General features: G+C 46.2%; 1 protein-coding gene across 1 annotated transcript; it reads right to left on the reverse strand.

The window, feature by feature from the left end:
- Positions 1-12,526: 12,526 nt before the first annotated feature.
- Positions 12,527-54,226, reverse strand: LOC115467807 (sphingomyelin phosphodiesterase-like). The gene is given in 13 exon segments (XM_030199294.1): positions 12,527-12,927; positions 19,416-19,561; positions 30,668-30,744; positions 44,798-44,969; positions 53,464-53,578; positions 53,581-53,610; positions 53,613-53,690; positions 53,693-53,750; positions 53,752-53,831; positions 53,834-53,894; positions 53,896-53,969; positions 53,972-54,049; positions 54,052-54,226. Coding segments are annotated over 13 exon segments (1,524 nt in total). The 5' UTR covers positions 54,212-54,226; the 3' UTR covers positions 12,527-12,532.
- Between the last annotated feature and the right edge of the window lie 3,027 nt (positions 54,227-57,253).

Genomic DNA, 57,253 nt, shown 5'->3' on the forward strand with positions numbered 1-57,253 from the left:
TTCCTCTGATCCCATCCCCACCAACTTACTTAACACCATCTCTCCTACTATCACCCCCTCCATCTGTCATATCCTCAACCTCTCTCTCTCCACTGCAACTGTCCCCGACACCTTCAAGCATGCTGTAGTCACGCCACTCCTCAAAAAACCATCACTAGACCCTACCTGTCCCTCCAACTACCGCCCCATCTCCCTCCTACCCTTCCTCTCCAAGACACTTGAGCGCGCAGTCCACAGCCGCTGCCTTGATTTTCTCTCCTCTCATGCCATCCTTGATCCGCTTCAATCCGGTTTTCGCCCTCTTCACTCGACAGAAACAGCACTTTCTAAAGTCTGTAATGACCTGTTCCTTGCCAAATCCAGAGGCCACTACTCCATCCTCATCCTCCTGGATCTATCCGCTGCTTTTGACACTGTCAATCATGACTTACTTCTTGCCACACTGTCCTCATTTGGGTTCCAGGGCTCTGTCCTCTCCTGGTTCTCCTCCTATCTCTCCAACCGCACCTTCAAAGTTCACTCTCATGGATCTTCCTCCACCCCCATCCCCTTATCTGTTGGTGTTCCCCAGGGATCAGTCCTTGGACCCCTTCTCTTCTCAATCTACACCTCTTCCCTGGGCTCCCTGATCTCATCTCATGGTTTCCAGTATCATCTCTATGCTGATGACACCCAACTGTATCTCTCCACACCAGACATCACCGCGGAGACCCAGGCAAAGGTATCGGCCTGCTTATCCGACATTGCTGCCTGGATGTCCAACCGCCACCTGAAACTGAACATGTCCAAGACCGAGCTTATCGTCTTTCCACCAAAACCCACTTCTCCTCTTCCTCCACTTTCTATCTCAGTTGATAACACCCTCATCCTCCCCGTCTCATCTGCCCGCAACCTCGGAGTCATCTTTGACTCCTCTCTTTCCTTCTCTGCGCATATCCAGCAGATAGCCAAGACCTGTCGCTTCTTCCTCTTTAACATCAGCAAAATTCGCCCTTTCCTCTCTGAACACACCACCCGAACTCTCGTCCACGCTCTCATTACCTCTCGCCTGGACTACTGCAACTTACTCCTCACCGGCCTCCCACTTAGCCATCTATCCCCCCTTCAGTCTGTTCAGAACTCTGCTGCACGTCTCATATTCCGCCAGAACCGATATACTCATATCACCCCTCTCCTCAGGTCACTTCACTGGCTTCCGATCAGATACCGCATTCAATTCAAGCTTCTCCTTCTTACCTACAAATGCACTCAGTCTGCTGCCCCTCACTACCTCTCTACCCTCATCTCCCCTTACGTTCCCGCCCGTAACCTCCGTTCACAGGATAAATCCCTCCTCTCAGTACCCTTCTCCACCACCGCCAACTCCAGGCTCCGCTCATTCTGCCTCGCCTCACCCTATGCTTGGAACAACCTTCCTGAACCCTTACGCCAAGCCCCCTCCCTGCCCATCTTCAAGTCTTTGCTTAAAGCCCACCTCTTCAATGCTGCGTTCGGCACCTAACCCTTACCGTTCAGTGAATCCAGACTGCCCCAATTTGACTGCCCCGATCGGACCGACCGTTCACTTGTCTATTAGATTGTAAGCTCTTTGAGCAGGGACTGTCTCTCTTTGTTAAATTGTACAGCGCTGCGTAACCCTAGTAGCGCTCTAGAAATGTTAAGTAGTAGTAGTAGTAGTAGTAGATAGAAATCTTACTACTACAGTGTTCCCAAAGAATACAGATCGTAATTCTTTCTTAAGATATGAAAGTATGCATCCATTCCACACAAAAACTAGTTTACCATTCTCTCACTTTCTGAGGTACACACTGTGATACTACTACCAGCTTTACTACTACTACTAACATTTCTAGAGCGCTACTAGGGTTACGCAGCGCTGTACAGTTTAACAAAGAAGGACAGTCCCTTCTCAAAGGAGCTTACAATCTAAAGGACGAAATGTCAAGTTGGGGCAGTCTAGATTTCCTAAATAGAGGTATAGTGATTAGGTGCCGAAGGTGACATTGAAGAAGTGGGCTTTGAGCAAGGATTTGAAGATGGGCAGGGAGGGGGCCTGGCGTATGGGCTCAGGGAGTTTATTCCAAGCATGGGGTGAGGTGAGGCAGAAAGGACAGAGCCTGGAGTTGGCGGTGGTGGAGAAGGGTACTGAAACAAGCTTTCTCTACATTAGCTGTGAAATTTGATGTTCAGGGTTATCCTCGGAAGACAATAAAACAAGCATATAAAAGTCATTATATAACTATAGAGAGTGGTTATTGGTAGATAAAAATAAAGTACCTATGAATCCTTCATTCCATATCATCAAGCTGATCAATCCATAGACTGGTGGGTTGTGTCCATCTACCAGCAGGTGGAGATAGAGAGCAAACTTTTGCCTCCCTATATGTGGTCATGTGCTGCCGGAAACTCCTCAGTATGTTCTCTATCTCAGCAGGTGGTGGTCACACACAGCAGCAGCTCTGGCTAGGCCTCCAAGCCTAATCCTTAGGTTTTGTTGAGGCCTGGGGTTGAGGGCTCTTTTGAGCAAGTGCAAACCTGGTGGTGCCAGGTCCCTCCTTTTCTCCCCCCTCCCGCTGGCTCCGTTTAAAAAAAAAAAAAAAAAATTTTAAACGTCTTTAAAGGCGTTTAATTCGACGTTTCTTTAAACGTTCATTGCAGCTACTCACTGGGACACCAGTTCGTTACAGCTCGGAGCGGCAAGCAGGTAATTTTACCTTTTTTATAGCGGGCAGGGGGTTCCCCGATTCTTCTCCTCGTGGCATGTGGCGTCGGAGGGCGAGGGCGCAAAGGGTCGCTCCCCGGATCGCTGGAGCGCTTCTAGAGGGGATGCGGGGGTTTTACAACCTGATTCGCCCTTGATGGGTGACAGTTTAGTGACCGATGAATGTCCCGGTCGTTCCTCCGGCGTGGCGGTTTTTTCCCGCCATAAACGCCCATCCCCCGCTCCTCGCCTCCGCCATTTTGGCCGGCCACGCGGCTCGGACGGCTTCTTCGTGGGCCGCCCTTGAGGTTGGAGACATTAATGCCATGAACGCCCTTAATTTGGGCGACGGCACAAGCGGCTAAAGTTAAGCGCCGTTCTTCCTGCGTGGCTCCTTCGCGGAGTTTCGCGCCGGACGCCATTTGGATGCGCAGCATGTCTCTCCCCCGCTATTGCGAGCGCCGGTTGAGAGTGCGTCTAGGGCTGTTGCCCAGGCTGCGGAAGTGCACAGTCTGGGGAGTTTCTCCCCCGAGTTTGTTTTGCTGCTGCATCAGGCTTTCCTCATGCAAAACGCTGCCCCTGCTCCCTCTTCTGATAAAGAGGTTGAGGTTCCCAGAGGTAAACGCCCTCGGGTTGATTTCCAGGCCTTGGAGGACTTTGTCTCCTCCGATGTAGATGAGGGCAGCGTGTCTGAGGTCTCCCAACGGTCCTTTGCGGATTCCTTGGAGGAGATAGATCCCCGCTCGGATGGAGCGGATGACCCCTCTGCAGCGCGGCTTTTTAGCCCAGAGGATTTGCCCAACCTGTTTTTACAGGCCATGGACACTTTGAAGATTTCCTCTCCGGAGGACGTCTCTCCCTCAGCCCCTGTTGGCTCTGCCATTATGCTGGGGACGAAGCGCCCGCCTAGATCCTTCCACGTGCATGATGCCATGCACACCTTAATTGCGGCTCAATGGGATGTCCCGGAAACGAGCCTTAAAGTGGCTAGGGCTATGTCCCGCCTCTATCCTTTGGCTGTGAGTGAACGTGAGGCCTATCTGTGGCCTACCGTGGATTCTTTAATCACTGCGGTGACTAAGAAAACGGCGTTGCCGGTGGAAGGTGGCACGGCCCTAAAGGACGCCCAAGACAGAAGATTGGAGGCGGCCTTAAGGTCGTCCTTTGAGGCAGCTGCTTTAAGTTTGCAGGCCTCAGTTTGCGGCTCCTATGTGGCCAGGGCGTGCCTGACTATGGTGCAGCGGGCTTCCCCCTCGGATCTTTCCTTGAGGGCTGATTGGCCGGCCCTGGAATCGGGCTTAGCCTATTTGGCAGACTTGCTGTATGATGTCTGGAGAGCCTCAGCTAAAGGCATGGCTCAGACAGTCTCTGCGCGGCGGTGGCTTTGGCTGAAACATTGGTCTGCTGACCACGCCTCTAAATCCCGCCTGGCTAGATTGCCTTTTAAAGGCAAGCTGCTCTTTGGGGTCGAGCTGGACAAAATCGTGACCGATCTCGGCACGTCTAAGGGCAAGAAATTACCAGAGGTCAGGGCTCGGGCTAGTACTCGTCCCGGTACCTCCAGAGGACGGTTGCTGGAAGCCCGTCGGTACCGCCCGGGCAAGTCGGGTTCCTCTGCCCCCTCTTCCTTCAAGAGGAATTTCTCCCCCAAGCAGCATTCCTTTCGCAGAGACCGCCGTCCCGGAGGTGCTCCCTCCGGTCCTCCCCCAGGGTCTCGTACCCAATGACGGGGCCTTGGTCCACGCCCCAGTGCAGATTGGAGGACGGCTGTCCTCGTTTCTGGGCGAGTGGACCACTATAACTTCAGACGCGTGGGTGCTGGAAGTCATCAGAGACGGCTACAAGCTAGAGTTCTGCCAACCCTTAAGAGACGGGTTTGTACTCTCTCCCTGCAAGTCTCCGGTCAAGCTGTGGCAGTGCAGCAGACCTTGGACAACCTGATCCGCCTGGGTGCGGTCGTTCCGGTGCCAAAAAATCAGATTGGCAAGGGACGTTACTCCATTTACTTTGTGGTTCCAAAGAAAGGAGGTTCTGTCCGGCCTATCCTCGACCTCAAAGGGGTCAATCGGGCCTGGAAAGTGAGGCACTTTCGCATGGAGACTCTCCGCTCTGTTATATAGCGGCAGTGAAGGCAGGAGAGTTCTTGGCTTCCTTGGACATCAAGGAAGCGTACCTGCATATTCCCATCTGGCCTCCTCTCCAACGCTTTCTGCGTTTTACAGTCCTGAGACGACACTTCCAGTTCAGAGCCCTCCCTTTCGGGTTGGCTACTGCTCCGCGGACCTTTTCCAAAGTAATGGGGGTCATAGCGGCCTTCCTGCTAAAGGAAGGAGTACAAGTCCATCCTTATCTGGACGACTGGTTGATCCGAGCCCCCTCTTATGCAGAGTGCGGCAAAGCTATGGACCGGGTAGTTGCTCTTGTGAGCTCCCTGGGATGGATCATCAACTGGAAGAAGAGCCAGCTGCGCCCGACTCAGTCCCTGGAGTATCTGGGAGTTCGATTCGACACCCAAGTGGGCAGAGTGTTCCTGCCAGACAATCGGATTGTCAAGCTTCAGGCTCAGGTGGACTAGTTCCTAGTAGCCTCTCCTATTCGGGCTTGGGACTACGTGCAGCTGTTGGGCTCTATGACGGCCACGATGGAAGTAGTGCCCTGGGCCAGGGCTCATATGAGACCACTACAGCTATCTCTGCTGCTGCGCTGGACTCCGATGTCGGAGGATTATGCTGTGCGCCTTCCCGTGGACCCAGCAGTGCGCAAGGCGCTGAGCTGGTGGACGCAGACAGACAAGTTGTCTGCAGGATTGCCTCTGGTGACCCCGGAGTGGATTGTCGTCACGACAGACGCCTCTTTGATGGGCTGGGGAGCCCACTGCTTGGGAAGGACAGCGCAGGGGCTCTAGTCTCCTGCAGAGGCAAGTGGTCTATCAACCTCCTGGAACTCAGAGCCATTCGGTTGGTGTTATTGGAGTTCATCCCGGTACTGGTGTTGTAGCCTGTACGGGTCCTGTCGGACAATGCCACGGCTGTGGCCTATATCAACCGCCAGGGAGGTACCAAGAGCGCCCCTCTAGCCAAGGAGGCTATGAGTCTTTGCCAGTGGGCGGAAGCGAACCTGGAGCAGCTTTCAGCGGCCCACATTGCCGGAGTCATGAATGTCAAGGCGGACTTTCTCAGTCGCCATACCTTGGAGCCCGGAGAGTGGCAACTATCTGCTCAGGCGTTCTTGGACATCACGAAGCGCTGGGGCCAGCCGAGCCTAGATCTGATGGCGTCATCGGCCAATTGCCAAGTGCCGCGCTTTTTCAGCAGAGGACGGGACCCTCGATCCCTGGGAGTAGATGCTCTTCTCCAACAGTGGCCGACACAAGAGCTCCTCTATGTGTTCCCGCCCTGGCCCATGTTGGGCAGGGTGCTAGACCGGGTGGCAAAGCATCCCGGCAGGGTAATCCTGGTGGGTCCGGATTGGCCCAGACGTCCCTGGTATGCGGACTTGATCAGGCTCTCAGTCGACGATCCTCTGCGGCTGTCAGTGGAGCAGGGCCGGTTACATCAGGTCCCGTGGTGATGGAGGATCCCTCTCCCTTTGTTCTTACGGCCTGGCTATTGAGCGGCAGCGTCTGAGGAAGAAGGGCTTCTCAGACAAGGTCATCGCCACTATGCTGAGAGCGAGGAAACGCTCTACTTCTACTGCTTACGCCAGGGTTTGGCGTATCTTTGCAGCATGGTGTGAAGCAGGCTCACTTTCTCCCTTCACTGCTCCAATTTCTTCAGTGTTGGCGTTCCTGCAAGAAGGTCTGGAGAAAGGCCTGTCGCTCAGTTCCCTTAAAGTCCAGGTAGCGGCTCTGGCTTGCTTCAGGGGCCGCCTGAAGGGTGCTTCCCTGGCTTCGCAGCCAGATGTGGTGCGCTTTCTCAAGGGAGTTAATCACCTGCGCCCTCCTCTGCACTCAGTGGTGCCTGCGTGGAATCTCAACCTGGTGCTAAGAGCATTGCAGAAGCCGCCTTTTGAACCCTTGTCGAGGGCATCTCTGAAAGACCTGACGTTGAAAGCAGTCTTTTTGGTGGCTATCCCTTCAGCCAGAAGAGTTTCCGAGCTCCAGGCGCTCTCATGTCGAGAGCCTTTTCTGCAGTTCACTGAGGCAGGAGTGACTATTCGCACAGTGCCTTCCTTCCTGCCCAAGATTGTTTCTCGCTTCCATGTGAATCAGCAGCTCTGTCTCCCTTCCTTTCGTAGGGAGGACTACCCAGAGGAGTACTCTGCTCTTAAATATCTGGATGTGAGACGAGTCATCTTCAGATACTTGGAAGTGACCAATGATTTCCGGAAATCGGATCATCTGTTTGTCCTGTTTGCAGGTCCTCGTAAGGGTCTGCAGGCTGCTAAGCCTACAGTGGCAAGATGGGTCAAGGAAGCCATTGCAGCGGCTTATGTGGCCGCGGGGAAGGTGCCGCCTATCCAGCTGAAGGCTCACTCCACGAGAGCTCAGGCGGCCTCGATGGCAGAGGCCGGATCCGTCTCCTTGGAAGAGATATGCAAGGCGGCAACTTGGGCTTCGGCTCATACATTCTCCAAGCATTACCGTTTGACTGTGGCTGCACGGGCGGAGGCCCGGTTTGGAGCTTCAGTGTTGAGGTCAGGGATTTCAATGTCCCGCCCTGGGTGAGTACTGCTTCGGTACATCCCACCAGTCTATGGATTGATCAGCTTGATGATATGGAAGGTAAAATTATGTATAATCATACCTGATAATTTTCTTTCCATTAATCATAGCTGATCAATCCATAGCCCCTCCCAGATATCTGTTCTGTTTTTATTCTGGTTGCATTTCAGGTTCAAGTTAGTCTTCAGTTATTTCAGAAAGAGTTCGTGTTCAAGTTCTTTCACTTGGATTCTTCAAGAGTTGAGACGAGTTTGTGTTACAGTGAGCTGCTGCATTCCTCTCCCCTCCGTTTTACGGGGCTGGATTGAGACATAAATTCTGCCGGCACTCCCTCCCGCTTCGTGCGGCTGTAGGGCAGCTTTGTACCCCTCCCGCTTCGGCGGTGTTAGGGTCAGTCAGCTCCTCCCGCGGTTGCGGTTGCAGGATAAGCCAGATCCCCCCGCATCGGCGGGTGTGGTGTCCCTCCCCCGCTCTGCGGGGATGAGCTGGACGGATTCCCCTCCCCCACTTGTGTGGGGATGAGCTGGGTTAATTCCCCTCCCCCGTTTCGGCGGTGGTGAGCTGGGCAGAGTGTCCCTTCGTGGGTGTAATTCTCTAAGTGCTGAGTCCTGCGGATGGAGCTTTGATATCGACATACTGAGGAGTTTCCGGCAGCACATGACCATATATAGGGAGGCAAAAGTTTGCTCTCTATCTCCACCTGCTGGTAGATGGACACAATCCACCAGTCTATGGATTGATCAGCTATGATTAATGGAAAGAAAATTATCAGGTATGATTATACATAATTTTACCATGACGTGTACTGAAATATATTGATTTTTCTCCAAAAATAACTTGTTATTAAAATACATTGGTCTATACTATCTGTAGATGATACGTTTCAAAACATGCACTGTCTGGTGTCCTATTCAAGAAATAAAAATTTAGCAGATTTTTTTGTGTAAATCAGATGTGTGGATGGCAATGAGTTATTACTGAAGCAGGCCATAAAAATGTAGACATTGTGCGGTTTGCAATATAATGGAAGAAGCATCTGAATTCTGGTGGGAAAAGAGTCAACGTAAGTTTTACTTATGCAATGATACTACTTGTTCCTCCAAAGCGGTGATTTATAAAATTACTTGCTGGTCAAACAAATCGTATGCTGAAAACTAGACTGGCAGAGCATAAACATTGTATTATGCATAAGAAAATGGCAGCTCCTATGGTACATCACTGTATAGAGCATGACCATCAGTTTAACAATTTAAAATGTGTTGGACCAGTTGGTTATAAATAGAAGAGGAGATGTGTCCCTGGCGGTATGAATGGCCCAATGAAATGGGAAGCTTTGAAGGTCTTTAATTCTTGTTGGGACTGTATGGTTCATGCTTTGAATCTGAATCTCTACTGCTACTATGATGAGCTAAGTACTGTTTTCCAATAACACATTGTTGGAATGTTTTTTCAGTCTTTTTTTTGCTATATATATATATATATATATATATATATATATATATATATATATATATATATATATATATAATTTTTCCTTTATGACTATCAATAGAAATCAAACAAAATAAAACATGGAAAAGAAAATAAGATGATACCTTTTTATTGGACATAATACATTTCTTGATTAGCTTTCGAAGGTTGCCCTTCTTCCTCAGATCGGAAATAAGCAAATGTGCTAGCTGACAGTGTATATAAGTGAAAACATTCAAGCATTACTATGACAGTCTGACAGGGTGGGAGGATGGGGGTGGGGTCGGAGGTATGCATGGGGACATCAAAGCATATCATTGATATTCTAACAGGATGGGTGTGGATAGGTGAGGGGTGGGGTGATCAACAGAGACATACAGCTTTATGGTTTATAATGGGCTAGGAACCCCAGGTCCTTGTTAAGTCCATATCATTGATGAATATCAATGATATGCTTTGATGTCCCCATGCATACCTCCGACCCACCCCCATCCTCCCACCCTGTCAGACTGTCATAGTAATGCTTGAATGTTTTCACTTATATACACTGTCAGCTAGCACATTTGCTTATTTCCGATCTGAGGAAGAAGGGCAACCTTCGAAAGCTAATCAAGAAATGTATTAAGTTATGTCCAATAAAAAAGGTATCATCTTATTTTCTTTTCCATGTTTTATTTTGTTTGATTTCTATTGATAACCTTAAGAGTGGACTAACACAGCTACCACACTCCTCTCCTTTATGACTGCAATTGTGAGAGTACATACTTTTGGGACAGTGATATTTCAGAACATTTACTGAAAACCGTTTTTGATACAATGACTTTTTTTCTCCTTCGGGAGTTTTTTCACTGCTGTTTTTTTTTTTCGTGTTTCAGTTGAAGCCAGTGATGATAGGTCTATAAAGTGTTGTTTGAAAAGTCTACGGCTTTCCCTGGACTATTGATGCTTCTTTTATTTAATGATTAAGTTCTATTTATCCCTTCCTACAGTTCTACCTCAGGTGCAAGTCTAGCAAACGTTTCTGTAAAGATATATTTAGGGATGCAAAGTTATGAGTTGGTCTAAAATGTTGCCATGAAGGTTCTTACAGATGTGAGACATTATGAGCATATGATTATATTGATTAACCTGTAGCTTGGAAAGTGAAGTTTACAATATTATCTTTACTATTTATTTTTGTCAGGGTTTTCAAGTACAATCACACAACAATGGATGGTGAACGTGAAAATACTATCTTTGATCTACGAGGCTCTGCATAGTGGTGCACCGATTTGTATCCTATCAGTTTACTACTACTACTTATCATTTCTGTGGTGCTACTAGACGTACGCAGCGCTGTACACTTGAACATGAAGAGTCAGTCCCTGCTCAACAGAGCTTACAATCTAATTAGGACAGACAAACCGGACAAATAAGAGATAAGGGAATATTAAAGTGAGGATGATAAAATAAGCTGAACAAGTGATTAAGGGTTAGGAGTTAAAATGCAGCATCAAAAAGGTGGGCTTTTAGCTTAGATTTGAAGACGGCCAGAGATGGAGCTTGATGTACCGGCTCAGGAAGTTTATTCCAGGCATATGGTGCAGCAAGATAAAAGGAATGGAGTCTGGAGTTAGCAGTGGAGGAGAAGAGTGCAGATAAGAGAGATTTACCCAGTGAACAGAGTTCCCAGGGAGGAATGTAGGGAGAGATGAGAGTGGAGAGGTACTGAGGAGCTGCAGAGTGAATGCACTTATAGGTCAATAAGAGGAGTTTGAACTGTATGCAGAAACGGATAGGAAGCCAGTGAAGTGACTTGAGGAGAGGGCTAATATGAGCATAACGACACTGGCGGAATATTAATCGTGTAGCAGAAATTTGAAGAGATTGAGAGGAGAGAGATGGCTAAGTGGGAGACCTGTGAGAAGCAAGTTGCAATAGTCTAAGCGAGAGGTGATAAGAGTGTGGATGAGAGTTCTGGTAGTGTGCTCAGAAAGAAAAGGGCAAGTCACTTAACCCTCCATTGCCCCAGGTACAAATAAGTACCTGTATACAATATGTACGTCGCATTGAGCCTGCCATGAGTGGGAAAGCGCGGGGTACAAATGTAACAAAAAATAAAATGCAGCAGATAGATCGAGAAGGATGAGAATAGAATAGAGCTCTTTGGATCTGGCCAGGAACAGGTCATTGGAGACTTTAGCAAGCGCTGTTTCGGGTGAATGAAGGGGGCGAAAGCCAGATTGAAGTGGATCAAGAATAGCTTGAGATGAAAGAAAGTCAAGGCAACGGCGGTGAAAAACACGTTCAAGTATCTTGGATAGGAAAGGAAGGAGGGAGATGAGGCAATAGTTGGAAGGACAGGTAGGGTCCAGTGAAGGTTTTTTTTAAGGAGTGGTGTGACTACGGCATGTTTGAAGGATTCAGGAACAGTTGCAGTGGAAAGTGAAAGATTGAAGATGAAAGGGATGACAGTAGGAGAGATAGTGTTAAGTAGATGGGTGGGAATAGGATCAGAGGAACAGGTAGTTTCGAGGAGGAAAGAAGGTGTGTAGTTTCGTCTTCAGAGGATTTATTGTCCCCCCAGGTCTGAAGGAAAGCGATTGAGATGGGATTTGATATACTGAATTTCTGTGGTTACAATCACATAATATATTCAGGTACTTATTTTGTACCAGGGGCAATGGAGGGTTAAGTGACTTGCCCAGAGTCACAAGGAGTTGCAGTGGGAATTGAACTCAGTTCCCCAGGATCAAAGTCCACTGCACTAACCACTAGGCTACTCCTCCACTCATTCCACCAATAAGAGCCAACCTCATCAGTGATGTCACAATGGCTTGATTGCCCGATACTTGGCTCACTTCTGGTATTGTGATGTCATAAGGGAAAGGGGGAAAGGGAAATTGGACTTGATATACTGCCTTTCTGAGGTTTTTGCAACTACATTCAAAGTGGTTTACATATATTCAGGTACTTATTTCGTACCAGGGGCAATGGAAGGTTAAGTGACTTGCCCAGAGTCACAAGGAGCTGCAGTGGGAATCGAACCCAGTTCCCCAGAATCAGAGTCCGCTGCGCTAACCAATAGGCTACTCCTCCACTGAAGGGCAATGTTTTTATGTACCATCTGTGTGACTTATCTGTTTAGCAGAGACCTGGGGCCATTAATGTGGAATGTGATAGCAGTAGAATCACACCTTATAAGCCCCACTGTGACATTTTGGAAGTTGTTAAAGGCACATGTATATGAACAAGCTTTCAATGACCATTTGATCATTTAAGAGAGATCACATACTCTATATAGGTTGAAGAATAGGGCATTGCATAGACTTGTCAAAGCGGTTTATAACATATGAGTATTATTAATGACAATGTATTTTGTAGCAGCCAAATAAGATTTTTTGCAGTTTGTTTGGAATTGTTATGCTATATGTTTGTTGTTGTAACTGATCTTGTCATTGCTTTTTATTTGATTTTTAATTTTGTATGTTAAAGCTCACTTTTTGTTTTTTAGATAAAATGGGCCATACGTTTTTATAAATAAAATAAAAGAAATAAATTATACAAATCCTTTGAAATATAAAGACAAGAAATGAGAACTAAAAGGGTAATTTTATAGACAGAACAAAAATGCCCATTACATCTCCAGGCCAAAGTTGGGAATTACTGCTTTAGGACCCCCCCCCCCCCCCCCCCCCCACCCCACCCCAACCGAACCCTCAGCAGAATCTTGGCTGTTTCCAAAATTGTCCAGGCTGTACTTTTAGGTCGTGGCAGAGGCTCAGATCGTCTGTTCGTCCAGTACGCAGGTGACATAGCAGGGTGGTTTTACAGGCGTCCCTACAAACCTCTTGTACATGACCTTTGTGGTAAAAATACCAGAACTTCTGGAAAAGGCCATCGTCATCCAAGAATCTCTGTATGAGATTGTCCCAGGCTTCGGGGAAGGCAGTCTCCATGTTGAAGGCTTCTCGGGCCCTGTACAATCGCTCCCAGACTGGCTGGTCTTGTGGGTTGGCGTTGGCCTTGGTCAGATTCAGGATGAAAGTCTCATGGTCCAACACCATGTGAGAGCTCCCTGGGTAATTTCCATCAATCTGGAAAACTCGGTATCCTGGGGAGACAGAAATTCAAAGACAGGTATGAACCTTGTGGAAACGGAAGTGAGATATTTGTATACAGGAATGTGATGACTTGCCAAAGATTCAGTACAGGAGCTTAAATGGATCGGTAAGGATTAAATACAAAATTCCTATTATGAGTATTGCTGAAAATGAGCTATCAAATTCTTAAAAGATGCTTAAACTACTATTAATCATTTCTATAGGGCTACTAGATGTACTTTCTCCAGCCCTAGATGGTTCACAATCTAAGTTTTTTTGGTACCTGAGGCAATGGAGGGTTAAGTGACTTGCCCAAGGTCACAATGAGCTGCAGTGAGACTTGAACCCAGGTTGCCAGAATCAAAGCCCACTGCACTAACCATTAGGCTACTCCTCCACTCCAACTATGACATTGTAAGCCCTATGTTCAGGGATGCGATGACCGCAAAAATATAAAGCTCAATTACAGCTTTTACTGTTGTCAGCATGGAATATACAGATAACGCAGTCACTGAGTTGGTGCTATCCATTCAGTAGGTCTAAACTACACATATAAATGATCTGTTTAGTGGCTGAATATTTTTCATCTGCCCTTGTCCTGTCTCAGGCCTAAGACCTTTCTTATATTAATAGCATCAGACCATTCAGTCAGGTATGATATTATCCATACAACTGTTGGAAATATACTGATAGTGAAAGTTATGGCTATTGATGAATGTTTTATTTCTTTTGGAATATCAACTAGAGAGATGCATTTGGTTGAAATGACAACACTACCCCCAGAACGGAGCCACTGATGTAGAGAATTGTAGGTGGTGGACACAGGAGGGTTCAAGCCAGAGAAGCACTGAAAGTGCTGGCCAGTCTCTCCTCATCCCCAAACTTAGCTCATCCCCACAGATGCACCTTTATCACATTCTCTCTCCCCCCCCCCCCACCTACTTAAGAGTCCAATTATACCACATTCTCTCTATTCCTTCCAGTCCAGCCTGCCCTATGTTGTCCCAAATTGTATCTGTGATGTTTGTGCCTGCGGCACGCACTGAAAAAGCAAGCCCAAGGAACAGGTGATGCTCCTTGGGTGAGTTGCTTGGGGCGACTGTACTATAGCTCATTCGGAATATCTTTTTCTTTAGAACATAAACATTGCCATACTGGAACAGACCGAAAGTCAATCAAGTCCAGTATCCTGTATCCAACATTGGCCATTCCAGGTCACAAGTACCTGGTAAAATCCCAAAAGAGTAAAACAGATTTTATGCTGCTTATCCTAGAACTAAGCAGTGGAATTTTCCCAAGTCCATCTTAATAATGTCATATGGTCTTTTCTTTTAGGAAATTATCCAAACCATTTTTAAACCCTGCCAAGCTAACTGCTTTTTCCACCTTCTCTGGCAATGAATCCCACAGTTTGCTTACACATTGAATGAAGAAATATTTTCTCTGATTTATTTTAAGGGCCCTGTTTACTAAGCAGTGCTAAGGGCGTGCGAGCAATTTTAGCGTTTGCTAAGTACTAAAGACACCCATAGGAATATAGAGGTGTCACTAGTGTTTAGCCCGTACTAATTTTAGGTGCGTGCTAAAAACGCTTGTGCATCTAGTGAACAAGGCCCTAAATTTACTACTACTTAGCTTCATTAAGTGCCCCCCTCCCCAGTCCTTGTATTTTTGGAAAGAGTAAACGATTCTCTTCTTCCCATTCCATTCCACTGTGTATTTTATAGACCTCTATATCCCCTCAGCCATCTCTTCTCCAAGCTGAAGAGCCCTAGACACTTTAGCTTGAGTGGAGGAGTAGCCTAATGGTTATTGCAGTGACCTCAGAACATGGTGAACTCAGTTCAAGTCCCACTGTAGCTCCTTGTGACACTGGGTAAGTCACTTAACCTCCATTGCCCCAAGTACAAATAAGTACCTGGAAATACTATGTAAACTGCTTTGAATGTAGTTGCAAAAACCACAGAAAGGCATCAAGTCCCATTTCCCTATTTGAGATTTTGTTGCTGCTATTTGAGATTCTAGAGGGAATGTTGTTAGTGGAGGAGTAGCCTAGTGGTTAGTGCAGTGGACATTGATCCTGGGGAACTGAGTTCAATTCCCACTGCAGCTCCTTGTGACTCTGGGCAAGTCACTTAACCCTCCATTGCCCCTGGTACAAAATAAGTACCTGAATATAATATGTAAACCACTTTAATTATAACCACAGAAAGTTGGTATATCAAATCCCATCCTCTCCGTTCCCTTCCTTTCCCTATAGGGAAGTCATCCCATCCCCTCAGGAGTGTAGCCAGACCTGCCGTTTTGAGTGGACCCTGAGTTAACCCTTGTGGGCCCTTCCCATCCCCTTACATACATACAGTTTGTCTTTAAACTTTCCCTGTGCCCCTGCTATCATCATTTTTCTCCCCCCTCCCACTCTCTCCCACCCCCCTGCCCAGCATCTTGCTCCTCTTCCTCCCCCCCCCTCCCCACCTGGCATCTGCTCCTCTCTCCCTTCTGGTCTACCTCTCAGCCATCAGCGGCAGCGATTCCAGTAAGCAACCTGCGCCAGCCCTGCAGGCTTCCTTCTACCGCATCCCCACCAGTAAAGAAAAATGAAATGACATCATCATGGGTGGGATGCGGTTAGAAGCAAGCCCGCAGGGCTGGCGCCGGTTGCTTACTGGAATCACTGCCACTGATGGCTCAGAGGTAGATGGGGGGGGGGGGGGGGAATTTATTTGTTTGAAAAGCTTATTATACCACCTATAACTAGGTGGTTTCCATAAAAACATTCATGTTCAACCACAAATACAAAAACATTACTCAATATCAAACAGCAGACATGCATAATTACCAAAACAAAGAAGGGTTCAAAGAGAGAGGTAGGCAGCTGTCACCCTTCTCTGTACTTTTTCTAATTAAGCAAACCATGTGGCAGCAAGATCATGAAATGACCATTCTGACTTTGAGGCCACAGCCCTACCTAAAAAATAGGGTGAGCTTTCTTATATTACATCTTCTTTTGTCACCCAGAACTCCATTTCACCCAGCCCGACCTTACATGGCTCATTGTTGAACTGTTATTCTATTAGGCCCAAATATTCTTCAATTCATGACACATTAATTGATTGCAAACTTACATTTTATGTTTGACCAGTACCTGGCTGAGAGATGGAGAAGAGGCCGTTTCCCCCAGTATCTCCCTGCAAACTACTCAGCTTTTTCTGCATGAAGAACTATCGAAGGGTTGGCCTCGCCTTGCCTTCATTCAGCTTAACTCTATTACAGTTAATGAGGTGCCTTAAATTTCCGCCAGGCAATGAGAAGCCAATGTAATTGTTTCAGGATAGGAGAAATATGACTATAACGTTAGCCACCTGCAATCAATCTACCTGCAAAGCTCAAAGAAATTTATTCGGCAATACTATAAGATGTCTCCCAAGTGTTTCATCTCGCCATCACAACCATCAAAGGTAAATACCGGGGGGAAATGAACATTGGTCTTTCCTGACAAAACAATATCTGTTTTTTTTTACTCATATTTAGGTTCAATTTATTAGCTTTCAACCAAGATTTCATTGAATTCAGACATAATCTGAGAAACGCAAATGTCTCATATCTTTTCTTTTATAGAAACCCCCCCCTGTATATCATCAGCATATAATCTGCAATAAACACCCAAAAAGGCAATATAAATATTGAAAAGCAATGCAGAAAATGAGGAACCTTGTGGCACCCCTGAAGAAGCCTCAGAATTCAGTGTAACTCCCAAATTTGTCTTGTAACATCCTATCTTCTATTAATGCATGAGCATAGATCATTTGACTCTCAGCGCTGTGGACTCTAAAGTTTGTAACTTAATAGTTTTAACATCATCTTCGTTAACTGGTGATTTGGGATTCGCTCCTTGTGCAGACACACTTGCTAGTTATTTTTCTCAAAATATAACTAAGACAAGAACTCAAATACCACCTAATTTAGATACAATTATTGAATTGTCTATTACAAATATTTCAGATAAGTCGTTCAGTCCCGCAGACAGACTTTGGTCATCTTTTTCAGAAGTTGATAGCACCAAAATTAACATAGCAACATAGTAAGTGACTTGAATGGTCCATCCGGTCTGCCCAACAGTCACCTTCATTATCAATTCAAGATTAAATCAACAATGAACGTGATAGTATATACTTGATCATGGTCTTTCTTTTGTTGTTTCTGGGACATAGACCGTAGAAGTCCACCCGGCTCTGTCCTTATGCTCCAACTACTGGAGTTGCTGTCAAAGCCAACTCCAGCCTATCGGAATTTGTCTTGTCATTTGTGGGACACAGACCGTATAAGTCTACCCGGCACTGTCCTCACCTTACGAATTACTGGAGTTTCTGTCGATTCTCTCTACAGCCCATTCCAGACTGCTATATGCGGGACTCAGACCGTACGAGCCAGCCCAGCACCGACCCTAGTTGATGCAGCCAAAGTTGCCATCTAAGGACCACTTGACATTCAAACATATATGCAACCCTTTACGTTTTGGTTTTGTACCATTCAATTTCTAATTAGAGATCCTCTGTGTTCATCCCACACCATTTTGAATTCCAGCATAGTTTTTTTTCTCCACCACCTCCTTCGGGAGGTCGTTCTAGGCATCAACCACCCTCTCCACAGGCGCCCCGTATAAGAGGCTTGGGGAGGCTAAGCCTCCCCAGCCCAATCATCGACTTCCGCTTGTGGTGCAGCTCACCCTCCCGCCCCGCGCATTTTCATCTTTTATTTCCGTGGCAGCAACGTCAATGAAGAAAAAGACTACAGGCTCGCCGCCAGCTTCTCCCTTCTCTCTGCACACAGTGTCCCGCTCTCGCGGAAACAGGAAATGCATCACCGCAGAAGGCGGGACACTGTGTGCAGAGAGAAGAGAGAAGCTGGCGGCGAGCCTGTAGTCTTTTTCTTCATTGACGTCGCTGCCACGGAGCGTATGGAGGTAAGCTCCGCCCCCTTTAGCCTCCCCAAACAGTTGGGCTACCGACCGTCTATGACCCTCTCCATGAAAAAGAATGTTCTCACATTACTCCTAAGTCTACCACCTTGCAACCTCAATTCATGTCCTCTAGCTTTACCACTTTCCCTTCTCTGGAAAATATTTGTTTCTATATTAATACCTTTCAAGTATTTAAACTTCTGTATCTCCTCTAGGGTATACATATTCAGGTCTTCCAGTCTCTTCTCATATGTCTTTTGGCACAATCCCCATATTATTCGGACCGCTTCAAGTCTTCTTACACCTTTAGCAAGATACGGCCTCCAAAACTGTACAATACTCCAGGTGGGGCCTCACCAATGACTTGTAAAAGGGGCATCAACATCTTCTTTTTTTTCTCCTTAGAAGTAATCATCTTCCTCCTGCTGCTTGATGGTTATCTACATTTCTTAATGACAAATCTCCAGCACAAATAATTGATTGGCTTACTTCTTTTCAAAACCTACTTCTAATAAATAGTCATTTTCCTGCTGAACTGGGCAACATTATCTTGTCTTCAGTTCTGAAAAAAAGTAAATTTAGACTGTGATTAACCAGGAAACTTCAGGCCTATAGCCAGTATTCCTCTATTGTCGAAAATATCTGAAGCAATTGCAGAAGAGTTTTTAGCCAATTAAAATTAACATCAGGACATCTCATGACCATCTTGCAGTTCTGAGCAAACATTACAATGCCAGAACAAATATCCGGGAGATACATTGCAAATAAGCACGAACAGTCAAAACATAAGATACATATTTTTTAAAAAGAAAATTTTTGACTCTCTTTCTAAATAAAAGATAGAAAGGAGAAGTAGAGAATGTATCTGCAAGATCTTTCTTTAATCTGGCAGCCTGGACAGCTAGGGTTTTCTCAAAGGCTAACAGTCTCCTTTTACCCTTAGCAGACAGAAATGTAAAAACATTTGCATTGTCACATTGTCTAGATCTTAAAGTGTAAAATGAAAATGATAGAGAAAGTAACTAGGAAGAATTTAAAAAAAGAAACAGGCCAGTTTATAAAGAATTCTGGCCCTGACTGGAAGCCAGTGAAGTCTAACGTAATAGTTGGAAATACTATCATATTTAGAAAGGCCAACAATTAACCTTATCGTCAGGTTTTGCACGGTCTGGAGTTTTCTCAAAGCCCCCTTTGTGCTGCCTGTGTAGACAGTTGCAATAGTCCAAGTAAGACAGCAATATAGCATACATTAAATGTCCAAATTGTTCAGTATCAAAACAATTACGGATAATGCGCAGATTTCTCATTAAGAAGAAATGTTTTTACGAAAGTGGCAAGTTGTATGTCCATCGAAATGGTTCTATCGACTTGAATGCCTAATATCTTCACAGCTGAGGAGATCTTACATTCAGATTGCTTGATAATAATAGACTTAGGAATGTGTTCAGATTTATTATTAAAAAATCAAAATGTAGTTTATGAGCAAAGTTTATCAGATACTGCCTCTGGGATGAAGGCTGATGGTCCCTGTGAACTCACCAGGGTTCAGGTTGATGTAAGTGGTCACACTTGGCGACAGGAAGGCTACAGACACAGGGCGAGTCAGGGTCTCTTCGTCATAGAACATCTCAAACTCATCCAAGTGTGTATGTGCAAAGAACTGGGCAGAGATGGTGCTCTCGTACCTGGGACCATCAAAAAACAGAGATATAAAAGTGAATAAGACCAAAGGTAGAACAATAGGCCGAGGCCAATGTGATAAAGAAAGGATTAACCCCCCCCCCCCCCCCCCCCCAAAAAAAAAAAAAAAAAAAAACCAGAGCTCCTCTCCTGCCACTCTTTTCCAGTCTCAGGTTTGGCTCAGGTTATCCCTTTCTCCACCCTTCTATAACTTCCACATGGCTCCCTGTTCTCCATACCCCCTTTTCTTCATATCCCATAATGGTTTTTACACCTCTGCCTTCCTCCATAAAGCCTATACAGTGTATCACCCCCTCACTTCCCCCATCACCCCTCCTCTTCCTTCACACTCCGTTCAGTATATCTCTCTTCCTTCTTTCTCTATAACCCCTCTAAAGTATATTACCAACCCCTTCCTCCATAAACCCCTGTACAGTGTATCAGCCCCTGACATCCTCCACACCCCATTGAGTTTATCACTCCTCCCCTTAGCCCTGTAGAGTATATCACCCCTCCCCTCTCTCCACGTCCCAAATATAAATGTAGCTAATAAGCTAAGTAGTTGTCATGTTAACATAATGCGTTTACAATGGAGCTCTATGGAATGATAATTAAGGAATTAGTTATGTATATATCTGGAGGGGAGAGATGACAAGAGTAATTGCAATATCTCAAAGTCATCAATGGACATTAAAGAATGCTCTGGAGAAGTGTTTTCCACCTGTAGTCTAGCAGACCATCAAAGGGCAACAAAGCAATGTACAGCTCCTGAGCAAAGCAGCAGGCTACCCTCACTTCTGAGGAGCTCCACCTTAAGGTTGCTGCCTGATCCCATCTTGCCATGCCAAACTTGGAAGATGGCAACCTCAAGGAGCCCAAATTCATACAGAGAAGAATTGGAGAATGGTACAGCCAATTGCTGCCATGAGGAGTGCAAATCTTCATGGACAGGAGGTGGGGATGATCACCAGAACCAGGAAGGACAACTGGCATAGATAGGAGGTTGGAAGAGCACAGCAGAACACTTGTCACTATGAGTCTGAAGCAGTGTTGAGAAGAGGAAGGGGCTGTGCTGCCTCCAGCAGCTTCATGAACTGCTGCTCCATGTAATTGAAGAAGGTAAGCAGGGTAAGAACCTTGAGAAGCATTGCTGCTTGTGCTCTGGCAACTATGCAGTGTACAAAGCTAAAAATATAATAGAAAAAGATAAGGAGCTGCATTTAATAACAGGAAAGAGATACAATCACTCAAGCAAGAGCAGAAACATACAGAGAGAGAGAGAGAGAGAACAAAAATTATCTCTATATATAAAAGGCACCACCAATGTTCTAAATGAAGCCTCCAGCCGGAAGTGTGAAGGGGGAGAGATATCCGGTTTCCCCATGAGTGTCTGCCCCGCCCTCGCTCTCTCTGTAACACAAACAGTCAAGGAAAACATAGCAAAGCACGAAATCAAATCGCTCTCTCTGTAACAGTGAAGGACTCAGAGGGGGGAGGGGAGAGAGGGCAGAAGCCCTCACTATGTAACACAAACACAGCACAGCAGGAAACTTAACACTGAAGGACTCGACTCCAAGGGGGGAGGGGACAGAGAGAACAGACAGCACAGGGGAAGGGAGAGAGGGCAGGGACACACACACTCCCACAGGCACACAGAAGAAAACCTTGCTAGCCCCCGTTTCATTTGCATCAGAAATGGGGCTTTTTTACTACTGTATATATATTGACCCTACACTCTGGCTGAAACCCTTGGTCAACCCTACTCTCCAAAGACTTGCCTGAATAGCCAAGCTTTCAAATTTGCTCTGAAACTCTTGAGAGACAACAGCTGCGCTGAGTGAGCAGTATGGTCACGAGGGGGGTGGGGGTAGGAGTGCATGAGGGAAATCATTCAGGGAGGGACCTTGAAGGGAAGAGGGAAGGAAGGAGTTAAGAAAGACCTGTGAGCTGAGGGTAGGGAGGGAAGGACAAGAGAAGGGACCATGCTGGGAGAAGAGCCAGGGCTGGTACTAAAGAAGGGACTAGGGGAAGGAGTTATGAAAAGGAGGCGCCATGGGGAGAAGACAGGTGGGAGAAAGCCAAGGAAGGGGTTGCAGGAGAAAAGGACAAGGGTGGGAAAGAACAAGGAGGAAGGGAAAGCATGCAGGAAGCAGACATGGAGAAAGAGCAGGAGGCAAAGGAGTGGGAAAAGTGCCACAGACAGAGAAAAGGTAGTTGAAAAAGGAGTAAGGAAGGGACTTGAGGGTACGTCAGGCAGGGTAGGAGGGCAGGTACTCAGGGAAGGGACTGAAGGTAGGATAAGCAGGACAGGAGGGAATGTACTCAGAAAGGAAGAAAAGGATAGAGCAGGAGGGCAGGTGCTCAGGAAGGGAGAGAGGTATATAAAATAATGAGTGGAGTGGAACAAGTGGATGTGAAGCGTCTGTTCACGCTTTCCAAAAATACTAGGACTAGGGGGCATGCGATGAAACTACAGTGTAGTAAATTTAAAACAAATCGGAGAAAAGTTTTCTTCACCCAACGCGTAATTAAACTCAGGAATTTGTTGCCGGAGAACGTGGTGAAGGCGGTTAGCTTGGCAGAGTTTAAAAAGGGGTTAGTCGGTTTCCTAAAGGACAAGTCCATAAACCGCTACTAAGTGGACTTGGGCAAAATCCACAATTCCAGGAATAATATGTATAGAATGTTTGTACGTTGGAAAGCTTGCCAGGTGCCCTTGGCCTGGAATGGCCGCTGTCGTGGATAGGATGCTGGGCTCGATGGACCATTGGTCTTTTCCCAGTGTGGCATTACTTATGTACTTATGTATATAAGAACATAAGCGTTGCCATACTGGGACAGACCAAAGGTCCATCAAGCCCAGTATCCTGTTTCAAACATTGGCCAAACCAGGTCACAAATACCTGGCAAGATCCCAAATGAGTAAAACTGATTTTATGCTGCTTAGCCTAAAAATAAGCAGTGGGGTTTCCCAAGTACTGTTAATAATGGTTTATGGACTTTTTCTTTTAGGAAATTATCCTAATCTTTTTAAAACTCTGCTAGGCTAGCGGCTTTTACTACATTCTCTGGCAACAAATTTGAGTTTAATTGCACATTGAGTGAAGGAATATTTTCTCCAATTGTTTTAAATTTACTACTTAGTAGGTACTCAGGAAATTAGCCAGGGTACTGTAGGAGGGCAGGTACTCATGAAGGGAGCACGGGCAAGGAATGTAGGATATTCAGCAAATCACTAAAAACCAACCTGTTCAAAAAGGCATACCCCATCGACCCAACTTAAGTGCCTAAACTCCGCAACACAATGAAACCAAAGCTTGTAATAGACTATACATAACTCTTCCTCTCTATGATTCCCAATGTGTCTCTAACACACGATCCTTATCCGGCCACAGCAACTCCATGTATTTGTTTCTCTACCGGAGATGGCGAACACCTCCTCGGTACAATGTAAGCCACATTGAGCCTGCAAATAGGTGGGAAAATGTGGGATATAAATGTAACAAATAATAAAAAGAGACTGCTGGGTTGGATAAAAGAGAGAACATAGTGGAGAAAGGAAGGGTAAAACAGAGAGGGTGAATAGTGGAGTGAAGCTGGATAAAAGAAAGACTAGTCTGGTAGAGCTGCATAGAAAAGTGGGCGAGAGACTATGGGGGGGGGGGAGCTCAGAAGCTCTGAAAGAAGTGGACATTTCTCTGGTAAGTGAACCTTATTTTGCTTTGTGCTTTGGGAACTTAAAGATTGGGGTTTAAGGGAGGAATTGTAGGTTAGTGATAGGCAGAATAAAAATATTTCAAAAACAACTTTATCAACTAGTCTCCATACACTTTCCCCACTAGTTTTAAAACTTGAACTCTGTACCACAGATAGCCTCTAGCAGACACAGAAGGACCTAGTTCAGTCTTAGGGAGGGAGAGAGAGAGAGAGAAAAGCAAACATTATTAACCACTTTCCATAGTGTACAATCCTTTTCCCACAGTTTTAAACTGAAACTTTCTCTAGAAGTAGAAACTTAACTTTTTGGGGATCTTGCCAGGTATTTGTGACCCGGATTGGCCACTGTTGGAATCAGGATGCTGGGCTTGAAGGACCTTTGGTCTGTCCCAGTATGGCAACACTTATGTACTTGGGATTCTGAATGGAATCTTGCTACTCTCTGGGGTTCTACATGGAATGTTGCTACTCTGGGATTCCAGAATCTTGTTATTCTTTGAGGTTTCCGCCAGGTACTTGTGACCTGGATTGGCCACTGTTGGAGAAAGGATGCTGGGCTTGAAGGACCTTTGGTCTGTCCCAGTATGGCAATACTTATGTACTTGTACTTATGTAAGAGTATTAAAAAGAATAGTAGCAAGGCTCACACTATCCTAAAAGAAAATTATTTCCTGTTCTTTGCCTGCTGGAGAGGTAGCACTGCTACTGTAGTCAATTAGGTGTTAATTAAGGTGTGAGGAAGTAGAACGGTTGCTAAGGTTACTAAGGGCAATCTGATTACTGGGCTAGCTTCAAAGGGTTTGTTTGAAGCAGTCTCCTTAAAATCCAAACTATATAGGCCCAGATGCATCAACCATACGTAAAAAATGGTAAAATGTTAAACTCCTTAACGAATTTGAAAAAACGAAGCGTGGACAAAAAAAAACAAGTCGCACATGTTCGGTGCGGTATTGAAAAGTACAATGTATCAAAGATTCGTAATCTCCGTCGGTAATCGGCCCCTAAATCATGCGCAGAGCAGCCAAGCATTATGAGTGGAGGAGTAGCCTAGTGGTTAGTGCAGTGGACTTTGATCCTGGGGAACTGGGTTTTATTCCCACTGCAACTCCTTGTGACTGTGGGCAAGTCACTTAACCTTCCATTGCCCCTGGTGCAAAATAAGTACCTGAACATATGTAAACCGTTTTGAATGTAGTTGAAAAAAACCTTAGAAAGGCGGTATATCAAGTCCCATTTTCCTTTCCCCTTCACACACAGGTGAGAGGCGCTCCACGGCCATTAAGGCGGAGGGGGGAAGTGGCGGCAACGAACTCAGGGGGGCGGGGCATGGGCCGGAGGATGGTGGGAGGCGGAGCAGTGGTGGGAGACGGAGAGAAGAGCGAGACAGGAAGGGAGGGGGGCCCGGGCTGCAAAAGTTTTTATTATTTTCAGTTTTTATTTTAATACGGGCGGAAGCGGGGAACAGTGGCGATCTCGGGGGGGGGGGGGGGGGGCAAGGCAGTCTATACAGGACGCTTCTGACAAGCGCCTTTGCCCCCTCCCGATCCTTTTTTGAGGTATGTTTAGTTTTGTAGTGATGCAGGGGGAAGCGGAAAGCCACGTGTTTTAGTTTGTATCTCACTTTTCTTTTTAAACATGCCGGCTTGGATTTTTATGGTGCAGGGTGCAGGGGGCAGTGGGGAGATGACAGCTCAGGCCTTAATGACAGGTCTGAGCTCACGTAAAATTTTGGACGGTAAATGATTCATTGCAATCGTCAGTATGATTAGTGCAATCCGAATTGTCTCGTTTGCATATCGTTTTCGTTAGCTGCTAGCATTGTCGAAAAATGGCCTTTGATGCATGCTACAGTTGAAAATTTCTTCGTTAAGGGTCAGTAAAGGGTCGTTAAAAGGGTCGTTAAGGTTTAGTGCATCTGGTCCCACTTAACTTTCTTTCTGAGAAGTTCGGAAAGAAGAGGACATTTCTCTGGTAAGAGAACATTTATTTTAACCTGTGCTTTGAGAAATTAAAGATTGGAGATTGAAGGAGGAATTGTAGGTTATTGATAGGCAGAATAATAAAAGCAAACTTTATCAACTAGTCTCTATACTCTTTTCTCCCTGGTCTTAAAACTTGAACTTTGTGCCCACAGCATAAACAGTCTCTAGTAGGCACAGCAGGACCTAGTTTAGTCTTCATCCCACCCACCCTCCCCAACAAAAGGACTGATGGGTTGCAGCTTGGGGTTAGATATTAGATAGAAGGGCTTAGGAACAGAGAGACTGAGGATGAGAGTTGGGGAGAAGATGGAAGAGAGAGACTGAGGGGAGAGAAAAAGGAACCATCTTCTCCAAATAACTGGGAGTGTTGAGCTCATTGTAAATGTTTTGTTTTTTGTACCCTGCGCTTTCCCACTCATGCCAGGCTCAATGCGGCTTACATGGGGCAATGGAGGGTTAAGTGACTTGCCCAGAGTCACAAGGAGCTGCCTGTGCCTGAAGTGGGAATTGAACTCAGTTCCTCAGTTCCTCAGGACCAAAGTCCACCACCCTAACCACTAGGCCACTCCTCCTCCACTGTTGCTACTATTTGAGATTCTACATGGAATGTTGCTATTCCACTAGAAGTCGGCCCTTGCAGATCACCAATGTGGCCGCACAGACGTCAGACTCACAGAAACAGAAGCCTGCGCAGCCTTCTACATGGAATGTTGCTAGTGGAATAGCAACATTCCATGTAGAATCTCCAATAGTAGCAACATTCCATGTAGAATCTCCAACAGTAGCAACATTCCATGTGTAATCTCCAATAGTATCTATTTTATTTTTGTTACATTTGTACCCCGCGCTTTCCCACTCAAGGCAGGCTCAATGCGGCTTACATGGGGCAATGGAGGGTTAAGTGACTTGCCCAGAGTCACAAGGAGCTGCCTGTGCCTGAAGTGGGAATCAAACTCAGTTCCTCAATTCCCCAGGACCAAAGTCCACCACCCTAACCACTAGGCCACTCCTCCACTGTTGCTACTATTTGAGATTCTACATGGAATGTTGCTATTCCACTAGCAACATTCCATGTAGAAGTCGGCCCTTGCAGATCACCAATGTGGCCGCACAGGCTTCTGCTTCTGTGAGTCTGATGTCCTGCATGTAAGTGCAGGACGTCAGACTCACAGAAACAGAAGCCTGCGCAGCCTTCTACATGGAAAGTTGCTAGTGGAATAGCAACATTCCATGTAGAATCTCCAATAGTATCTATTTTATTTTTGTTACAATTGTACCCTGCGCTTTCCCACTCATGGCAGGCTCAATGCGGCTTACATGGGGCAATGGAGGGTTAAGTGACTTGCCCAGAGTCACAAGGAGCTGCCTGTGCCTGAAGTGGGAATCAAACTCAGTTCCTCAGGACCAAAGTCCACCACCCTAACCACCAGGCCACTCCTAGTGGGACCTTTCCTCTCTATGGCCCAGATGCACTAAACCTTAACGACCCTTTACTGCTTTTTTTTGTCTGAGTTTTCACAGTGCTGGGGATACTCAATCACCCACAGAGCTGTCACTTCTAGGATGCTGAATGGCTGGCATTTGAGAAACTGGTATCAGGGTTTGAGCAGGAAGGGGAGAAATGCTGGGAAAAGGAAGGCGAGAGACTGATGGAAAGGAGCTGCGGAAGAGATACTGGTGGGGGAAGGGTCTGTTCATGGGAGGGAGAGAGTATCTAAAGAAGAGAGGCTGAGAGTTAGGAGTTGTAGGGAGAGGATGATGTCCCTAAAACGTTTGGGTTTTGAAAAGGGTCTTCCCTGCCCCCAAAAGGCTAGAAACTCCTGTTCTAGAACAAGAAGTGACAATATTGAGTAAACTCTGGAGCACAGAAGGCAAAAGTAGAGACTAATAGACGATTCACCACTGGAGACGTGAGTCCAACAGTCTTTATTATATCAAAGATAACGACCCGACACAGGCCGTGTTTCGACGCTAAAAAGCGTCTGCATCAGGGGTCAATAAATACACTACAAATCAAAACATATAACATATAAATAATGCCAATAAAAACATATATGCACATCCATATAGAGATATGAAAATTCAATAGACACTAATTTTCTGATCAGAGGTCAATATGCTCAAATATGCTTAATAACCATTAAAACAGCATACATATATTCAAAAGATTTAAAAAGTTTTTGGCTTCTGCTAATATAAATCAAAAAATATGAAAATATAAATATTATGTGTATTCCAGGTATATATATAATTTTGGACTTATGTGCCAGCTAAAATATGATGTATAAATGGTTGTTAGAAAAAATGAAATAGGGTAATTAATATTAAATTAATCCCTTGTACCTCTTCAAGTATTACATGGATACTTTGTTACCAGATGTTTGTTTTTAAACCCATCATGTTCTCATTCGTGGCTTGCAGTGCTACGTGATCAGTGAGTTGACAACACATATACAAATAGGACTCTTCGTTTTGCATTCATTACTTGGGTAAGCATGAGGTTTTGTTTTTAGTATATTGTCATTGCATGATACTAATATACAGTGCTTTTTTTGTGCCGGTACGCGCCGGTACGGCGTACCGGCACCTTTTTTCCCTAGGGTTCCTGACTTGCGTTCCTGCCGCCCGTCGAGATCCAGCGCCCCTGCCCCAGCTGCCCGCCCTCTTTGCTTCCCGACAGCCCTGCTTTCCGGTCCAAACCTCCCCCCCCCCCTCCCCCCGCGACGCGTTTCAATCTTTTATTTATTTTTTTTTTTACTTGCAGTCACAGCGCCGGCGTTGTTGAGAGGACCAGGCTCGTCTCCTCATCATGCTTTCCTTCCCTTCGGTGTTCCAATTCGCTGCCTCTGTGTCCCGCCTTCCTGTGACGTGTTTCCTGTTTCCGCGAAGGCGGGACACTGAGAGGCAGCGAATCGGAACACCGAAGGGAAGGAAAGCATGAGGAGGCGAGCCTGGTCCTCTCAACAACGCCGGCGCTGTGACTGCAAGTAAAAAAAAAATAAATAAAAGATTGAAACGCGTCGCGGGGGGGGGGGGGGGGGGGGGTTTGGACCGGAAAGCAGGGCTGTCGGGAAGCAAAGAGGGCGGGCAGCTGGGGCAGGGGCGCTGGATCTCGACGTCGGGTGGGGAGAAGGTCTGATTTGGGGGTTGGATGAATGGCAGAGCCTGGGGATGGGAGAACAGGGCACATGCTGGGCGCTAGGGGTTGAGGAGAGAGAAGGGTATTTTGCTGGGGCTGGGAGAAGGGAGCTGATTTAGGGAGAAGAGTCTGACTCTGTGGCTGGGAGAAAAAGGGACCAAGGACAGACGCTGAGGTTTGGGGCTGAGGGTCTAATGCTGGGGCTGGAGAAGAAGGGGAGGGCAGGGAAGAGAAAATTGCTGGACATGAAGGAGAGGGGAGAGAGGATAATCAGTGGACATGGATGGCAGGGGAGGACAGGGGGCAGAGAAGAATGGGTCACGGATGGCAGGGGAGGACAGGGGGCAGAGAAGAATGGGTCACGGATGGCAGGGGAGGACAGGGGGCGGAGAAGAATGGCTGGTCATGGATGGCAGGGGAGGACAGGGGACAGAGGAGAATCGCTGGACATGGGAGGGGAGAGCAGGGGAGAGAGGAGACATGCTGGACATGGATGGATGGAGGGGTTGGCGGGGAGAGAGGAGAAATGCACTTGGAGGAGAGGGGAGAGAGAATTATTTCTTTATATGGATACAGGGGAGGGAAGAGAGAGGAGAAATGCTGGACATGGATGGAGCGGAGGAAAGAAAAAAAGAAGATGCACATGGATGGAGATGAGGGAAAGGAAAGAGAGGAGAAAAACTGCACTTGGATGGAGAAAATAGGCAAAAACTGGATCCACGTTGTACCTCCTCCAGTCAATTCCGCAGAGGAGGATCCAGCTTTTACTTATGGATGTAGGGCAAGAAATGAAGAAGAGGAAAGGAAAGAAATAAATGGAAAGGAAGCTCTAGAAATGGAGTTAAGAGAACAGATAGAGAGCAGCAGAATCAGAGGCTGGGACCAATATGGATAGAAAAACAGTCACCAGACAACAAAGGTAGAAAAAATCATTTTATTTTCATTTTAGTGTTTACATCTGTTGTCTTATTTTGCACTGGGTGTACTGGAGCTGTAGCAGCTTACAGAAGTTATTTATAATGAAAAAAATCATGTTATTTTTTTCTCCTATACTAGTATATTTTCAATGATGTTTGTTTATATGCGCCATGGCTGCTATAAGGGGTGTGGCCAATGTGGGTGGGGCCATCATAAGGGGTGGGGCCATATGTGGTGACTCCGCCCATAATGAGTACCGGCACTTTTTTTTCTACAAAAAAAGCACTGCTAATATATAAAAGTGCACATGCATTTAATATTAATTACCCTATTTCATGTTTTCTAACAACCATTTATACATCATATTTTAGCTGGCACATAAGTCCAAAATTATATATATACCTGGAATACACATAATATTTATATTTTCATATTTTTTGATTTATATTAGCAGAAGCCAAAAACTTTTTAAATCTTTTGAATATATGTATGCTGTTTTAATGGTTATTAAGCATATTTGAGCATATTGACCTCTGATCAGAAAATTAGTGTCTATTGAATTTTCATATCTCTATATGGATGTTCATATATGTTTTTATTGGCATTATTTATATGTTATATGTTTTGATTTGTAGTGTATTTATTGACCCCTGATGCAGACGCTTTTTAGCGTCGAAACACGGCCTGTGTCGGGTCGTTATCTTTGATATAATAAAGACTGTTGGACTCACGTCTCCAGTGGTGAATCGTCTATTAGTCTCTACTTTTGCCTTCTGTGATTCGTCATCGTAGAGAACTTTTCCTGTTCTATATTTTGTAAACTCTGGAGCAACATTAGGAATTATTTCTTCATGGAACGGATGAGGAATGCTTGGAACACAGCCCTAGCAGTGACAGCCTGAGATAAGCACAGAAGTGCCTTAATGACAAAGTGAGGGGTCTCCAGTACTGCAGCAGGGGGTTGGGCAATAGTGATGGACCTTGGGATCTTTATATTCTCTATTTCTACATCTCCCCTTTTCTTATACCTTCCTCCCTCCCTCTCACTTGTTTATAATGTCCCTCTTCTGCTACTTTTGATTATCCTGGTTGTTTCTCTCCTTCAAGTCTACTGATGAGGCCTCTCCTGAGCTCTTTCACACCTCCTGACCTATCCCTGTACAAAATCCTGTCTTGTACCCTGCCTTCCATTAGTTGGCTCATGACCCCTTCACTCTTATCTGATATTGCTCTTCCTTTGCCCCCTGATCTCTTCTGCTAATGATTAGCCTTCCATATCTCCTACCTCTCACCTATGACAATGGCTCCATCAATTCCCCTCTGTTGCTACAGTTCTCACCCTCCATCCCTCTCACCTGTTGACTATGTGGTAGTAGTTCCAGCTCCAGCTCCGTAGGCAGTTGGCCGGTGGGATGTGACCAATGATATGAACCTGCCAGGAAATAGTACAGCTGTGAGAAGCTTTGAACAAGAGGTTCTTTTGCAGATCTATAAATGCATGCACTGACTTCTGTTCATGTAACACCAATAACTTCTTTACATAGGGTTGCCAGATGGGCGGTTTTCCCGCCCAATTGGGCGGTTTTCCGCAACCTGCCGCGGGAAACATTTGCCGCGGGTTACGGTTTTTTGGGCTCGTTTTCTTTTTTCTGCGCGGGTTTTGGGCGGTTTTTTTGGCCGGCGGGGGGTGGGGCTAATGGCGACAGAGGCGGGGTTTGTGACGTTTTGGGCGGGTTTGGTGATGTATTGGGCGGGGCGATGACGGTGGGGGCAGGGCTGATGACGGTGGGGGCAGGGCTGATGACGGAAGGGGCAGGGTTGATGACGGGGTGGGGGTGATGACGTCGGGGGTGGGGTGTGTGCAGTTTTTGGGCGGGTTTTGAGCAGTTTTGTGTGGGAATTTTTTTTTTATATGGCAACCCTGCACACCATGCTGGAGCCTTTAAGATCCAGGCACTGGTACCCGCAGGCAATAGATTTTACCCTTTCCAAGACCAAGAGATGGAGGTAATTGGAGTCACAATATAAGCAGCAGAATCAAGAAAACCAAGGACAGTCCACTGCACTGAGACGAAGAAATCGCCCCTTGCCCCACTCCCCCCACCAAACAACAGACATAGGTTTCTGAGCACAGTGTAGACCCAGTGGCTCAGCATGGTGTTAGGGGATCTCTCCCGCCTCTGAGATGGTACTGACCCAGTATTAGAACAGCATGTTGGTAGAAAACATTCCCCCTCTACACCAGTACTGACTCAGAGAGTGGCCCAGTACAGTGTTAAGGAGGACTGACTGTCCCAGTATGGTGGCAGATGTTATGCTGGGCACATGAAAAGTGCCCTAAGTCTAAGAAAAGGAGGACATGCCGCTTCCACCACTGCTCCATGCCAGCACAACCAGCTTCTTCAAAACCCACAAAAGAAATTCCATTCTGTTGATATGTAAGATTAGCAGACATCAATGTCAGAGGGAAAATTTGAACAAGCTCGCTGTACTGGCACAGAGCAACACAAGGGAAGTCGCTTCTAATGCTGGATTTGGGCGGCCATGATGGAAAGTGCTGATGGAAGTTGCCAGATCCTGATTACTGAAGACTTGGGTGAGCTGCCTGTGATGTCAGGAATCAACAGGTCCTGCCAGCTGAAGACTGGACAGTCAACTGTCAAGACTTCCCCTCTGAGGGAGAGACAGCATGGGGTGAGTGGGGAATTCATGGGGGTGGCGGGTTGTGGGGGGATGAGTAGGGGACAAATCCTGGGAGACATTGTGGAGGAAAGAGTGGGTGGAGTGCAAAGCCAGATCAAGTACAGGAGTGGCGGAAGGGAGGTGACTGAAACAGCAAGTCGGGGGAAAATGGGAGAATGTTGGGTTGGATGGTGGGATGATGGGGTCAAGAGAAGTGGTGTAAGAGATATTCCATATCATCAAGCTGATCAATCCATAGACTGGTGGGTTGTGTCCATCTACCAGCAGGTGGAGATAGAGAGCAAACTTTTGCCTCCCTATATGTGGTCATGTGCTGCCGGAAACTCCTCAGTATGTTCTCTATCTCAGCAGGTGGTGGTCACACACAGCAGCAGCTCTGGCTAGGCCTCCAAGCCTAATCCTTAGGTTTTGTTGAGGCCTGGGGTTGAGGGCTCTTTTGAGCAAGTGCAAACCTGGTGGTGCCAGGTCCCTCCTTTTCTCCCCCCTCCCGCTGGCTCCGTTTAAAAAAAAAAAAAAAAAAAATATTTTTAAACGTCTTTAAAGGCGTTTAATTCGACGTTTCTTTAAACGTTCATTGCAGCTACTCACTGGGACACCAGTTCGTTACAGCTCGGAGCGGCAAGCAGGTAATTTTACCTTTTTATAGCGGGCAGGGGGTTCCCCGATTCTTCTCCTCGTGGCAATGGCGTCGGAGGGCGAGGGCGCAAAGGGTCGCTCCCCGGATCGCTGGAGCGCTTCTAGAGGGGATGCGGGGGTTTTACAACCTGATTCGCCCTTGATGGGTGATAGTTTAGTGACCGATGACTGTCCCGGTCGTTCCTCCGGCGTGGCGGTTTTTCCCCGCCATAAACGCCCATCCCCCGCTCCTCGCCTCCGCCATCTTGGCCGGCCACGCGGCTCGGACGGCTTCTTCGGGGCCGCCCTTGAGGTTGGAGACATTAATGCCATGAACGCCCTTAATTTGGGCGACGGCACAAAGCGGCTAAAGTTAAGCGCCGTTCTTCCCGCGCGGCTCCTTCACGGAGTTTCGCGCCGGACGCCATTTTGGATGCGCAGCATGTCTCTCCCCCGCTATTGCGAGCGCCGGTTGAGAGTGCGTCTAGGGCTGTTGCCCAGGCTGCGGAAGTGCACAGTCTGGGGGGTTTCTCCCCCGAGTTTGTTTTGCTGCTGCATCAGGCTTTCCTCATGCAAAACGCTGCCCCTGCTCCCTCTTCTGATAAAGAGGTTGAGGTTCCCAGAGGTAAATGCCCTCGGGTTGATTTCCAGGCCTTGGAGGACTTTTGTCTCCTCCGATGTAGATGAGGGCAGCGTGTCTGAGGTCTCCCAACGATCCTTTGCGGATTCCTTGGAGGAGATAGATCCCCGCTCGGATGGAGCGGATGACCCCTCTGCAGCGCGGCTTTTTAGCCCAGAGGATTTGCCCAACCTGTTGTTACAGGCCATGGACACTTTGAAGATTTCCTCTCCGGAGGACGTCTCTCCCTCAGCCCCTGTTGGCTCTGCCATTATGCTGGGGACGAAGCGCCCGCCTACAACCTTCCACGTGCATGATGCCATGCACACCTTAATTGCGGCTCAATGGGATGTCCCGGAAACGAGCCTTAAAGTGGCTAGGGCTATGTCCCGCCTCTATCCTTTGGCTGTGAGTGAACGTGAGGCCTATCTGTGGCCTACCGTGGATTCTTTAATCACTGCGGTGACTAAGAAAACGGCGTTGCCGGTGGAAGGTGGCACGGCCCTAAAGGACGCCCGAGACAGAAGATTGGAGGCGGCCTTAAGGTCGTCCTTTGAGGCAGCTGCTTTAAGTTTGCAGGCCTCAGTTTGCGGCTCCTATGTGGCCAGGGCGTGCCGGACTATGGTGCAGCGGGCTTCCCCCTCGGATCATTCCTTGAGGGCTGATTGGCCGGCCCTGGAATCGGGCTTAGCCTATTTGGCAGACTTGCTGTATGATGTCTGGAGAGCCTCAGCTAAAGGCATGGCTCAGACAGTCTCTGCGCGGCGGTGGCTTTGGCTGAAACATTGGTCTGCTGACCACGCCTCTAAATCCCGCCTGGCTAGATTGCCTTTTAAAGGCAAGCTGCTCTTTGGGGTCGAGCTGGACAAAATCGTGACCGATCTCGGCACGTCTAAGGGCAAGAAATTACCAGAGGTCAGGGCTCGGGTTAGTACTCGTCCCGATACCTCCAGAGGACGGTTGCAGGAAGCCCATCGGTACCGCCCGGGCAAGTCGGGTTCCTCTGCCCCCTCTTCCTTCAAGAGGAATTTCTCCCCCAAGCAGCATTCCTTTCGCAGAGACCGCCGTCCCGGAGGTGCTCCCTCCGGTCCTCCCCCAGGGTCTCGTACCCAATGACGGGGCCTTGGTCCACGCCCCAGTGCAGATTGGAGGACGGCTGTCCTCGTTTCTGGGCGAGTGGACCACTATAACTTCAGACGCGTGGGTGCTGGAAGTCATCAGAGACGGCTACAAGCTAGAGTTCTGCCAACCCTTAAGAGACGGGTTTGTACTCTCTCCCTGCAAGTCTCCGGTCAAGCTGTGGCAGTGCAGCAGACCTTGGACAACCTGATCCGCCTGGGTGCGGTCGTTCCGGTGCCAAAAAATCAGATTGGCAAGGGACGTTACTCCATTTACTTTGTGGTTCCAAAGAAAGGAGGTTCTGTCCGGCCTATCCTCGACCTCAAAGGGGTCAATCGGGCCTGGAAAGTGAGGCACTTTCGCATGGAGGCTCTCCGCTCTGTTATAGCGGCAGTGAAGGCAGGAGAGTTCTTGGCTTCCTTGGACATCAAGGAAGCGTACCTGCATATTCCCATCTGGCCTCCTCTCCAACGCTTTCTGCGTTTTACAGTCCTGAGACGACACTTCCAGTTCAGAGCCCTCCCTTTCGGGTTGGCTACTGCTCCGCGGACCTTTTCCAAAGTAATGGGGGTCATAGCGGCCTTCCTGCTAAAGGAAGGAGTACAAGTCCATCCTTATCTGGACGACTGGTTGATCCGAGCCCCCTCTTATGCAGAGTGCGGCAAAGCTATGGACCGGGTCGTTGCTCTTTTGAGCTCCCTGGGATGGATCATCAACTGGAAGAAGAGCCAGCTGCGCCCGACTCAGTCCCTGGTGTATCTGGGAGTTCGATTCGACACCCAAGTGGGCAGAGTGTTCCTGCCAGACAATCGGATTGTCAAGCTTCAGGCTCAGGTGGACTAGTTCCTAGTAGCCTCTCCTATTCGGGCTTGGGACTACGTGCAGCTGTTGGGCTCTATGACGGCCACGATGGAAGTAGTGCCCTGGGCCAGGGCTCATATGAGACCACTACAGCTATCTCTGCTGCTGCGCTGGACTCCGATGTCGGAGGATTATGCTGTGCGCCTTCCCGTGGACCCAGCAGTGCGCAAGGCGCTGAGCTGGTGGACGCAGACAGACAAGTTGTCTGCAGGATTGCCTCTGGTGACCCCGGAGTGGATTGTCGTCACGACAGACGCCTCTTTGATGGGCTGGGGAGCCCACTGCTTGGGAAGGACAGCGCAGGGGCTCTAGTCTCCTGCAGAGGCAAGTGGTCTATCAACCTCCTGGAACTCAGAGCCATTCGGTTGGTGTTATTGGAGTTCATCCCGGTACTGGTGTTGAAGCCTGTACGGGTCCTGTCGGACAATGCCACGGCTGTGGCCTATATCAACCGCCAGGGAGGTACCAAGAGCGCCCCTCTAGCCAAGGAGGCTATGAGTCTTTGCCAGTGGGCGGAAGCGAACCTGGAGCAGCTTTCAGCGGCCCACATTGCCGGAGTCATGAATGTCAAGGCGGACTTTCTCAGTCGCCATACCTTGGAGCCCGGAGAGTGGCAACTATCTGCTCAGGCGTTCTTGGACATCACGAAGCGCTGGGCCAGCCGAGCCTAGATCTGATGGCGTCATCGGCCAATGGCCAAGTGCCGCGCTTTTTCAGCAGAGGACGGGACCCTCGATCCCTGGGAGTAGATGCTCTTCTCCAACAGTGGCCGACACAAGAGCTCCTCTATGTGTTCCCGCCCTGGCCCATGTTGGGCAGGGTGCTAGACCGGGTGGCAAAGCATCCCGGCAGGGTAATCCTGGTGGGTCCGGATTGGCCCAGACGTCCCTGGTATGCGGACTTGTTCAGGCTCTCAGTCGACGATCCTCTGCGGCTGTCAGTGGAGCAGGGCCTGTTACATCAGGGTCCCGTGGTGATGGAGGATCCCTCTCCCTTTGGTCTTACGGCCTGGCTATTGAGCGGCAGCGTCTGAGGAAGAAGGGCTTCTCAGACAAGGTCATCGCCACTATGCTGAGAGCGAGGAAGCGCTCTACTTCTACTGCTTACGCCAGGGTTTGGCGTATCTTTGCAGCATGGTGTGAAGCAGGCTCACTTTCTCCCTTCACTGCTCCAATTTCTTCAGTGTTGGCGTTCCTGCAAGAAGGTCTGGAGAAAGGTCTGTCGCTCAGTTCCCTTAAAGTCCAGGTAGCGGCTCTGGCTTGCTTCAGGGGCCGCCTGAAGGGTGCTTCCCTGGCTTCGCAGCCAGATGTGGTGCGCTTTCTCAAGGGAGTTAATCACCTGCGCCCTCCTCTGCACTCAGTGGTGCCTGCGTGGAATCTCAACCTGGTGCTAAGAGCATTGCAGAAGCCGCCTTTGGAACCCTTGTCGAGGGCATCTCTGAAAGACCTGACGTTGAAAGCAGTCTTTTTGGTGGCTAGCACTTCAGCCAGAAGAGTTTCCGAGCTCCAGGTGCTCTCATGTCGAGAGCCTTTTCTGCAGTTCACTGAGGCAGGAGTGACTATTCGCACAGTGCCTTCCTTCCTGCCCAAGATTGGTTCTCGCTTCCATGTGAATCAGCAGCTCTGTCTCCCTTCCTTTCGTAGGAGGACTACCCAGAGGAGTACTCCGCTCTTGAATATCTGGATGTGAGACGAGTCATCATCAGATACTTGGAAGTGACCCATGATTTCCGGAAATCGGATCATCTGTTTGTCCTGTTTGCAGGTCCTCGTAAGGGTCTGCAGGCTGCTAAGCCTACAGTGGCAAGATGGGTCAAGGAAGCCATTGCAGCGGCTTATGTGGCCGCGGGGAAGGTGCCGCCTATCCAGCTGAAGGCTCACTCCACGAGAGCTCAGGCGGCCTCGATGGCAGAGGCCGGATCCGTCTCCTTGGAAGAGATATGCAAGGCGGCAACGTGGGCTTCGGCTCATACATTCTCCAAGCATTACCGTTTGACTGTGGCTGCACGGGCGGAGGCCCGGTTTGGAGCTTCAGTGTTGAGGTCAGGGATTTCTATGTCCCGCCCTGGGTGAGTACTGCTTCGGTACATCCCACCAGTCTATGGATTGATCAGCTTGATGATATGGAAGGTAAAATTATGTATAATCATACCTGATAATTTTCTTTCCATTAATCATAGCTGATCAATCCATAGCCCCTCCCAGATATCTGTACTGTTTATATTCTGGTTGAATTTTAGGTTCAAGTTAGCCTTCAGTTACTTCAGGAGGACTTCGTGTTCAAGTTCTTCTTTCACTTGGATTCTTCAAGAGTTGAGACGAGTTTGTGTTACAGTGAGCTGCTGCATTCCTCTCCCCTCCGTTTTACGGGGCTGGATTGAGACATAAATTCTGCCGGCACTCCCTCCCGCTTCGTGCGGCTGTAGGGCAGCTTTGTACCCCTCCCGCTTCGGCGGTGTTAGGGTCAGTCAGCTCCTCCCGCGGTTGCGGTTGCAGGATAAGCCAGATCCCCCCGCATCGGCGGGTGTGGTGTCCCTCCCCCGCTCCGCGGGGATGAGCTGGACGGATTCCCCTCCCCCACTTGTGTGGGGATGAGCTGGGTTAATTCCCCTCCCCCGTTTCGGCGGTGGTGAGCTGGACAGAGTGTCCCTTCGTGGGTGTAATTCTCTAAGTGCTGAGTCCTGCGGATGGAGCTTTGATATCGACATACTGAGGAGTTTCCGGCAGCACATGACCACATATAGGGAGGCAAAAGTTTGCTCTCTATCTCCACCTGCTGGTAGATGGACACAACCCATCAGTCTATGGATTGATCAGCTATGATTAATGGAAAGAAAATTATCAGGTATGATTATACATAATTTTACCTTCAAAGTAACAACACATATACACACCAAATCCTTCCCCCATCCCACCACCCAGCACCATGAGAACCTGTCAGAATTGTTTGGTGTATATTATATATTCCTATACTGGAGAATACGAAGTTATTTAGAAAAGAATTTCCCTTAAAGAGCTGCATCTGCTGCTATTGTATTTTCAGTTCTTTGCTTGGGTTGTTGTCTTCTTTCTGAAACGTCAATAGAAATGTTTGAACATGGAGATGCTGCCAAACTGGTGTCCTGTGCTTGCCAGCTGCACACACCCAGGTTTGTAAAAAGCTTCTGCTCTCATCACCACTGAGCTCCCTCCCTCCCCCATCAAAAGCTTCTGCTGTCACCACCATACCAAAAACTGTTGCTTTAGGCACCACTGAAGCCAACAATCCCCCTCCCCCAACTAACCAGAACTGCTACTAAAAAGTTGTTGAGACCCAGAGAACCTCAGCACAAGGACAAGACACTGTGGTAATCCTGTTTTTGTATGGTTCAAGTGCGAGGTGGTAGATTGGGACCCAGAACCAGCTGGTGTTATGTTGGGGTTCTCAGCTCCTCCTCCTCCTCCTCATTGTTCTTGTGTGTGAGAGATACTAAGGTTGAAAGCTGCCTGCAGAGCTTCCTGTTATCATCCTTTGAGGGGGAGGGGGAGAAACATTGTGCTAGAGACTCGAGCTCCCTACCTTTGTTCTCATGGGGGGGGGGGGGGGGGGGCGGCAGGCTTCTACTTTTCAGTGGTTAATAAAATTAAGTCTCTTAATTTGTTTTCTAATATTTGTAGTTTTCACTTGAGGTTTTAGTATTTTTCAATAATGTACTATGTATTTTTGTAAGTGTAAGTGGGCCTTTTACAAAGGCATGCTTGTGTTTTTAGCGTGTACTAAACTCTAGAGAAGGCCATGTATTCCTATCTGCATCTCTAGCATTTAGTGTGCGCTGATTACCATGCACTAAAAACACTACCTCACCTTTGAAAATACACCTCTAGTGCACTTTAGTAAAAGACCTCCTTGGTGAACACATCCTACATCAATTTTATATGCATAAAACCTCCAAATTTAATGCATAAACAGTGTTTACATACCTTTATCAAAATTTAAAAGTCATTTTTGAAAAAAAATCACTAAAAAAATCCAAAAATGAGCTGAAAATGAACCAACATTATTGCCCCTGGGCCCTGCTTATCCCTCTTAGAAGTTGTAGACCCACCTCAAATTCTTCAAAATCCAGGCAGCTACTGTGATGAGCTGTAATGATGTTAATGTGTTATTAGAAACTGGATTCCATACATAAAAGGAGATCTGTGGCCATTCCCTCATCTGTGGAATGCCCTCCCGCGGGAGGTGATGGAGATGAAAACGGTAATGGAATTCAAACATGCGTGGGATAAACACAAAGGAATCCTGTTTAGAAGGAATGGATCCAAGGAATCTTAGCAGAGATTGGGTGGCGATGCCGGTAATTGGGAAGTAAAACCAGTGTTGGGCAGGCTTCTACAGTCTGTGCCCTGATCGTGACTGAATAGATAGGGATGGGCTGGAATGTAAATTTTAAGGGGCTTCAACATTATCTTCAGCACTTTTAGTACAAGAACAGTGCTGGGCAGACTTCTACGGTCTGTGCCCTGAGAAAGGCAAGGACAAATCAAACTCAGGTATAAAGTATCACATACCATGTAAAATGAGTTTATCTTGTTGGGCAGACTGGATGGACCATTCAGGTCTTTATCTACCGTCATTTACTATGTTACTATGTTGCTACTAATTGGGATTCCGGAATCTTGTAACTCTTTAGGATTCCAGAATCTTCAGAACTTCTAGTACAAGAACAGTGCTGGGTAGACTTCTACGGTCTGTGCCCTGAGAATGGCAAGGACAAATCAAACTTGGGTATAAAGTATCACATACCATGTAAAATGAGTTTATCTTGTTGGGCAGACTGGATGGACCGTAAGGTCTTTATCTGCCATCATTTACTATGTTACTATCAGGCTCAGGGACAGCACTTTACAAAACCAGAACACTGTACCAGTGATTTCATATTAAGAATCCTGAAAGGGAACTTTAAAACAATACAGGAACGTAAGACCTTTGAAGTCAGAATGATCAAATATTTTGACACCCACCAGACAGGACTTAACAAAGATCTGGGTTTTCTAGCCCATTTTAAACCATAAAGTTGTATTGCTCTGTTTGTCACCCTCCTGTCTCCATGCATACAGTGGGGGAAATAAGTATTTGATCCCTTGCTGATTTTGTAAGTTTGCCCACTGACAAAGACATGAGCAGCCCATAATTGAAGGGTAGGTTATTGGTAACAGTGAGAGATAGCACATCACAAATTAAATCCGGAAAATCACATTGTGGAAAGTATATGAATTTATTTGCATTCTGCAGAGGGAAATAAGTATTTAATCCCTCTGGCAAACAAGACCTAATACTTGGTGGCAAAACCCTTGTTGGCAAGCACAGCGGTCAGACGTCTTCTGTAGTTGATGATGAGGTTTGCACACATGTCAGGAGGAATTTTGGTCCACTCCTCTTTGCAGATCATCTCTAAATCATTAAGAGTTCTGGGCTGTCGCTTGGCAACTCGCAGCTTCAGCTCCCTCCATAAGTTTTCAATGGGATTAAGGTCTGGTGACTGGCTAGGCCACTCCATGACCCTAATGTGCTTCTTCCTGAGCCACTCCTTTGTTGCCTTGGCTGTATGTTTTGGGTCATTGTCGTGCTGGAAGACCCAGCCACGACCCATTTTTAAGGCCCTGGCGGAGGGAAGGAGGTTGTCACTCAGAATTGTACGGTACATGGCCCCATCCATTCTCCCATTGATGCGGTGAAGTAGTCCTGTGCCCTTAGCAGAGAAACACCCCCAAAACATAACATTTCCACCTCCATGCTTGACAGTGGGGACGGTGTTCTTTGGGTCATAGGCAGCATTTCTCTTCCTCCAAACACGGCGAGTTGAGTTCATGCCAAAGAGCTCAATTTTTGTCTCATCTGACCACAGCACCTTCTCCCAATCACTCTCGGCATCATCCAGGTGTTCACTGGCAAACTTCAGACGGGCCGTCACATGTGCCTTCCGGAGCAGGGGGACCTTGCGGGCACTGCAGGATTGCAATCCGTTATGTCGTAATGTGTTACCAATGGTTTTCGTGGTGACAGTGGTCCCAGCTGCCTTGAGATCATTGACAAGTTCCCCCCTTGTAGTTGTAGGCTGATTTCTAACCTTCCTCATGATCAAGGATACCCCATGAGGTGAGATTTTGCGTGGAGCCCCAGATCTTTGTCGATTGACAGTCATTTTGTACTTCTATCCATTTTCTTACTATGGCACCAACAGTTGTCTCCTTCTCGCCCAGCGTCTTACTGATGGTTTTGTAGCCCATTCCAGCCTTGTGCAGGTGTATGATCTTGTCCCTGACATCCTTAGACAGCTCCTTGCTCTTGGCCATTTTGTAGAGGTTAGAGTCTGACTGATTCACTGAGTCTGTGGACAGGTGTCTTTCATACAGGTGACCATTGCCGACAGCTGTCTGTCATGCAGGTAACGAGTTGATTTGGAGCATCTACCTGGTCTGTAGGGGCCAGATCTCTTACTGGTTGGTGGGGGATCAAATACTTATTTCCCTCTGCAGAATGCAAATAAATTCATATACTTTCCACAATGTGATTTTCCGGATTTAATTTGTGATGTGCTATCTCTCACTGTTACCAATAACCTACCCTTCAATTATGGGCTGCTCATGTCTTTGTCAGTGGGCAAACTTACAAAATCAGCAAGGGATCAAATACTTATTTCCCCCACTGTATCTCCCTGTCTCTCACCTATCCACCCCCAATCCTGTTAGACTGTCACTGAAATGCTTTGATGTCTCACTTATATATACTGTCATCTACCAACATTTGCTTATTTCCGATCTGACGAAGAAGGGAAACCTTCGAAAGCTAATCAAGAAATGTATTAAGTTATGTCCAATAAAAAAGGTATCCTCTTATTTTCTCTTCCATGTTTTATTTTGTTTTATTTCTATTGATCACATTTAAAAGTAGACTAACACGGCTACCACACCTCTAGGCTCATTTTCAAAAGAGAAAAACGTCCAAAAAGTTACATAAGTCTGCATTTGGATGTTTTTCTCACAAAAACATCCAAATCAGTATTTTCGAAACCTCTTTTTAGACGTTTTTCTCTGAAGTCCATCAGAAGTGAGTCTAAATAAGGGGGCATGCCATGGGCGTGTTCAAGGCTGGACTTGGGCATTCCTAAGACTTAGACGTCTTTCAGCCATAATGGAACAAAACAAAACCGTCCAGGACTAAAACTTAAATGTTTTGAGCGAGACCTATTTTTATTATGAATAAAGGTGTCCTAAATAACCAGATGACCACTGGAGGGAATCAGGAATGACCTCCCTTATTCCCCCAGTGGTCACTAACCCCCTCCCACCCCAAAATATGTGATGAAAAACATTACTTACCAACCTCTATGCCAGCCTCAGATGTTATACTCAGGCCCATTAGAACAGCATGCAGGTCCCTGGAGTAGTCTAGTGGTGGGTGCAGTGCAATGCAGACAGGTGGACCCAGGCTCCTACCTCCCCCTACATGTTACACTTGTGGAGGAAACTGTGAGCCCTCCAAAACTCACCAGAAACCCACTGTACCCACATAGAGGTGCCCCCTTCACCCATAAGGGCTATGATAGTGGTGTACAGTTGGGGGGGGGGGGTTGGGGGGGGCTCAGAGCATAAGGTAAGGGAGTAATGGTCAGATGTGTGCCTGGGAGCATTTTATGAAGTCCACTGCAGTGCCCCCTAGGGTGCCCTATTGCTGATGTCATGGGGACCAGTCTACTAAAAATACAGGCTCTTCCTACATCCCAATGGCTTGATTTTGGACATTTTAAACTTGGACGTTTTTTTTTTTTTTTTTTTTTCGAAAATGGACAAAAAATAAAACATCCAAATCACAAAACGTTCAAAAAACAAAACATCTATAGTATTTTCGAAAAAAAAAAAAAGATAGACCTTTTTCTTTTTTGAAAATGACCTTCTTTCCTGTTCAGAATTTGGACGTTTTGTGTAAAATGTGCAAATTCAGATTTAGAAGTCATATTGAAAATGCCCCTCTATGTCATTAATGATGTTAGCTTATGTTAGTAACTCTATTATTAGGTATTAATGTCATAAGAACAGTAGCCATACTGGGTCAGACCAATGGTCCATCTAGCCCAGTATCCTGTTTTCCAAACAGTGGCCAATCCAGGTCACAAGTACCTGGCAGAAATCCAAATAGTGGCAACATTCCATGCTACCAATCCCAGGACAAGCAGTGGCTTCCCCATGTCTGTCTCAATAGCAGACTATAGACTTTTCCTCCAGGAACTTGTCTAAACCTTTTTTAAACCCAGATACACTAACCACTGGTACCACATCCTCCGGCAAAGAGTTCCAGAGCTTAATTATTCATTGAGTGAAAAAATATTTCCTCCTATTTGTTTTAAAAGTATTTCCATGTCCCTATGTTTGGGGCTAAGGGGTTTGTATCTGATCTTTCCCACATCAGAATGTAGAGGAGTGTGGTAGCCGTGTTAGTCCACTCTTAAGGTTATCAATAGAAATCAAACAAAATAAAACATGGAAAAGAAAATAAGATGATACCTTTTTTATTGGACATAACTTAATACATTTCTTGATTAGCTTTCGAAGGTTGCCCTTCTTCCTCAGATCGGAAATAAGCAAATGTGCTAGCTGACAGTGTATATAAGTGAAAACCTTCAAGCATTACTATGACAGTCTGACAGGGTGAGAGGGTGGGGGTGGGTCGGAGGTATGCATGGGGACATCAAAGCATATCATTGATATTCTAACAGGATGGGTGTGGATAGGTGAGGGGTGGGGTGATCAACAGAGACATACAGCTTTATGGTTTATAATGGGCTAGGAACCCCAGATCCTTGTTAAGTCCGTTCCAGTTGCAAACTATGCCAAAATATTTCACAGGACCCCAAAGTCATCCACAAAGGAAAGATATTCAACATAAAGGGATCTTTCACTTGCTCATCTTCCAATGTGGTATATATCATTCAGTGTAAAAAATGTAACGAAGGATGCTATATTGGAGAAACAGGCCAGATGCTTAAGACAAGATTCAATTTACATAGACATCACATGAACAATACTGGTGCCAGTAGGGCTCCCACCCCTGTTGGTCAGCATTTTACAGGACCAGGACACTGCACCAGTGATTTCACAGTGAGAATACTGAAAGGTAACTTTAAAACAATACAGGAACGTAAGACCTTTGAAATAAGAATGATTGAATATTTTGACACCCAACAAACAGGACTTAATAAGGATCTGGGTTTTCTAACTCATTATAAAACATAAAGCTGTATTTCTCTGTTTATTTCTCTGTTTATTACCCTCCTCTCACCCCCACCCTCCCACTCTGTCAGACTGTCAAAGTAATGCTTTGATGTTTCTCTCATTTATACTATCTGCTACCTCATTTGCTTATTTCCGATCTGAGGAAGAAGGGCAACCTTCGAAAGCTAATCAAGAAATGTATTCAGTTATGTCCAATAAAAAAGGTATCATCTTATTTTCTTTTCCATGTTTTATTTTGTTTGATTTCTATTAATAACCACATCAGAATGAAAGAACCAGTGTGAGGAGTTACAACTTACTTTTTCCTTGTTGTCTTCCGCATCCTGCAGGACTCCCACCAGCCACTGCAGCTGATCAGCAGGGTCCGTGGAGTTCATAAGAAGCCAGAAATTCCCAGGAGAACAAAAGTTCATATTCAGAGACACCAGGCGGAGTCCTGGGTTCAGTTTTACAGTGTAGAAACCACCCAGCCTGCAGAGAGAGAGAGTTTGTTTAAAAACCTTCCTGCAAAGACACAGCGAGATGAGACGTCCCTGAAACCGAAATCATAGCTATGGGTCTGAGATTCAGTGGCCCTTACCTGGGAGGGGCAGAGCCTCTCCGGATAAGAAGCTGTGCTCACCAGAGCCATGCCTGGGTTTTCAGCAGCTTTATCCGGATATCAGCTGGCCACCCTGGCACTTTTGCAGGTCATGCTGGTGTGGTCTGGCAGCAGAGGCGAGGTGAAGCTCGAAGTCATCCAGTACTGCTGATATTCAACAGCGATACCTGGGAAACTTCCATTCATCACTCCATCATCAGAAATTCAGCCAGCACTGGATATTCAGGTATAGATTTAAATCCTTTTTTTCTTATCAAGTTTCTCTACACATACCTAACAGTGTCACTGACTGATCATCAATTATTTGTTTCAACACAGAAATATATATTTTTTAAAAAGTAGAGAAAAAAGACCTCAGTGATCAAATCTAAGCTTCTCACATCTGTATAGATCTAATGGCTCATAACTATCACAGGTCAAAAAGTAAATAACTCCACTTAAAATACTTGTATCAGACATAGTGAAAAGCCGCAGTCTAAAGAAACAGGAAAAAAACAAAACAGCTACGGAGCTTTCAAATATCTCAAATTAGTACCCATGGTCTTACGAATCGCCAGTCTTCCCAGATTCGCTTCAACATATCCAGTCATAGCCAGTGTTTCAATACCAGGAGTATTGACTTTGACAAAGAGGAGGTTTCAGGCGTTCCTATGTTACTGGAAACAGGGACGGTAGGGAATCCCGATAGCGAGGTTGCAATAGAAACCATAAGAAGACCAAGTATCTTTAAATAAAGAACAGACAGATATTCAAGACTGCAAATTATCACTGTCAACTGCTGAACAAGTTGTAAATAGGAACAACAAACATTGATTGAAATGTTTGTATGCAAATGCCGGAAGCCTAAGAAATAAGATGGGAGAGTTAGAATATATTGCACTAAATGAAAAATTAGATATAATGGGCATCTCTGAGACCTGGTGGAAGGAGGATAACCAGTGGGACACTGTCATACCGGGGTACAAATTATATCGTAGTGATAGGGTGAATCGGATTGGTGGAGGGGTAGCATTGTATATTAACGAGAGCCTTGAATCAAATAGATTGAAAATTCTGCAGGAAACAAAACACTCCTTGGAATCACTGTGGATTGAAATTCCATGTGCAAAGGGGAAAAGGATAGTGATAGGAGTGTACTACCGTCCGCCTGGCCAGGACGAACAGACGGATGCGGAAATGTTAAAGGAAATCAGGGACGCAAACAAACTGGGCAACACAATAATAATGGGTGATTTCAATTACCCTGATACTGACTGGGGAAATGTAACATCGGGGCACGCTAGGGATGTAAAATTCCTTGATGAAATCAAGGACAGCTTTATGGAGCAGCTGGTACAGGAGCTGACGAGAGAAGGAAAAATTCTAGACTTGGTCCTTAGTGGAGCACATGATCTGGCGCGGGAGGTAATGGTGCTGGGGTCGCTTGATAAGTGATCATAATATGATCGGATTTGATATTAGCTTTGAAGTAAGTATACATAGGAAATCAAATACATTAGCGTTTAACTTTAAAAAAGGAGACTATGATAAAATGAGAAGAACGGTGAAAAAAAAAACGTAGAGGAGCGACTGCGAGGGTCAAAAATTTACATCAGGCGTGGATGCTGTTCAAAAACACCATCCTGGAAGTCCACGCCAAATATATTCCATGTATTAATAAGGAGGAAGGAAGACCAAACGACAGCCGGCGTGGTTAAAAAGTAAGATCAAGGAAGCTATTAGAGCTAAAAGAAAATGCTTCAGAAAACGGAAGAAGGATCTGACTGAAAACAATACAAAACAGCATAAGGAATGTCAAGTCAAATGCAAAGTGCTGATAAGGAAGGCAAAGAGAGACTTTGAAAAGAAGATTGGAGATAAAAACATATAGTAAAAACTTTTTTTTAGGTATATTAGAAGCAAGAAACCAGTAAAAGAATCAGTTGGACAGTTAGATGACTGAGGAGTAAAAGGGGCACTCAGAACGAAGCAGTGCCGACACAGCCCATTCAAAGTGAATGGTCTGTGTTGGCATTAGCGCATGGCTTACTTAAATGGTGGTGGGGGTGTTAATGAATTCTTTGCTTCAGTTTTCACTGAGGAAAATGTGGGCGAGATACCAGTAAAAGTAACACTGGGCCTTCAAGACTGAATCAACAGTGGTTCTTTATTGACAAGTGACCCGACACGGGCCGTGTTTCGGCGCGAAGGGCGCCTGCCTCAGGGGTCAAGGTCTCTGTACTGCAGTGTGTGAGGTATCTAGGTCCAATGCCTCAGATAGCAGGAAAGTTTCTCATAAGTCAGCGTGTCTGTAAGAGAATTACAGCCACAACTTGAAGATAGAGCTCTAAAAGAAGCCTTCTTGTCTTATGGAGCTGACTTATGAGAAACTTTCCTGCTATCTGAGGCATTGGACCTAGATACCTCACACACTGCAGTACAGAGACCTTGACCCCTGAGGCAGGCGCCCTGAAACACGGCCCGTGTCGGGTCACTTGTCAATAAAGAACCACTGTTGATTCAGTCTTGAAGGCCCATTGTTACTTTTTTTGTTTGTATACTTTATATGTATGCTGTATTACTCTCTCTATCTGTTTTGGAGAGATACCAGTGTCAGAAATGGCATTCAGTGCTGATGAGTCACAGAACATGGAAGATGCAATGGAAAAATTTGACAAACTGAAGAGTAGCAAATCAACTGGACCAGATGATATACATCCCAGAATTCTTTCAAAAAGGCAGTAAATAAATCCTAATAAATTAATAATAAAAAAGGCTTCCAGAGATGATCCCGGAAATTATGGACCAGTAAGCCTGACAACAGTGCTGGGCAAAATGGTAGAGACTATTATAAAGAACAAAATTACAGAGCATATTCAAAAGCATGGATTAATGAGACAAAGTCAACATGCATTTAGTGAAGGGAAATCTTGCCTCACCAATCTACTACATTTCTTTGAAGGGTTGAAGTGGAGCCGGTTGATATTGTGTATCTGGATTTTCAAAAAGTGTTTAACAAAGTACCTCATGAAAGACTCCAGAGGAAATTGGAGAGTCATGGGATAGGAGGTAGTGTTCTATTGTGGATTAAAAACTGGTTAAAAGATAGAAAACAGAGAGTAGGGTTAAATGGTCAGTATTCTCAATGGAGAAGGGTAGTTAGTGGGGTTCCCCAGGGGTCTGTGCTGGGACCGCTGCTTTTTAACATATTTATAAATGACCTAGAGATGGGAGTAACTAGTGAGGCAATTAAATTTGCTGACGACACAAAGTTATTCAAAGTTGTTAAATTACAAGAGGATTGTGAAAAATTACAAGATGACCTTACAAGACTGGGAGACTGGACATCCAAATTACAGATGACATTTAATGTGAGCAAGTGCAAAATGATGCATTTGGGAAAGAGGAATCCGAATTATAGATATGTAATGCAAGGTTCCACATTAGGAGTCGCCGACCAGGAAAGGGATCTAAGTGTCATCATTGATGATAAGTTGAAACCCTCTGCTCAGTATGCGGCGGTGGCTAAGAAAGCAAATAGAATGTTAGGTATTTTTAGGAAAGGAATGGAAAACAAAAGTGAAAATCCAGATACACAAAAATTTCTTCAGGTATATTAGTGAAAGGAGAATGCCTGAAAAGGGAATTGTGAGACTAAAAGATACAGCGAACCGCTATGTAGATAATGATGAAGAAAAAGCCAATTTACTAAATAGCTACTTTTGTTCTGTTTTCACTGAAGAAAATCCGGGAGAAGGACCGCGAGGGACTGGTGTGTTGTGGAGCTGCAGGCAGGAGGCAAATGCCAGATCTGGGGGTGAAGGAGAGGGAGAGAGGGGAGTGAGTCTGCTGCTGATGAACTATTTTGAAGGTCACAAAGGGCGGGCCTGAGGCAGGAATGGGTGGGCCTGTGCCCACCCAGGCCCACCCATAGCTACGCCACTGGCGGGAGGTGGTGGAGATGAAAACGGTAATGGAATTCAAACATGCGTGGGATATGCATAAAGGAATCCTGTGCAGTAGGAATGGATCCTCAGAAGCTTAGCCAAAATTGGGTGGCGGAGGAAGATAGGTTGGTGGTTGGGAGGCGAGGATAGTGGAGGGCAGACTTATACGGTCTGTGCCAGAGCCGGAGATGGGAGGCGGGACTGGTGGTTGGGAGGCGGGAAATACTGCTGGGCAGACTTGTACGGTCTGTGCCCTGAAAAAGGCAGGTACAAATCAAGGTAAGGTATACACATATGAGTTTATCTTGTTGGGCAGACTGGATGGACCATGCAGGTCTTTTTCTGCCGTCATCTACTATGTTACTATGTTATGTCTTTGTATCACTCCATGGTGCGACCGAACCTTGAATACTGTGTGCAATTCTGGTCACTGCGTCTCAAAAAAGATATAGTGGAATTAGAAAAGGTACAGAGAAGGGCGACGGAAATGATAAAGGGAATGGGATGACTTCCCTATGAGGAAAGGCTAAAGTGGCTAAGGCTCCTCAGCTTGGAGAAAAGATGGCTGAGGGGAGATATGATAGAGGTCTATAAAATAATGAGTGGAGTGGAACGGGTAGACGTGAATCGCTTGTTTACTTTTTCCAAAAATACTAGGACTAGGGGGCATGCAATGAAGTTACAAAGCAGTAAATTTAAAACGAATCGAAGAAGATATTTCTTCTCTCCATGTATAATTGAACTCTGGAATTCCTTGCCAGAGAATGTTGTAAAAGCAGTTAGATTAGTGGGGTTTAAAAAAGGTTTTGATAGCTTCCTAAAAGAAAAGTCCATAAGAAATTATTAAAATGGACTTGGGAAAAATCCACTGCTTATTTCTAGCATAAGCTGCATATAATGTATTGTACAGCTTTGGGGTCTTGCCAGGTACTTGTAACCTGGATTGGCCACTGTTGGAAACAAGATGCTGGGCTTGATGGACTTTTGCTCTGTCCCTGTATGGAAACACTTATCTTCTTGTTTATGTAATATTATTAATATTATTATATATTTTATATATGTCTACAGTTCACGCTAGTTCAATTATTTACATAATTTTATTTTCAATTTCTCTTCAATCCATTTCATTCAGACAACTATTAAGACATACTTCTATAATCCTTAATGCACTTTTCCGTTCCGTTTTCATTCAACCTTGAAGGATTTCATTCTATTTCATTCACTGAGATATTGGGGCCCTTTCACTAAGCTGCATAAGCGTCTGTGCGTGCCCAACGTGCGTCAAAATGCAGTTACTGCCTGGCTACCACGTGGCCCTCGTGGTAATTTCATTTTTGGTGCAGGTCCGCTACACGCGCCAGCTATGTGCGTCAAGTGGCATTTGATGCGCGTAGGTCATTACCGCCCAGTTACCGCATGAGACTTTACCGCTAGGTCAATGGCTGGTGATAAGGTCTCAGACCCAAAATGGACCTGTGGCAATTTTCATTTTGCCGGCTGTCCATTTTCGGCATTTTTTGCAGGTGTGCTGCAAAATGATTCTGAGCTTCTGCGCGCGCAAAACACGCGTCTACACTACCGCAGGCCATTTTTCAGCGCACCTTTCTAAGAGGACCCCATTGTTTCCTAACTGGCTTTAATACAGTCTTTTTAGTTTCTGTAGTTCATCCACTTTATTAATTAGAGACATATTTGTTTCAAAATGGAAACATTTTCTCTGGTTTTCTCACGGCTTTGTTTTCACTATTCAGGCCTGTTTGTCAATTATACTACTAAATTCTCTACCTTAATCAATTAAGTTAGAACGATCATACCCCCTCTTCCGCAAAGCTCTGAAAACTTGCTGACTCGCAGTGAAGGGACTCTGGTTAACACTATGCTATCTTTAGCGTTGAAGGTAATCTTCTGACATTGGAAGTTCTTACATCAAGCCACCTACCAGGAGTGGTAGAACTTATTGCTTCAAATATACAAATACGAATCACACCTTGCTAAGAATTTCCCCTGTTTTGCTTTTTATAGGGAGAAATGGCTGCCATTTGTATCTTATTTTTATTACATTTGTACCCCGCGCTTTCCCACTCATGGCAGGCTCAATGCGGAGGGCAATGGAGGGTTAAGTGACTTGCCCAGAGTCACAAGGAGCCTGTGCCGGGAATCAAACTCACTTCCTCAGTTCCCCAGGACCAAAGTCCACCACCCTAACCACTAGGCCACTCCTCCACTGTTGCTACTATTTCAGATTCTACATGGAATGTTGCTATTCCACTAGCAACATTCCATGTAGAAGTCGGCCCTTGCAGATCACCAATGTGGCCGCACAAACTTTAATGGAAGGAGACCCAACACAGGCCGTGTTTTGCCGCTCAAAGCACCTGCCTCAGGGGTCAAGAGTGGTGTCTTGAATACCAATGAGTGTGCAAACCACGTTATGGTAAACTCACTCTACAATTTGATACAAGAACTTTAGCAAGTAGCAGCTGATTCCGTGAACCGCCATGGCGCCATATTCCAATCTGATTCACGGAATCAGCTGCTACTTGCTAAAGTTCTTGTATCAAATTGTAGAGCGAGTTTACCTTAATGCAGTTTGCACGCTCATTGGTATTCAAGACGTCACTCTTGATCCCTGAGGAAGCTCTGAGCGCTGAAACATGGCCGTGTCCGGTCTCCTTCCATTAAAGTTTGTGCATTGTTCCAATCTTGAAGGCCCTTTTGTGCTTTTTTTTTGTGTTGCCTTATGTTATTATTCTCAGTACGGAGTCTGTTCAGTCGTATCATATAATGGATTTTCTGGTTTAAATTAATTTGTGTGTTTTTGTACAAATTTAGATATGTAAACCGTTCTGGCTTGCTATGCAGTAAGCGACAGTGTAGTAAACAATGAAACGATAAACAGGCACGCACTAGTTTTAATTTTTGCGCACGCCCATTTCCCGACCCATTAAAAAATGGCCTTTTTCCCAGACGCGGTAAAGTGGCCCAGCACACGCCTAAAAGATATGCCCACACTACCGGAGGCCACTTTTTACTGCGGCTTTGTAAAAGGACCCCTTAATAAGTAAAAATCATACACTGTCTTTCTTTGAAATTCCTAGTATGTTGTCATCTCGTTTTATTTAATTAATTCATTAGACCAATTTTACTAAGTTGTTGTAAAATTATTACAAGAATACCAAAAAGAGAACAATATCAGACCTACATTATTTATTTATGTTTTTACGTTTTGCACATACTAGTGTATTTTTAAATGGATATGTGTGTAGTTTAACTCACATGCACGTAGCTTTTTATTTTTTTAAAGTTGTTAAAAGATTTCATGTATGCTTTAATTGTAGACCCCTGATGCAGGCACATTGCCGAAACACAGCCCATGTACTTCTTTTCTGCTCTTTTGTCCACTGCGCTTTTGACTCCCTTTCTCCTATTGCTCAGTAATTTTAATTTTCAGACTGGCTTCTACCATTTTTCCTCACCAGTCTGTAGTTTTTAAGGTCACCCTGGACAATGAAAGAGGTCCGATTAGAGGGTGAGGATTCAATTAAATAATTGCATAGATGGGATGAGTGAACTACTCTAGAAGAAATGTTTAAGATGTCTACAGAAACTATTTTCTACGCGACACCATACCTTAGGTAAAAGAACTCTGCTTTGCCTTTATTCTGCTCAAATAATCCCTTGTTATTATGGGGCTTTTTTTATATGGGAAAGATGGCTTCTGAGCAGGTAGAGGCAGCCTTTCCTGTCACCAGATCTTACGATAATTCTATGAAGACAAGTTGCCCAGGGTCCCAGCTTCAACTGAAGGTGTATGAAGCCTCCAGGTCAACTGAAGTGGGGGCTCTCTCTGACCTCACCTGAGCATGTGCAGAACAAAGGCTTTCCTGTGGGTGGGCAGAGAGGGACTTCGACTGAGTATGATGTAGAGAAGAAACTACTACTACTACTTATCATTTCTATAGCGCTACTAGACGTACGCAGCGCAACTGATGGTTGTTGGGTATTCTGGGCTCATGTGAATACAGATAGGGTTTCCAGGCTCAGCTATCTATGCATGACGTCTTGGCTGTTCACATGCTTAGATATGGTGAGATTGTGAACTCACTTGTTTCTGGGTAGAATGTTGAGCTCATCTATGGGTGTGATGGTCTAAGAGCTTACCAGAGCATATAAGGAGCCTTTGGCCTTATCTGACTGTCAAGGGTCTTGAGCTTATCTGAGTTTGTGAGCAGCCACAACATCATATGTGGATAGGTAGAACCTTGGCCTTGCATGATGTAGGGTCACTGGCTTCACTAAGTGTGCGTGGGACTTCTGAGGTTACCAAGAGTGTACAGTTCTTCAAGGTCACCTGAATGCAGATAGATCTGTAGGCCCAATAAGGTATGTCCAGGGTCTTCAGGACTACCTGTGGGGAATCACATGATGTAGACATTACCTGAGGGTGTGCAGAGCTTCGGGGGTCAGCCAATCTTTCCAAGCTTCAGCCATGGCTTCATACAGCCACCGTGAGGACTTATTGCCATGTATATAGGGTGGTGGGAAGTTGTTCACGGTGTGGTCTCATGGTTGCCCACAGCTGGTAGATTGGAATCTGGCCCAGGTACTTGCGAATGAGGGTGGTGATATTGTTGAGTTCCAGCAGCTGATCTGTGCGACTCTGCTCCAGACATTGTGTGCTGGAATGTCTCCAGTCCAGTAGACATAGTGGAAGGGACCGGGAATTGGCCAGATGCTGAAGCAGATTTTCAATGGTGTGTAGAGGCAAGTCACATTTGCTGTATTCTCCCCAGTATCCCGCTTCCAGCGACCTACGCCACTTCCACTGCGGCAGCACAGTGGTGCTTTGCATTCTGGGTTGCTGCCTGGTGGTATATGCCTGGTCCCAATGTACATCTGTGAGGTGCAGCACGTGACTGATGGGGGAGCCAGGCTGTGGGGGAATGGTGGTTTGATTGGTGGCTTGGGTGTATCTGGCAGTGTAATGTTCCAATCTGAGAAGATGTCCCAGTGTCCACAGGAATGCCCAGCAGTAACCCACAGATCTCAGCGGGCCAGAAGAGAGAGTGGATCCAGATAGATATCGTGTCCTCTTCGAAAAGCTGCACAGCCTCCACACACACATAAGGTTCCGCTATCTTCAGCTCCTCACACATCCAGATGACTAGATTCGCCACATGGTCCATGTTGTCCTGAGTCTGAGCCAGAAAAGGGGGTGGGAGAAGACAGGGGAATGGAGTTAATGATAAGAAGAAAGTGTTTTGAGAGAGGAGGGGATGGGCCAGAGATGGATGAAAAGAAAAAGAGGACAAATTAAAGTCAGAGATCCATTGAGAAGCTTCAGTCCAGTCAGTGGGTGTCTGACACCGTTGGTCTGTAGGCAATGCAATTTCCTAAAAGTACATGGAACAGAGACTGAAGGTCAGAGCAAATCCTCCAGAGTCACAAAACAAAAACAACATGGCAGGTCCCTCATTAGTGATCCAGATGTTAAAGTTAACCAGAAAGCAAGACAATCATGTTAAGCTCAGGCTGGTTTAAAATTAACTGGACAAAACTGTAGGCTGCAGTTTCACTGCACAGAGATATCCAGATTGCCCAGTTGCTTCTAACATCCAGCGCTGGCTGGCCAGGGTTAAGTCTGCAATGCCTCCATGCCAGCTTGGTTTTGGCTGATTAAATTTTGTCCAGGATAAAATTTAGGGTCCAATATTCAGCCGGTGGCGATCAGCGTTCTGCTGACTTAAACCAGGAAACTGAATGGCGGGCATGTGGAACCAGCTAATACTTAGCCAATTAAGTGCAATATTTTAATTATTTTATTTTTGTTACATTTGTACTCCGCGCTTTCCCACTCATGGACTGACTTTTATGTGTTGATCTTGGCCAGTTATATGCTAACTACACCCCGCAAGGCCTCCAAAATAGCTGGTGCTAACCCCTTACTTTCAGAGGCCGTAATTGGTTAAGTGCCGCTGAATATTAGCGTGTAGCCCAAACAGGCAAATTAGGAGTCCTTTTACTAAGGTGCGCTGAAAAAGGCCTGTGCTAGTGTAGACGCGTATTTTGGACGCACGCAGATCCGTTTTTCAGCGCGCCTGTAAAAATGCCTTTTTTTGGCTGAAAATGAACATGCAGCTAAATGAAAATTTGGCGCGTATCATTTTGGGTCTGAGACCTTACTGCCACCCATTCACTTAGCGGTAAGGTCTCACGCGTTAACCGGGTGATAATAGTCGGCGTGCATATAATGCCACCTACTGCCTATCAGGGGCATAGCCATCCGCCAGGGTGAGGCACTGTTTAGCCCACCTCCCCCCCCTGCCGCCCCCCCCCCCACCACAGATCATCAGCGAAGGCGCCACAGTTGACCGGGGCTGAAGAAGACTCTTTGGCTGGCGGGGGTTGGGGACCCCCGCCAGCAAAGGTACCTGGCAGTGGCGACGGCTGTGGGGGGGGGGAGGGTCAAATGTAGAGGGGGCCAGGGCTTAATCTGTGGGGCCTAATGCCCCCGTGGCCCCACCTAGCTACCCCCTGCTGCCCAGTTAGTGCTACATGCTGGAAAATAACATATTTTTCGGCGCACGTAAAAAATGAAATTACCGCCCGGGCTATGCAGTAGTTCTGAATTGGAGTACATAAGTACATAAGCATTGCCACACTGGGAAAAGACCATCCATCAAGCCCAGCACTCTGTCTCCGACAGCGGCCAATCCAGGCCCCAAGAACCTGGCAAAAACCTAAATTTAATAACGATCAATGGACCTTTCCTTCAGGAATCTGTCCAGACCCCCTTTAAACTCAGCAAGGCCAGCTGCCGTCACTACCTTCTCCAGCAATGAGTTCCAGAGTCTAACTACGCGCTGAGTAAAGAAAAACTTTCTCCGATTTGTTTTAAACCTACCACATTCTAATTTCATCTTGTGTCCCCTGGTTCTATTATTGTTAGAAAGCGTAAACAAATGCTTCACATCTGTCCGCTCTACCCCACTCATTATTTTGTACACCTCTATCATATCACCCCTCAGCCGCCTTTTCTCCAGCTAAAGAGTCCTAGCCGTCTTAACCTCTCCTCATAGGGTAGTCATCCCATCCCTTTTATCATTTTTGTCGCCCTTCTCTGCACCTTCTCCAATTCCTTTATATCTTTTTTGAGATGAGGCGAACAGAACTGAACACAATACTCCAGGTGCGGTCACACCATGGAGCGATATAATGGCATTATAACATCCTCATGCTTGGTTTCCATCCCTTCCTATATAATAATTCTCACCTCCAACAGGATGTGCCTGGGACCGTGCCTGCCAGAAGTGGTCTGCTAGGCAGGCATGCACTGACCTCAGTGACATCAGTGACAGACAATTTGGCAAAGCAAAACAATCTGAGTGCTGGCCATTAGGACACAGGGTTGATAGGAGAGTTTTAAAAGACTGAAGGAACCGAAAGTGTTAAATGGGGGGAGGGGGGAGTTCTGAACCACTGAAAGTCATGAACATTTGGGAAAGGAAAACAATCTGAGTGCTGGCCATTAGGACACAGGGTAGATAGGAGAGTTTTAAAAGACTGAAGGAAACGAAAGTGTTAAATGGAGAAGGTGGGGGGGGGGGGGGGGGGGGGGAGTTGTGAATGACTGAGGCCCAGATGCATGAAAGACATTGGTAATTCCCGTTCCCTACCGATTCCATAGCGAATCGGTAGGGAACGGGAATGCATCAACGATAGGGAATGCAAATGAGCTACTCGTTGTAGCTCACTTGCATTCTCTAGTCCTTCGGTACCTGAGTCGGAGAATCGGGACGTCCCTTTAGATTAGGCTCCTCTTCCTGGTCTCTTCAGCAATCAAAGCGGGCTTAGCTGGCTGTTGTCAGCGAAACGCGCTCTGATTGGCTGAAGAGACCAGGAAGAGGAGCCTAATCTAAAGGGACGTCCCGATTCTCCGGCAACCAGGAAAATAGAAAAATTTCGCTGTTGGAGGAGTAAGTGGCGCGGCGAAGACAAAGGGGGAAAAAAAACACGAGCGCCGGCAGAACAAAAAACTGCAAAAAAAAAAAAAAAGACGTCTCTCAGAAGCGCAGGGAGAGTACGTCCTTAAAGGACGCCCCTCACCTGCACTCCCTGCTTTTTTTTTTTTTTTTTTTTACTTTTTTTGGGGGCCCTTTTCCTTTCCGATTCCCTCACAGGAGCCCTAACAAGAGGTCGACATCTCGTTAGGGTTTCCTATGTAAGGG

This window comes from Microcaecilia unicolor, chromosome 4, assembly GCF_901765095.1.
Source record: "Microcaecilia unicolor chromosome 4, aMicUni1.1, whole genome shotgun sequence".
Classification (NCBI taxonomy): domain Eukaryota; kingdom Metazoa; phylum Chordata; class Amphibia; order Gymnophiona; family Siphonopidae; genus Microcaecilia; species Microcaecilia unicolor.